This window comes from Arachis hypogaea, chromosome 6, assembly GCF_003086295.3.
Source record: "Arachis hypogaea cultivar Tifrunner chromosome 6, arahy.Tifrunner.gnm2.J5K5, whole genome shotgun sequence".
Lineage (NCBI taxonomy): Eukaryota > Viridiplantae > Streptophyta > Magnoliopsida > Fabales > Fabaceae > Arachis > Arachis hypogaea.
Window position 1 is genome coordinate 106,470,378 of NC_092041.1, and position 72,089 is coordinate 106,542,466.

Sequence of the window (72,089 nt, forward strand, 5' to 3'; positions counted from 1 at the left end):
GTATACCCTAGGTTACTAGTTCACTATTAATAGGATCTTTTGACATTGTATCTTTACCTAATGACATTTTACACATTTCTCATTGTATCTTCTACAGCATGAGTCTCTAAACCCCATGGTTGGGGGTGAGGAGCTCTGCTGTGTCTTGATGGATTAATGCAATTACTACTGTTTTTCATTCAATCACGCTTGCTTCTATTCTAAGATATCACTTGTTCCTAAACCTGATGAATGTGATGATCTGTGACACTCATCATCATTCTCACCTATGAACGTGTGCCTGACAACCACCTCCGTTCTACCTTAGATTGAGTAGATATCTCTTGGGTTCCTTAATCAGAATCTTCGTGGTATAAGCTAGAATTGATGGCAGCATTCAAGAGAATCCGGAAGGTCTAAACCTTGTCTGTGGTATTCTGAGTAGGATCTAAGGATTGAATGACTGTGACGAGCTTCAAACTCCTGAAGGCTGGGCGTTAGTGACAGACGCAAAAGAATTACTAGATTCTATTCCAATCTGATTGAGAACCGACAGATGATTAGCCGTGCTGTGACAGAGCGCGTTGAACATTTTCACTGAGAGGATGGGAGGTAGCCATTGACAACAGTGATACCCTACATACAGCTTGCCATGGAAGGAGTCTTGCGTGCTTGAAGAAGAAGACAGTAGGAAAGTAGAGATTCAGAAGATAGAGCATCTCCAAAACCTCAACATGTTCTCCATTACTGCAAAACAAGTACTTATTTCATGTTCTTTTACTTTTTACAATCAACCCTGATAATTATTTATATCCTGACTAAGAGTTACAAGATAACCATAGCTTGCTTCAAGCCGACAATCTCTGTGGGATCGACCCTTACTCACGTAAGGTAATACTTGGACGACCCAGTGCACTTGCTGGTTAGTTGTGCGGAATTGCAAAAGTGTGATTGCAATTTCATGCACCAAGTTTTTGGCGCCGTTGCCGGGGATTGTTCGAGTTTGGACAACTGACGGTTTATCTTGTTGCTTAGATTAGGACTGTTTTATTTTTGTTGGTTTAGAGTCTTTTATTTGAGTTTAGTTTCATATTCTAAGTTTGGTGTCTTCTTTGTGTTTTCCTTTAAGTTTTCAAAAATTTGTGTCTGATTTTCTAAAAATTTTAAGTTTGGTGTCATTTTGTTGTTTTTCTCTTTCCTCATTTCAAAAATTGATTCTTTTTCAAAATAATTTTCAATCATATCTTTTCAATTGCTAATTCCAAAATCTTTTTTTTATTAACTAATTGATTTAGTTTTCAATCTGTTTTTATCTTATTTTTTTAGTTTTTGAAATTTTATTTTATTTTATTTAAATTTTTTCGGTCACCTTTAAAAAAAATTACTTTACTTGTGAATCCATATTATATTCCCTTTCTCCATCATGGACCTAAGTGGAATTGAACAGTCCAGAAGGACTCTGGGGTCATATGCTAACCCCATTACAGCTGCATATGGGAGTAGCATCTGTATACCTCCCATTAAAGCAAGCAGCTTTGAGCTAAATCCTCAACTCATTATCATGGTGCAGCAAAATTGCCAGTATTTCGGTCTTCCACAGGAAGAACCTACTGAGTTTCTGGCACAATTCTTACAACTTGCTAACACAGTACGTGATAAAGAGGTGGATCCGGATGTCTACAGATTATTACTGTTTCTATTTGCTGTAAAAGATCAAGCTAAGAGGTGGTTGAATAACCAACCTACAGCAAGCATAAAGACATGGAAACAGTTATCAGACAAATTCCTGAATCAATTTTACCCTCCAAAAAGGATGACACAGCTAAGGCTGGACATCCAAGGCTTTAAACAAGAGGATAATGAATCCCTTTATAATGCCTGGGAGAGGTATAGAGGTATGCTAAGAAAATGCCCCTCTGAAATGTTTTCAGAGTGGGTACAGTTAGACATCTTCTACTATGGGCTTACAGAAAAAGCTCAGATGTCTCTAGACCACTCAGCTGGTGGATCTATACATATGAGGAAGACGATTGAAGAGGCTCAAGAGCTTATAGATACTGTTGCTAGAAATCAATATTTGTACTCTAGCAATGAGTCCTCTACAAAAGAAGAAGTTATGGCAGTAGCCACTGATCCTAATCCTCAAGAACAGATGGTTGAGCTTAATCAGCAACTACACCTGATGACAAAATAGTTAGCAGAATTTAAAGAGATGCTCCAAGAAACTAAAATTGCTAACAAGAACATAGAATCACAGTTGAATCAGACAAAATAGCAGTTATCTAAACAGATAACAGAAGAATGCCAAGCAGTTCAACTGAGAAGTGGGAAGACATTGAATAACACTGCTCAAAGTAGCAAAAAGTCAAGAAAGGAACAGTTGACAGAAGATAACCAAACCACTGCTCAAAATCCCTCTGAGGACAGTAAGAGCCCAGAGAGGAATACTCCTGGCGTTCAAACGCCAGAAAGGGGGGAAAAGCTGGCGTTAAACGCCCATTCCCTGCCTAGTTCTGGCGTTCAAACGCCAGAAAAGGGGGAAAAGTTGGCGTTAAACGCCCATTCTTCACCCAATCCTGGCATTCAAACACCAATGAGAAATCAGACACCTAAGAGTGCTGATAGTAACCCCTCTAATAAGGCTTCTCCAACCACTTCTGTAAGGAATAAACCTGCAGCAACTAAGGCTGAATAATATAAAGCCAAGATGCATTATCCTCAGAAACTCCGCCAAGCGGAACAGGATAAGCAATTTGCCCGCTTTGCAGACTATCTAAGGACTCTTGAAATAAAGATTCCGTTTGCAAAGTCACTTGAGCAAATACCCTCTTATGCTAAGTTCATGAAAGAGATCTTAAGTCAGAAGAATGCAGTGCAGTCATTCTGAAAAGCTTACCAGAAAAGCTTTAAGATCCAGGAAGCTTTATGATACCATGCACATTAGAAGGTCCTTGCACCAAGACAGCCCTGTGTGACCTTGGAGCAAGTATCAATCTAATACCTGCATCCACTATCAGAAAGCTTGGGTTGACTGAAGAAGTCAAACCAACCCGGATATGTCTCCAACTTGCTGATGGCTCCATTAAATATCCATCAGGCATAATTGAGGACATGATTGTCAAGGTTGGGCCATTCGCCTTTCCAACTGACTTTGTAGTGCTGGAAATGGAGGAGCACAAGAGTGCAACTCTCATCCTAGGAAGACCTTTCCTAGCAACTGGACGAACTCTTATTGATGTACAAAAAGGGGAAGTAACCCTGAGAGTCAATGAGGATGAGTTCAAGTTGAATGCTGTCAAAGCTATGCAGCATCCAGACACATCAAATGACTGCATGAGCGCTGACATTATTGACTCTTTGGTGGAAGAGATCAATATGACTGAAAGTCTAGAATCAGAACTAGAGGACATCTTCAAGGATGTTCAGCCTGATCAGGAGGAACCAGAGGAAACAAAAGAATTTTTGAAAATTCCTCAGGAAAAGGATAAGCCTCCCAAACCTGAGCTCAAACCACTACCACCATCCCTGAAGTATGCATTTCTAGGAGAGGGTGACACTTTTCCAGTGATCATAAGCTCTGCTTTAAATCCACAGGAAGAGGAAGCACTGATTGCAGTGCTAAGGACACACAAGACAGCTCTTGGGTGGTCCATAAGTGATCTTAAGGGCATTAGCCCAGCAAGATGCATGCACAAGATCCTATTGGAGGATAATGCCAAACCAGTGGTTCAACCACAAAGGCGGCTAAATCCAGCCATGAAGGAGGTGGTGCAGAAAGAGGTCACTAAATTACTAGAGGCTGGAATTATTTATCCTATTTCTGATAGCCCCTGGGTGAGCCCTGTCCAAGTTGTCCCCAAGAAGGGAGGCATGACAGTGGTTCATAATGAAAAAAATGAACTGGTTCCTACAAGAACAGTTACAGGGTGGCGTATGTGTATTGACTACAGAAGGCTCAATACAGCCACCAGAAAGGATCATTTTTCTTTACCATTCATAGACCAAATGCTAGAAATACTAGCTGGTCATGATTATTACTGCTTTTTGGATGGCTATTCAGGTTACAACCAAATTGCAGTAGATCCTCAGGACCAAGAGAAAACAGCATTCACTTGCCCTTCTGGCATGTTTGCCTACAGGAGAATGCCTTTTGGTCTATGTAATGCTCCTGCAACTTTTCAGAGATGCATGCTATCCATCTTCTCTGATATGGTGGAGAAATTCCTGGAAGTTTTCATGGATGACTTCTCAGTATATGAAGACTCATTCAGCTCCTGTCTTAACCACCTAGCACTTGTTCTGAAAAGGTGCCAAGAGACTAACCTGGTTTTAAACTGGGAGAAATGTCACTTTATGGTGACTGAAGAAATTGTCCTTGGGCACAAAATTTCAAGCAAGGGAATAGAGGTGGATAAGGCAAAGGTAGAGGTAATTGAAAAATTACCACCACCTGCCAATGTTAAGGCAATCAGAAGCTTTTTGGGGCATGCAGGATTCTACAGAAGGTTTATAAAGGATTTTTTGAAAATTGCAAAACCTCTGAGCAACCTGCTAGCTGCTGACACACCATTTGTGTTTGACACACAGTGTCTGCAGGCATTTGAGACCCTGAAAGCCAAGCTGGTCACAGCACCAGTCATCTCTGCACCAGACTGGACATTACCATTCGAATTAATGTGTGATGCCAGTGACCATGCCATTGGTGCAGTATTGGGACAGAGGCATAACATGCTTCTGCACGTCATTTATTATGCCAGCCGTGTTCTAAATGATGCACAGAAGAATTACACAACCACAGAAAAAGAGTTACTTGCAGTGGTCTATGCCATTGACAAGTTTAGATCCTATCAAGTGGGATCAAAGGTGATTGTGTACACTGACCATGCTGCTCTTAAGTACTTACTCACAAAGCAGGATTCAAAACCCAAACTCATAAGATGGGTGTTGCTTCTGCAAGAGTTTGATATAGAAATAAGAGACAGAAAAGGGACAGAGAACCAAGTAGCTGATCATCTGTCCCGAATAGAACCAGTAGCTGGGGCGTCCCTCCCTTCTACTGAGATCTCTGAGACTTTCCCAGATGAGCAACTTTTTGCCATTCAGGAAGCTCCATGGTTTGCAGATATTGCAAATTACAAAGCTGTGAGGTTCATACCCCAGGAGTATAGCAGTGTGCAAAGAAAGAAATTAATTTCAGATGCCAAGTACTACCTATGGGATGAGCCATATCTCTTTAAGAGATCTGCAGACGGAATGATCCGCAGATGTGTACCCAGAGAGGAAGCACAAAGGATCCTGTGGCATTGCCATGGATCACAGTATGGGAGACATTTCGGAAGTGAGCGAATAGCCACTAAGGTCCTCCAATGTGGCTTCTACTGGCCCACTCTCTATAGAGACGCCCAAGAGTTTGTGCGTAACTGTGACAGTTGCCAAAGAGCTGGTAACTTGCCTCATGGATACGCCATGCCTCAACAAGGGATCCTAGAGATTGAATTGTTTGATGTATGGGGTATTGACTTTATGGGTCCGTTCCCACCATCATACTCAAACACTTACATTCAAGACTCCAATAGGAACCTCTCCATACCAACTTGTGTATGGCAAGGCCTGTCATCTACCCGTGGAACTGGAACATAAAGCCTACTGGGCAACCAGATTCCTAAACCTGGACGCTAAGTTAGCTGGTGAAAAAAGATTGCTCCAGCTAAATGAGCTAGATGAATTTAGACTCAGTGCCTTTGAAAATGCAAAAATTTATAAGGAAAAGGCAAAGAAGTGGCATGACAAGAAGTTGTCATCCAGAGTCTTTGAGCCAGGACAAAAAGTTCTGCTCTTCAACTCTAGGCTCAGACTGTTCCCAGGAAAACTTAAATCCTGGTGGAGGGGTCCGTATGTGATTACAGGAGTGTCACCATATGGATATGTTGAGCTTCAGGATACTGATTCTGACAAAAAGTTCATTGTTAATGGACAGAAGATCAAGCATTATCTTGAAAGCAATTTTGAGCAAGAATGCTCAAAACTGAGGCTTGAATGATTCTCAATGAAGGTCCAGCTAAAGACATTAAAGAAGCGCTTGATGGGAGGCAACCCAGTCATTAGCAGGTTATCTGTTTTGTTTAATCAAAGTTTGATACATATTCTCAAAGGGCAATCATCAAAATTGAAGGAATTCACAGAGTTACAGAAGGATTCAGTGCAAAAAGCAGAGAAAAGGAGCTTGCTGGCGAAAAAATGCCAGTAAGGGGTACTTTGGGCGTTAAACGCCAGAATGGGCACCATTCTGGGCGTTTAACGCCAATAAAGGTGCCATTTTGGGCGTTAAACGCTAGAATGGGCACCATTCTGGGCATTTAACGCCAGGTGTGCAGCATCCTGGGCGTTTAGCAAAACGCCCAGTGATGAAGGGGTTTCTGGCGTTTAACGCCAGCCAGGGTACCTGGCTGGGCGTTTAACGCCAGAAAGGTGGGAGACAGAGATTTTGCTTTCCACTTAAAATTTTTTCAAACTTTCCTGTTTTAATCCATAATTTTCTACAATAATACATTTCAAACTTTCATCATTCACCTTCAAATTTTTAAATTTAAAATCATTCTTCAAATCTCTTTCAAATCCTTTCCAAATCTTCAAAAAACTCAAATATCTCTCAATTTCTTCCCATATCTTCTCAAATCTCCTTCAAAATTTTCGAACTCTCTCTCCCTTCCTTATAAATATATGTTCGGCCACACCCCCTTCCCCACCATTCGAATTCGCTCTCCTCCTCTCTCTCCTCTTTCCTTTCTTTTGCTTGAGGACAAGCAAACCTCTAAGTTTGGTGTGTTTTTCCGTGATCACTAAGTTAAGGCTCATCAAGATCATGGCCCCCAAAGGAAAACAAACCAACTCAAGAGGCAAGAAAGAGAATGCTCCAAAAGACCTTTGGAGTCAAGAGAAGTTCTTAACCAAAGAACATGCAGACTATTACCACAAAATAATAGGTCTAAGGTCAGTGATCCCGGAAGTTAAATTTGACCTGAAAGAAGATGAATATCCGGAGATCCAAGAGCAAATTCGAAACAGAGGATGGGAAGTTCCAACCAACCCTGAGACAAAGGTTGGGAGAAATATGGTGATGAACGTGATGATCCGTGACACTCATCATCATTCTTACCTATGAACGTGTGTCTGACAACCACCTCCGTTCTACCTTAGATTGAGTAGATATCTCTTGGGTTCCTTAATCAGAATATTCGTGGTATAAGCTAGAATTGATGGCGGCATTCAAGAGAATCCGGAAGGTCTAAACCTTGTCTGTGGTATTCTGAGTAGGATCCAAGAATTGAATGACTGTGACGAGCTTCAAACTCCTGAAGGCTGGGCGTTAGTGACAGATGCAAAAGAATCACTGGATTCTATTCCAACCTGATTGAGAACCGACAGATGATTAGCCGTGCTGTGACAGAGCGCGTTGAACATTTTCACTGAGAGGATGGGAGGTAGCCATTGACAATGGTGAAACCCTACATACAGCTTGCCATGGAAGGAGTCTTGCATGCTTGAAGAAGAAGACAGTAGGAAAGAAGAGATTCAGAAGATAGAGCATCTCCAAAACCTCAACCTGTTCTCCATTACTGCAAAACAAGTACTTATTTCATGTTCTTTTACTTTTTATAATCAACCCTGATAATTATTTATATCCTGACTAAGAGTTACAAGATAACCATTGCTTGCTTCAAGCCGACAATCTCCGTGGGATCGACCCTTACTCACGTAAGGTATTACTTAGACGACCCAGTGCACTTGCTGGTTAGTTGTGCGGAATTGCAAAAGTGTGATTGCAATTTCGTTCACCAGTATACCAAATCTATATATGATGTTTCTCCACACAAAAGATATCATTTTTTAGAATTGATTTTTGCTAAAGGTATAGCTTCTATCCATTTTGTAAAGTAATCTATAGCAACAATTACGAATTTAACCTAACCTGATGCTTGTGGAAAAGGGCCGAGGATATCTAGCCCCCACTTACTGTAGAGCCAGCTTACCTCTGATGTGTGTTATTGCTCGGTCGGGTTATGAATGATTGGAGCGTGATCCTGGCAATGGTCGCAATGTTTGACCTTGATCATGCAATCTCTTTGTAGTGTAGGCCAACAGTACCCAACTCTTAGTATTTTGGAAACTAAGCTCCTTCATCTTACGTGTGTGCCACATACACCTTCGTGGACTTCGTCCATGGCGAGGTTGGCATCTTCTTTGTTTAGGCATTTTAATAGAGGTCTTGTGAAACCTCGTTTGTATAACTCGGCTCCCACCATTGTAAAGAAGTTGGATATCCTTTTAAATTATCTTTTGTCTTGGATATTCTCTCGTATCATTCCTGTTTGTAGATATTATATAAATAGTTTTTTGTCAATCTTCTTCCTATAAAATACTCAACACACTTGTTAATTGGACACTGGGCTCATCCAGTGTTAGTTATGATAAGCTCGGCTGATGAGTTAGGCTTCTAACAATGGCTAGTTTGGATAGAATATCAGCACGGTAGTTTTGCTTCTGAGGTATGTGGGATATTTCAAATTTTAGAAAACAAGTGATAATATTATTGACAATAGAGTTATATTTTTTTAATAATGTATCTCTTACCTGGAAATTACCTGTTACTTGTTGCAAAACCAATAGAAAATCACATTTGACATTGAGGTGTGTTATTCCAAGGGTATTTGCTAATTTTAGACCAGCTATAAGTGCTTCATATTTTGCTTGGTTATTGCTGGTGTGGAAAGTGAATTATAGAGATTGTTCTATAGTCATTCCTTTACCATTTTTGAGTAATATCCCATCTCTAAAGCCTTGCATGTTTAAAGCCCCCATCGACGTATAATGTCCATATCTCATCATGTGAAAGGGATTCGTTGAGTATAGGTTCGGCCATTAAATTGGATAGTACTTGAGACTTGATGGCTCCTCATGCTTGGTATTGGATATCATACTTTGAGAGCTCTATAGACCATTTGATTAGTCTTCTGGCGAGTTTAGGTCATGTTAGGATTTGTCTAAGGGGGTATTCTGTTTGGAATATGATAGTGTAGCTTTGAAAATAGTGTCGTAGATGTCTTGCTGTTGTGACAAGAGGCAGACGTAGTTTTTCTAGCTTTGAGTACTTTAATTCGGCATTATGCAAAGATTTTCTGACGAAGTATATTTGTTGTTACTTCTTATCTATTTCTGTTACCAAAACAGAACAAATAGCATGATTAGTAACAAATAAATATAGGTAGAGAAGTTTACCATGCTCTAGTTTTTGGAGTATAGGTGGTGACGATAATATGTCTTTTAGCTCAGTGAATGCCTGTTCGCATTCGTCTGACCAGATGAATTCTTTTTGTTTTCTTAATGTTTTGAAGAAATGGTGTGAACAGTGTGCAATCCGAGGTAGGAATCGTGACAGTGCTGCCAATCGGTTAGTGAGTTGTTGGACTTCCTTAATTGATTTGGGGCTCCTCATTTCCAATATAACTTAGCATTTTTCTGGATTGGCCTCTATACCTCGGTAGGTTAGCATGAAAGATGAAACTGAGGAATTTGCCGCTGTGAACTCCAAAAGCACACTTTTCCGGGTTTAGTTTCATGTTGTATATTCGGAGTTGTTGAAATATTTTCTTTAGATCATTGATATGATTGTTAGTAGATTTGGTCTTTGCTACCATATCGTCTACATATACCTCTATATTTCGTATGATTGGTTAGCAAATATTTTGTCCATTAGCCTTTAATAAGTTGCACCTGCATTTTTTAGCCCAAATGGCATAATCTTATAATAAAAATTACCATAGTCAATAATGAAAGCGGTTTTATCTTGGTCAACCATATACATAAGTATTTGGTTATAGCCAGAATATACATCTATAAGACTTAAGTAACAAAAACCAGATGAGCTATCAACTAATTTGTCAATACAATGTAGAGGATATGCGTCTTTTGGGCATACCTTGTTGAGATCAGTGTAGTCCACGCACATCCTCCACTTACCATTGTGTTTTTTAACCATGACTACATTTGCTAACTAGCTTGTGAATCTGAGTTCCTTTATGAATCCAGCATTGAGTAGTTTCTGGGTTTCTTCTAAGGAGGCTTCCTTCTTGTCTGTACCAAGTTGATGCTTTTTCTAGGCTATAGGTCGGATTGATGGTAAGTCTGTGGCAGATGACATTTGGGTTAATGCTTGGCATGTCTGCTGGAGTCCAGGCAAACAGGTTGATGTTTTGCTGCAATAGTTTGATAAGGTGTTCCTTTGCTTGCCCTTGTAAAGCATCTCCAATATAGGTGTGTTTGTCTTCAACAGTTGTTAATTTTATTTTTGTTAAGGTGTATGTAGGCATAGGGTGGTCTTGCTGGTTTGTCCGAGTATCCAGGTCTATCAAGGCAGGCAGACTCTCCAAGTTATAGACTACTTGTACATACTGCTGGTCGACCTGTCTCAAAGGGTTTGCTTTTAGGTTGGTGTTATAATATTGTCTAGCCTCCTTCTGGTCGTCGTGGATGGTGATGACTTTGTTATCCTGTGAAAAAAACTTGACACACAAGTGTACAGTGGAAACAATAGCATGAAAAGCATTTAAAAAAGGTCTGCCTAGACTAATATTATATGGGCTTTTGTAGTCCACGACCAAGTATTGAATGTCTAGAGTTTTACAATCAGGATAATTGCCTAATGTTGTTTGTAATCATGTATAACCTCGGATTGGAACGCGCTTACCTGAAAAACCTACCAGTTCCCCTGTAGATGGTTGCAGAGCTTTGCCACTTAGCTTCATTTTTTGGTATGTAGAATAAAACAATACGTTAGCGCTACTGCCTGGGTCTATAAGGACTTTTTTTACTAATGGCTCGTCGACTTGAAGTGAGATAACCATGGGGTTGTCCAGGTTCTTGTCTATTGTTTTGCAATTTGAAGGATTGAATGTGACGTCTGGGACATCCATGTGGGTAGTATAGGTCGGTGCAGAGTTGGTGATTGACATCATGGTCTTATAGGACCTTTTTCTGGACGAGTTGCTACATCTCCCACCTGCGAAACCACCAGAAATACAGTTAATAATTCTGCAAGGTGGGTTAGAGTCTTCATCTTCCTTTTTTTCTTTGTCTCTATGATTGTCATTTGATTTGGAGTGTTAGACGAGGTCTTTTGCATTTCGTCAGTGTCCTCGGCTGTCAATGTATTTGTTTAACAGGCCTTGGTGAGCTAGCTTTTTGAGGAGGTCCTTTGCTATAACGCAATCGTCTGTGGTATATGTCCATATCTTTTATGAAAGGTGCAATATTTGGACTTGTCCACGTGTCGCTGATCTTGGTATGTCCCTCCTTTATTTGGGGGGGTTTGATCAACTTTGAATCTAAGATGCCTTTGATAATTTCTTATTTCTTGGTGTTGAAAGGGGTGTATGTATCAAATTTTGGTGTTAGTTTGAAGGGCTTTGGATATATTTTATTATTCGAGTACTTGTTCCGCTTTTTCTTCTCTCTGTTAGGGTCAGGCCTCTTTGCTTTCTAGATTTGTTGGAGCTCTTCTATTTCGATCTGACTTGTTGCCTTTTTCCAAAACTTGGCCAATGTATTCGGTTTCATTATAATTATGATTTCCTGGAATTTTCCAAGGCAGGGTCCACTTTTCAAGGCATGCAAGTGGACTTCAGGGTTGAAGTTGGGTACCTCTATAGTTGCCTTGGCGAACCTCGTCATGTAGTTTTTAAGACTTTCATATTTCCTTGTTTTATAGTGCTGAGGTAGTCTGAGTCATGCACATAGATCTTTGATGTGGCAAAATTGTTGACGAAGAGATCGTCCAGCTCATCAAAATTTGATATAGAATCTGCAGGCAAATTAAAAACCAGATCAAGGCAGAACCATCTAAAAAGGTAGGGAATGTGCGGCAGAGTATTGGATCAGATGCATCGTTCATGAATATCATTATGTAAAATTTGGTAACATGTATGTTGGGATCGCCAATTCATTCATAAGGTTTTAGTGTTATCAGTAAGGTAAAGTTTTTGGGCATGTGGAAGCTCATGATGTCTTTTGAAAAAGGGTTGGTCCTCTTCACCATTGGCTTCGTGGAGGTTGTTATTATAGGCTTGGCTTCCGACGAGTGTTTGTCTTGGTCATCTTTGTTCCCAGTGTTCTTGTGCTCTCCTTTCCTTACTTTGGCTATTTTGCTTCTGACACAATAGATCGGCCATTTTTTTATTCTCTGCTCATAGGGATTCATTGATGGCCAATAGTTCAGCTTGAGAGGGGAAGGAAGGAGATTGCTTGGTTCGTCTGCCATAAGTTACGTCCTACAAAAGAGGGTAAATAATCGGACAGAAAAAATGAAAGTGGTGTTAAGTAAATCGGATCCCATGGTGGGTGCCAAATGTTCCTGTGTAGATAGCCAGTCCCAAGGTATAACTCACCAAATGTTCAGAGTGAATAGCGTACATTTTTTCTGTTTAGATTTTCTTATTTAAAGTTATTGTACTATAGGTGGTTATTCGTATCCGCCTAACCGTTGAGTATATCAGCGTAATTTTGTGGTAACTGCTTTTGAGTGGTATTTGACTCTGTGCAGATGAGTTTCGTTAGAAAAAAAAGTTTGCTCTTTTGGACTAGGCATGCGTTTATTTTATTTTGCTTATATTTCAGTTTATAAATATAACTGGGTCGGGTTATAACTAGCAGATCAAAATGAAATGTTAATTTTTTTACCAAAAAACGTGTGAAATAGTAAAAAAAAAAGTGTTAGATAAGTGAAGGACACTTGATAATACATGTCAAACCTTCCACTCACATTTGGCTATAGATATACAAAAGAATGAGAGAAACTCTCCGATTTCACCAACACCACCACTTCTCATTGACCATCATAAGAAAGAAAACGAAGAGGAATTGTTGCTATTGCCGTTGCTACTACACCACCGAGCCACCAGTCCACCACCATCTCTATCAACAAAGTTCATATTTGTCTCACAGACAAGTCAGATTCTCTATATTAATTAATTATAAATAAATGCATGTAATGTTTAGCAGTGTCATTAAACTTGGATCAGACCAGCCGATTTTATCAAAAACCAATAAACCAGACCTCCAGCCGATCCGCTAAAAAAATTGGTAAATCGAACCTTTAGCCTATTATAATCGGTCAAATTCAGTAATACCAATCAGACCTGGACCAATGTTTCTTTTTTTTGGTCAAGTGACCTGGACCAATTGAATCGCGGGTCACATGAGTCAGCGCGTTCAGGGCCTGTTTTATTATGTTATATGTTGCAAAATGGTAGGCAATGGGGTTCAAACCCACATTATCATCATGGGAGCAGCGCATCACCAACCATCAAGCTAAACTGCATTTTGTATAAATATTTCTTTAAATTACATTACATAACCAAAATTAAATTAATACATAGAAATTTAAAAGAAAAAGAATATCCCTTTTATTAATTCTCTTTTCAATAAATACTTAAAAAATATAATAAGAATACAAACTAATTGATGAATTAAAATTTAAAAACAACAATTAATTTGATACAAAAATAAAACTAAAAAAGACACGTATTATGAGAAGAATAAGAAAAAGAAAAGATTTTATATAATTAAATAATGATGACTGAGTCAACAGTTCAATTGTGACTCAGGTTGAACTAATAATCTGATTATCCAATAATTTGATCGGTTTAATTACCAATTCAATTCTAATAACTACAATATTTAAGGCGTTATATGATAGTTTGCATGATTGCATGTGGTTTATATAGAGTGATCTAAGGATTAGACGATTGTTGAAATTATAGTTTAATGATGATGAGTTGATGACCATGCTGATTGCTAGAATCTAGAGTTGTGAGCCGTGACGAAACAAGTAGACAGAATGAGAATTGATGGAATTGATTCTTAAAAAGATAAATAGTAGTAATTTTGGCAATGGTTACAGTGCTGTTGGTGGTGGAGCTAATGGTTGAATAAAAAATAATATAATCTTTTTGAATATTTGTATATTTTGTTCATTAATTTTGCCAGAGAGACAATATTTACATCTATCTCTAATATCTATGTATCTATATCTATGTCTACATTTCATTGTATCCATTAACCAGAGCCTAGAAGCAAAGACATGACTCGAGCATGTAAATTTGAATGTTTTGAAGTTCATGATTCTTGCTTCTTCCAGTTTATGAAGCTCAAAGAGATCTCTTGTTTCATTAAAGATTCTCATCTTCACCTAGAAATTCATCGCTTCTAATATTTTTTGAGTGTGAAAAGAAATATTTGAGTGTTCCTTAAAAAAGATCAAACTTTAGCCATTAATGGTCTGTGATAGTTTATGTTTAAGAGGGTATGGGAAAACTAAGATTAGCCTTAAGAGGCTGCTTGTAATAAGCAATAGCTAGTGATCGGGTGAACCGGTCATTAACTGGTCACCGAAGTGGAAGACACTGGAACTGGTCATTAAGAAAGGCACCCACACAAGTCTACCTACTCCCAGGAACTGTTTCAAACTTCCAATCCACTATAAGCATCCATTATTGAAGCTACTACACTCACAAATACCTCTATCTCTTTCTATATAAGGAGAAAGAAGTAAAGAAGCAAGAAGAGGATCCAGAACCAAAAGTGTACAAATGTTTTGAGAAAAAAAAAAAAAATTTCTTAGTACATCTTAATCTCGGAGTTCCCAAGTTTCTCATTCTCAAGTTCTAAAGTTTGCAGTTCACCAATAGTTAGCACTTCTCAGTCACAGAGGTTCTTAATACCTATATTCTAGTTCATCTTGGGAAACTCACATAACATGTTCTATACTTGTCTACACTATCTTAGTTATATACATAGGATCGAACACTCAATATACTTGATATTACATTCAGCAAAACAACACGAGGAAGTTATCTGAGCCCGGAGTCTTAGCGCACTCTTCGATAATAGTATCTGCAAAATTTTGTAGAAAGTCAATATAAATGTAGGCGACAGACACATCATAACTATCCAAATGAGTTTCTGTAAACAAATCTAACAGTAATGCGTGGATGAATGTTGAGGGATAAAAAGCATTACACATATATATTTATGTTGTAAATGGAGGCATATTTTCTTAGTAGCCGCTCAATGGTGTACCACTCAGAACGCTCAGAACCATCTTGATAACCAATGCGTGGCATGTGGATTGATGCTTTTTGCAAAATGATCAAAAGAATTATGCATTAGTTTTGATTGCCAATTCAAAATAATAATCGTACACATTAATTTCTTCTACAGAAAGCAACAGCTGAATGCTTATAACTATCCAACATACTACACCTCATTACTTAATGTACACCTAGTCTATAAATACTATCTCTGTTTTTCAAGAAGCTTTTCTTACAGAAAGAAAAAGGATGAAATGTGAATAGCAGATGCATGCACAGGTAAAACGTGAATTACATTCACATCCCCTTTGGTTTATCAAAACTATATAGATCACCCTTCTATATACACGTGAGAGGCACATGCATAAAGATCCATTAGTAAGCAAAGGATCTAAGGCCGTGTTTGGAAGGGAGATAACCGAAAGACAAAGACTCAGAGATAAAGACTAAATTAAGTCTGTGTATTGTGTTTGTTGTAAAATATACTAGACTGAATTATATCTCAGTATCATGTTTGATTTAGGATAAATATGGAGATTGAGTGATAGATTTAGAATTTCAAAAGTTAAATGAGAGTGTTTTTGAAAAGAAATATTATAAAAGTTCCAGTCCTTGAAAATTTTAGTCCCTTGTGTTTCCACTATCTAGAGGTACTAAAATGACTGAAATTTTGTGTCACGAAACTGAAATTTTAGTTTCAGTCTCTGATCACCAAACACAATACGTAGTCCCAGTCCTCCAGTCTCGGTCTCGGTCCCAATCCCAGGAAACAAACGCAGCCTAAGTGTCATGTTTACATGCACAGTGATTTAATTCAACTATTCAAGGGAGGTGAGTGTATCCTGGTGAACTAGAATGATGATATCTATAATTTTGATAAATATCAAGCAATGTAAGTATAATATACCCAAAAATAAAAACTCTAACTAGGCAAAGTCAGCTGCATGTTCAAACAACACCTGTTATATCATGAAGTATGTTTATAAGAATGAGTACTGATATGGATGACTGGAATGACAAGAAATGGACACACATGAAAAACACCAAATATAAAAAATTACAAACTTGAACATGCACACGATGCACATACATACACATATTATGAAGTCACAATGTGCAATAAAATATTTATAGATGAGAATTTGTGAAACATGGAGCCCATCAAATCATGTGCAATTTATCCTTAATATCCTTAATCTAATGCATCATGCTATCGAATATTAATTTGTTGGAATGCCGCAATCCCTTGCATTATGAGGGATGATATGATCAGTAAATTTTTTATTGCATCAATCATGCTCTGAATAAATGTAGAGTCATTACCAGAATTTTGAGCAGCTGAGAATGCTGTCTTCGCTAAGCATTTCTCCAAGTGGAGAAGTGAGATATCACTTCGGGGGACTTTACGCCTTGGATTGTATGACTGAACCACAGCTAAAGCGACCCATTTGACAGTATTTGTGTCCATGTTTTGTTCATCATGGCCATCTACATGACATGAAGAATGTGTGAACAAAAAGAGGCATGAACAGTATGTAAATATTCAACAGAATCAAATAAGCAAATGACCATTTTATGTTTTAATATTTCGAAAAAAAATTAAATCATCAACAAAAACTGAAGCCAAGGCAAGAAAAAGGTGAAGGTTTGGATTTAAGCAACAAATCGTTCTAGATCTTCAAGTAATTTATGTCTAAGGGTACAGAAATGACGGGTTGACCCATTCTACCCTGCCCAACACTCCGGGCAGCTTCCCGCAGCATTCACCTCACAGCTCACAGAGAATTATGAGGCTAGCCAAGCAAACCTCCAATGCTGTATCAGCTTAGCAGGTCTCTTCATTGTATTATACTGCAACATAGAATAGGAACTATATAGCCCGACTGATCAACATGGATAACACCAAACCCTGTGGATATGATATATGAAGGCATCCATCCAGATTCTAGCTTCCTTCCTTAAAAATGGCCATTTTTGCAAGTAGCTATTGCAGTTATTACTGCACAGTAAATGTGTGAGCTAGCCCATCTTTTTTATTCATTTTATATATCTTGAAAAGTGATCAGTTTGGCCTCTGCAATTTTGTGCACCTTCATGCAAAATTGCACAACCATTTAAGAAATAGTAAACAGTGGAGGTATTTAGCATTATTAATTTATGAGGCCAATTGTTATCGACCATCACATTTGCTGGAACTATGTTCGTGATAAATAATATATCAAGACAAATGAAAGGGACTTTATCAATCTAACATGCTATAGCAGATAATAACATAACATCTTCAAGTTGGAATAATTTTATTGATGACATCAGAAGACAGTGTCATAGTAACTGAGATATTGCAAGGAGATAAGGCTACCAGCTATTGTTCAAGGATAGCATAATGATTATAGAATTGGCACTGACGAACTACCTTATAGGTGTGAGGTTCAGCTTCTATATAGACCAATAAATTATTGCTAAGTAGTATCAGTGCACACCTTCTAATTTTATAAGATGGAGATCACCAAGATGCAGGTCCTCATTTTCAGAAGCCCATTCATATGCATAACCAATACTTGTAGAAAGTCTGGTCAGTGAATCAAACATTCCACCATGACCCCAGCGTCCAGAGGTATCAACGCAGCTGTAAAACCAGATTTAAATATTCAAAGTTAACAATAAATCAATGACATAGACAACAAGGACCACCTGATTCTGTATCATGGTCACAGTTTCATCAAAGAGACAGCTGGCAATAATATGTTGCAGAGAAAGAAGTTTGTTGTGGTTTCTGTTAGAATTGAATAGGCCTAATTGCGCCCAAAAAATTAGCCCATGTAGAAAGGGTTCTCCAAACACTTATTAGGAGACAACAATAACAAAGAAGTAGGTTTTCAAAGTAAAATAGCATAAACCATATAACTAGGGGTGTTCATGGATCGGATCGGATCCACATATCCGCGGTGTTTATCCGAATCCGATAAAAAAAATTGCGGATATTGATCCGATCCGCAAGGCTATCGGATCGGATCCGCACATTAACATGATCGGATTGCGGATTTCATGTAGGTATCCGCATATCCGCGAATCCGCAAAAATAAATAAGTAAATATTATTTTTATGTTTTATTTTAACTAATAATTATTATATATGTTGTATTATTTTATTTTTATTATTTAAGAAAGTATGTTTAATAATATTTTAAGAGTAAACATGTTTAAAAGAATGAAAAAAAGGGATTTTATTGATAATTTTTTAATGAAAATAAGCTTTTTAAAATATTTTTATGTTTTGTAAATATATTCGAGATCCGATCCGATCCGCAAATATGCGGATCAGATCCAAGCTTGATATTGGATCCAATCCGATGATTTTAGTGCGAATCGGATCTAGATTTTGGCCATATCCGATCCGATCCGCGTTCACCCCTACGTATAACAGACATATGAGGAGACAAAGCACTGGCAGGCCTTTGCTTTTCCAGCATTCTTGCCATGAGCAGAAACCCAAACAAAGGATTTCACCTTTAGGGACAGAATCAGATTTCCAGAAGGATTTGTCCAAAGAAGATTAGATAAGGGAATTTGGCCAAGACCTGAACATAAGATTCACAGAACATCACATCCAAAATATTCTAGACCAAATTCTTTTATCATTATCAAAGCCAAGTTGAACGGATTCAAGTAGAAGCAAAACAATCTAACTTCCGTAACATGTAAGTTTCTGTTAAAACTTTCTAGCATCATTAGGTTTAGGAGATCGGTTGTATATGTGTAAATATTATTAGAGCTCCCAAATATCATGCAAGCAACACAGGAACAGAATGCTATTGCTTGAAACTAAAGCTGGAACAGAAAATCGATTACAGTCTTTAAAATTTAAAACACAACGCTTCAGCGCAAAGCTGCAGTGGGGCAAATAATTTTACCTGAATACCATAGCAGGTTCAGACAGAGAAACATTTGACGGAGCTGTACAATCTCCATGCACAAAATGAACAGATCCTGCAGCTGATATAATATCACCATCTTGTGGACAGATAGGGTCGTCAACAGTCAGTGAATGGTATCCAACAGATTTCCACTTGGACAACTTCTTTTCCTCTGCCTTCTTCTTCGCAGACTCAATTTTTGAACTCTTATCCTCATCTGAACTCCTTCTGCTCCTTGAATCCAACATTGTATCACAACTTGTTTTAGACACTTCCTCAAAATTTTTAACCCAAGAGAGATATGAAGCCTCATCAAGACCAAGATCACAAGATAGCGCACCAGAAACTTCTGTATCTTCATGTCCTTTCAAAAGGTTTCTTGCATTGACCTCAAGTTTCCTGTCATCCTTGTCAGAATTTTGTTCATCACGCATAGCAATCACCTTTTCAGCCATAGCATTTAGTTCTTGTACGCTAATGCCCTCATGTTTTCTATCATTCATCTCAGTGGGGTCAAACATATGTAACCCAAATATGATGGATTTCAAATCACTAATTCCAACTCCAGTTGCTTCATTTTCTTTATGATCCACGACATTTTCACCTATAACATTGAGGCTTAGCCGTAATTTTTTCTCTGCTCTACGCATAATTACCTACAGTTCAACAATCAAGCTTCTGCATTATATGTAAATAGTATCCATAGATAAACTTTACATATAATAGAAACATACTTCCTCCACTGTATGCTCTGTGACAAGGTTTATACATAAAACATGGTTCAACTGGCCAATTCTATGTGCTCTCTGCAAAGCTTGCTTGTCCACCTGAGGATTCCAATCTTGCTCGTAGAATATAACCTAGAAAATGACATTTAACATTACATTATCAAAATATGTATTCAAATTTATACAGGAAAAACTATCGTCGTGTTTGGTAAGCATCTAGAGAGAGAGAGAGAGAAGAAAACAAAACAAAATAAAATAAAAACAAAAGCTAAAAAAATAGACATTAGGACCGAAACAAAACAGAAAAATTGGTTCTCTATCTTTGACTTTGTTTCCACTGTTTAGGCGGACAAAAAATGGCCAAATTTCGTCACAAGAAAGGGATACTTTGCATACCTCACCAAACAAGTTTGTATATGTCAATGTCTTCGTAATTTCATGAGACAGTTATCAGAGGGGCCAAACGGCTTAGATCTAAAGATGAAATCAGACATCAATATAAGTTTACATGGGCTTGTTAGAGCGCATCAGTGAGCAACAAGTCCAGGTGGCCACTCCACGGGGCTAAGATTGTCAACATTAGTTCACTTGACATTTAGGTTGTTAGATCTGAATTAGTTTAAGTAAAATCTCTAACCAATGATTCTATAGCTAAGGTCATTATACGACTGTATTGTAATTTGTAACTTGTAACCCCTTAGATAAAAAATTTACTCCTTGATTTGACGTTAGGTAACTCCGCCTATGTTATAGCTGGTTCCAAGCTTGGATAAAGGGGGAGGGTGGTGTTAGATCCTCGACAGTGAACATAAAGCTAGGCTGTTTTCCAGAAGCAACATGTTGTATGGCTCAAGTTCATGTCAAATAAGATTTTCAATTAAAGGAGGCCCTAAAGCTCGAATTTCTTTAAGATTACTACAAACAAAATAAATTAAACTAAAGGAAATATGCTAGAAAGTTGGTTTGAAATATTAATGTCTAACAAGATGCCAAATGAATGGATAAAAGCATCTTGGTCTCTATCTATAAGAATAAGAGGGATATATAAAATTATAGAAACTACAGTAGGATTAAGCTCATGAGTTATACTGTGATGTTATTGAAGAGGGTAATAGAGCGGAGATTGAGACTGGATACACAAGTTTCAAAGAATTAATTTGGTCTTATACCAGGTAGAACCACCATTGAGACTACGTATTTGTTAAAAAGAATGATTATCGGAATAACAAGAAGGATCTACATAGTGTTTATTGTCTTAGAAAAGGCATACAATAGAATACCAATAAAGGTCTTATGGAAAGTTTTAGAGAAGAAAAAAATAAGAATTATATATATACGTTCAATTAAGGACACGTACAATGGAGTTATAACTAGTGTGAAGACTCCAAGTGATATGACAGAGAAATTTCATAGTGGTGTAGGACTATACTAAGGGTCACCTCTAATATCGAGTATATCCAAAAGCCTATACCATAGTGCATATTTTTTACTACATAGAAGTGAAATTTGGAAAAACACCCAACCACAAGTAAAGTGATTTAACTCATAAGTTAGATTTGCAGAGAGAAGCTTTGGAGGTGTATAGTTTGCGCATAAACCACAATAAGGCGAAATCTATGGAATGTAAGTTTGCCATAAGGAGCGAAATACTAACATAGAGGTGAAATTTGGAAAAACACCCAACCACAAGTAAGGTGATTTACATATCTTGGGTGTATTATTTAAGAAAATGGAGAAACAACAACAACAACAAAGCCTTGTCCCACTAAGTGGGGTCGGCTACATAGATCAAACAACGCTATTGAGCTTTATCACGTATCATATCTACAGAAAGACTATTTACATATAGATCTCGTTTGACCACCTCATGAATGGTTATCCTAGGTCTTCATCTACCTTTCACCCCTTATACATCTTCCATCTCATCCACCTTTCTGACTGGGTGATCTGTCGGTCATCTCACATGTCAAAACTACTTTAGACGCGATTCTATCATCTTTTCCACAATAGATGCTACTTCAATTCTCTCCTTTATATCTTCATTCTTTCCAATCGTATATGACCACTTATCCATCTTAACATCTTCATCTCTGCCACACTTAATTTATGTGTATACTCCAATTTGGCCGCCCAATACTCTGTACTAAAAAGGATAGCCGATCTGATAGCAGTGCGATAGAATTTACCTCTAAGTTTTAAAAGCATTTTTGTCACATATAAAACCAGAAGCACTTCGCCATTTTGGCCAACCTGCTTGGATCCTATGATTTACATTTCATTCCGTTCAATCTCTCCATTGTCCTGTATGATGCACCCAAGATACTTAAGACTTTTAACTTTTCGTAGGATGTTTTCTTTAATCTTCACCTTTGTATTAGGATTTTTCCTTCAGCGATCAAACTTACATTCTATATATTCTGTTTTGTTATGGCTTGTGTGCAAACCATACACTTCTAGAGGCTATCTCCATAAATCCAACTTCTTATTTAAGTCTTTATTTGACTCTCCCATAAGGACGATATCTTCCAAGACTAATGTGAAAATGTATATACTTAAGGATGAACCCTGGTGTAATTCTATAACAATAGGAAATTCTTCTATTATACCACTTTGAGTCTTCACACTAGTTGTAGCCCCATCATACATATCTTTAATTGCACGAATATATACAATCCTTACTTTCTTTCTTTCCAAAACCTTCCATAAGATCTCTCTTGGTATCCTATCGTACGCTTTTTTCAAATCAATAAATATCATATGTAGATCATTTGTATTACTACGATATCTTTTAATCATCCTTCTAAACAGATATGTAGCTTCGGTAGTGGATTTGCCTAGCATAAAACCAAATTAATTCTTTTACTTGTGTCTCTTGTCTCAGCCTTCGTTTTATCACCATTTCCTAAAACTTTATGGTATGGCTCATGAATTTGATTCCTCTATAGTTTTCGCAAATCTGTATACCTCCCTTCTTGCAAATAGATATCAAGGTGTTTTTTCTCCACTCATTTGGCATCTTTTTTTACTTTAAAATCTTATTAAAAAGCTTGGTTTTCAATCGAAATATTATCGGGTCCTACTGCCTTGCCATTTTTTATCCGCTTTAGAGCCTATTTTACCTCGAAGTCTTGAATCCTTTGATAGTAGTCAAAGTTTTGATCTTCTCCCCTTGTGCATTAACTGACCAAAGCTCAAAAAGGTCTTCTGTTCTTCATTAAATAACTCGTAAAAATAGTTCTTCCACCTTTCATTGATCTTCTCATCTTGAGTCAAAACCTCTCCATCTTTATCCTTTATGCACTTAAGCTGATTCAAGTCTCTCGTTTTTCTTTCACGGCTCTTTGCGATTTTATATATACATTTTTCTCTTTCCTTCGTGCTTAAAGACTGATAAAGACCCGCATATACTTTTATTTTTATTTCACTTACAGTCACTTTTGTCTCTTTCTTAACCGCCTTATATTTTTTCCAATTATCTGCATTGCGGCACAAAGACCCCTCTTTAAAGCACTCCTTTTTCGCCTTTATCTTTTCTTGTACACTCGCATTCTATCACCAGGATTCTTTACCTCTTAGTTCTATCCCTCTAGATTCACTAAAACTTTCTTTTCTTGTTCTTCTAATAACTTCTACCATCTGCCTCCACATCTCTTCCGCGCTTCCATTCACTTTCCACTTTGCCTCTTCTCTTACCTGTCTTAGGAAGCTTCTTTGTTCCTCACCTTTCATCCGCCACCACTTCGTCCTTGGGTTCTTCGTTTGATGTCTTTTCCTCAACTTTTGCTTAACGCAAAAATCCATGACGAGCATCCTATGTATTGTTAAACTCTCTCCTAGAATAATTTTACAATTAATACAAAATTTTCGGTCGACTCTCCTCAACAAGAAGTTGATTTCAGAGCTTGTTATGCCATTCCTATAAGTTATAAGATATTCGTCTCTTTTTTTTAAAACATGTATTTGCGATAAGAAAGTCAAAAGTTGAGGAAGAGTTCAAAATAGTTTTACCATCGGTATTAACCACCCTAAAACCATGGCCTTCGTAAATATTTTCATACCCAGTCACTTCTCTTACAACATGGTCATTTAAATCTCCTCCAAAAAAAATTCTTATCTCCCAAAAGTATGTCTTGGACCAAACTCTCTAGATCTTTCCAAAACCTTATCTTGTATTGCTTGTCCGAACTCACAATACATAGACACTAATCATGTAAAGTACCTCCTTCCACCACATGTTCGATAAAGATGATCTGATCACCCACCCTCTTGACATCTATTACGTTATTTTTCCACTGCTTATCCACGATAATACCTACTCTATTCCTATTCTACACATTTCCTATATACGAAAGTTTGAACCTCAAGTTATCCAACTGCCTAACATTCGCGCCGATCCATTTTGTTTCTTATAAGCACATGTTAATATTTCTCCTTGTCATGATATCCACCACCTCCACGAATTTTCCTGTTAGAGTGTCTATGTTCTATGTCTCAAATCTCAACATTTTGTCACTTCGACCTTTACCTTTACCTTTTTCTTTGTGAACTAACTTATTTACCTTCGTCCGTTCACGAAAACGCAAAAACATTTGCTCATTTAACACTACATCTGGGTACCAATGCAGCGGCTCTTGCTCATTTGACACTGTACGTGAGCCATACAACGCGTTGCTTCCGAACAACGACCTAGCTTTAGCGTAATAACGTCTTTAATTCATGTCTGGAAAATTCGACTAAACTTTTATGTTGGTTGTCAAAGGCCTAACACAACCCTCCTCCTTTATTCGGACTTGGGACCAGCTATGTACCACAGGTGTAGCATAGGCAATGTTATTTAAAAAAATGGAGAAATCAAAGAAAAATGTAAACCATAGGATTCCCTCTTCCTCTCTCATTTTCTACCACCTTCCATTTTCTTTTTTTATTGTTTCTCATATCACCTAGATTCTCAAAATTTAAGGACACGAGAGAACTAAAACTTTGAAAGATGTCAAATAAAAAGGTAGAAAATAAGTTCCCAAGTACCAAATCATGCAAAAAAGTACATGAATTAGAAAACAGGTTAGAGTTTAGGTTGACAATGCTTACAGTATCAGCAGCCACAAGATTCAACCCAACTCCCCCAGCTCTTGTTGAAATCATGAAAACAAAAGCTCCAGGATTGTCAGGATCAGAATTTAAGGCCATATTAGCTGATGAGCTGCTGAAACTTCTTATTGCAGCAAAACGCTCCTCAGCCCTAACTGAACCATCAAGACGCTCGTAGGAATACTTCCTTAACTCCAGAAAATCCTATTTCAGAATAAGTTGAAAATTATTTCATCAATACATTTGCATAGATAAATAATGCATTCAACACATTGGTAGAAAATCTAACCTGTAAAATATCGAGTGTATGAGTCATCTGTGCAAAAAGAAGAACACGGTGTCCAGAAGAGTATAGCTTCTGAAGAAGCTGGTCCAGAATCAGCAGCTTGCCACACGCCTGATAAAGCAAACAATGATACAAGGTGGTAAGCAAGAATAGAGCAAAGTGTATAGTATGCAAATAGCGTCCAGCAAGAAAAGGTGTTTTCTCTCTCTTGAACATATTGTGCTTGGAAAATATTTTTAGAATAGTTTATAAAAACATGTCAACACAATCTCGGTTCTTTCAACTTTTAAGTAACTTCAAAATTTAAAAAATAAAATCTTTGTTTTGGAGGGTTAAGAAAAGGTTGAAGATACTACGCTCCTGGAAAAATGATATTTTATATATTAAAAATGTCTTGTATCAAATATTTTCACCAAACAAGATACAAAGACAACTTCTTTTATGTCTCTGTATTTCGTCCCAAGACAATATCCCGAGTACAAAATCAACTAAAAATAAGCTTCATACTTTGGCTGTCATGTGTCTTAAGCTCCCAAAGAAGGATTCCCAAGTCATCAGGTATAAATAAACATAAGGTCAGTAGTTACCTGAATGAGATGTTCACCTTCTTCAAAAGGTTCAGGCTCGATACCTGGAAAGAGATAAGGATGGCTGCATGCTTTTCTAAGTTGTACCACCTAAAATAAGCAAAGAGATCTACCATTAAGTAAATGTGACATTAACAAATGTTAAAAGCATGATTTGGTGAAGATAAGAACAGAACTAATAAATCATAAATCTATAAAAACCCAAATACAATACATATTCAGAATGGAACGACTTCAAAATATTCAAATCATTAAATAACGAAGTCCAAGCTCAAGCCCAATCCAATACCTTCTTGAAAATTCAATCTCAGTTACCATAATAGGGAAGAATCATAGCACTCAAAACATGTTACAATACATAAATATCTGATTATCAGCACATATCATACAGTTTTTTAGATCATATCTTAAAAATGTAAAAAGATATCTTAATATCTTAATTACTTCTTGACGATTCAGTATGTAATTACTTTTCTACAGAAAAATCATAGCACTTAAAACATGTTAACATATCAAATCAATATATTTTCTTATTATTCCCTGCCTGTATTTTTATCTTCCTTCCTTAACCGAGACTTATAACCTTGACATGGTATACAAGGAATGGTACCATCTTCCATGGCCTATTTGGTCAGTACCAAAAAGAAAATTGTGATTGAGCTCCCAAAAGGACAATTGACACTTACTGCTACAGCTTGTATCCATTGATTAGGGGTTATCTGTTATGACTTTTCTGCTGATGTCCATGTTTCCTTATGCCTTGATAATTTTCTCATTAATTGTCCAAGCGCTTTTGTCTTCAACCAACTAGGTGACCCCATGTAACATGTATAATTGGGCATAGCCAACTAGTAGAGTTGAGTTAACAATTAGTAGTATAAATAGCAGTGTTTAAAATTATATTAGAATTATGTTAAATGAAGAAAAGTTCCAGTCTCTCAGAATTTCTCTCTCTCTAATTTTCTCTTTGAACAATTATTATTATCATACATTTCCAAGATTTCCCATCTAATATAAACACTCTGAAACCACATCTTTGTTCCAACCAATTTCTTGTATACACAATTAAACCTTTCGTAGATCGAGATTCAGCTTATGTTGGTAATCATGATTTTTTTTAATGGAGTTAACAATGTCCCCATGATTCTTTTAATGGAGTTAACAACATCCCAATCCCCATTATCTTCATTTCCTACCTAAAACCCATAATCTCAGCATAAATCAATCTAGCATCTGCCTCGAGAAATAAGAGTAAAATCATTTTCCTTGCCTTCGTACTGGATGTCATCTCTGCATATCGGTTGGTTTAATATGAATCCGGGGGAGGTAGAAATCCTCCGTTGGCCGCTCCATGCCCACTCTATCTCCGTCGATTAATTGCCAATTTTCGAGGGATCTCATGTTTGTTACCCCAGCTCAGAGAAAATTCATCTTTCTCCTATATGAAAGTCTGAAAGAGATTTACTTTCTTTTAAAGAGTTAGCAGGGTAAGGTTACTTAGCAATAAGTCCATCCGATGGTGGGTAGTGCATTTGGAGATCAAAAAGTTCAGTTTGTACAATGATCCTACCACTTAGAGTTCTCTAGCAGAACTAGTGGCAAGTGTGGCTAGATATCGAAATGCTTGCCTCGGAAAGAGTTCCCAGGTGTCTTTCTATCAATAAGGACAACATTTCCACGATAGCCGAAGAAGCATTTCCTAAGGCAGTCCAGAAAAATGATCCCAAAACAATTTCTTCAACTACTGTTCTTCAATAGCACTGGAAGACAATATGGGCTATACTAGTAAGAAACCAATCTAAAGGTATGTTATGATTTTTATCCCCTTGCTTTATGGGTCAAACTGGAAATTCTTACTTCACGATCATCATCTTAAGGAGAGATGCAGGTATGTTCTTCTCTTCTAGTATAGGCCACAGGGATCACTTCACTTATCTTCGTCCCGAATGCCCTATTGAGGTCCCGTCCCGAGAGATCTCGAGGCTCTTAGTGATTTCCAGCTAGTCTTTTACGATCCTTCCCGGATAAAAAGGGCCTAGTAAGCACGGATTCCCTAGAAAAAAGAATATGATATAAGCTTTTTTTTTTCTTTAGGGGAGGGCACAGAACAAAGCTAGGCTACACAAAGGCGTTCCATCAATCAAATCCCTACTTTTGGTCATTGATCCAAATCGAATCCAAGATTTCTAACCATATATACATTGATTAAAAAGTGAGATTTACTCTTTCCAATGGTCCTACTTCAGTAGACTAAAGCATAATGAATCCAGGAACAGATCCCCTCTGCATGAGACCCTTTCACAAGAGAGACATGCTCAATCTGGATCTTTAACTCCAATAATTTAATTCCAGGATTCCACCCTGGACCTTTTCCTTCCGTCCAATTCAACATCCTTCATTCCTATATATGGTCTAGCTTGATTTCCTTAGTTTACCATATAAAGCAAGTATCTAGTCTATACTCGGATGGACGAAAGCACCAACTCCTCCCTTGCCTTTGAGGAAGGCTTTTCGCTACAGACTAATCTGGATACTCAAGTACTGCTCTCTGGGAGCTTTTCTATTCCTTTTACAAGGATCTCCAGATCAACGGGAGGCATGTGCTCCCAAAAACCCATCTGATGGATCCATATCTCCCCATGCTTTTCCAAATAGGGGAACCAACTTCTGTTTATATACATAAGACGCCATAAGCGGGGAAAAGAAAAATGTTATGTAAGGAGTAGACATGCTTTAGGCACAGGCAACCTAGCTTACTCATTTTGATAGTTTCCGCTATGACTATGTTAGGTATGTAATTATGGTCTTTGTTGGATACTATTTGACCTAACCATAGACTTCCTATTCTCTTTGTCAACCCATTCATAGGACCACCGCCTACTGCATTCCAGCCCCGGCATTTTGCCTGACACAATTGATTCGTCATGGGAACCTAAGGTTTGAGGATTGCTTGTATCAATCAATTTAATTGCCTAATCATGCTATGGAGAATTCCAATTGAGAGCTAACTACTTCATGCCCCTTAAGAATTTATAAACACCACAAAACGAAGGGCCAAAACAAAGATAATATCAAGAAGGCAAGAGACTAACTAACAATATTCTGAAGTGACTGATGATTTGAAGCTCCAGAACATAGTGCAAGTAGCTTTGGAAGTTCCTTCCTCAATATTGACATGTAGACCTTTTTTTGCAGGCTAGTAAGGGGTACCAACCTGCCATGAATTCCATTAATCAATACAATAATGCATTTGAATCTGTTGACATTATATTTAGATTAGAATCAATTATGAATAATTGTGTTTTATCTTTAGTAGGTATTGTAATGATTAATTAGTGTATACAAATATATGAGCTGAAGAGTTCAGTAATAACCTCAAGCTTTTCATATTAAATCATTGTCTAAACAGAATTCATAGAATATTTAAGCATAAATGACATTATAAATGTTCATATGCAGATCTTAATAAAAGTAATTAAATAAATAAAAGCACTGTGACCTACATGGTTGTCTCAGTGAGGAGTGGTAACACTAGATTTCCACTCTCAACAAGCTTTGATTTGGTACGTCGAAGCATAAAGGCTCCCAATAATCCTTTCAGAATTTTAAGTTGCTCTTTTGCCCTTGGATTATGAACTTCTGCAAAAATAGAAACAGATAAATGAAATAATTTAATTTGTTACCTTTTAACAAATCAATTCTGCACGATAATAAGCTTTCCACTTATGGCCACTATCTTTTTATAATTTCTTAGATAAACAAAAACTAAATACGGAAATTTGATAATTTCGCAGTCTTTGAATAATTTACATTACTACACAACAAAGGGAAATACAAAGACAACCACTTCTAACAAGAATCAAAACTCTACAATTCAAAGATGTATGAATGAAGAGAAATACAAAGACAGCAGGATAAGATATCCTCCATAAGAAAACAACTAAAAAAATTATAAGAAAACCAACCGCCAAAATTAACCTCAAGAAGAGCAAATGATGATAAACTAACAAAAACCATGATACTGACCTGATGTAAGCTCACCGATATCCTTGAAAGTGAAAAGGAACTGATCCAGCGTACCAAAGACAACAGGCATACAGAAATGCATCAGGGACCATAACTCAGAGAGGTTATTCTGAATAGGTGTGCCAGTCATTAACAACCGTCTTGGCATGATATAGTGATCTTTGAGAACATTAAATAAAACCTGCAAAGATCTGAGATTTAAGTTTCAACAACCAGAACAAACCCTCTCAAAAGGTATATGATTGAAATAACTTCAGTTTTCACCATTAAACATTCTTAAATTCTTATTTTATTTTTATCTATTATATATAATCTGGATAGTTGATAACAGATAAAGAGAATTATACAACATAATATAGATATAGATATAGATAATATTTTCAAGTAATAATGAAAATATTTATGAACTCATTCAGCACCAACAGAGATGACTTTCCAGATTTGCCTTATATGTTGTCTCATTTTAAATTATTTATATCATACAGGTAAAGAGTGCCTGGTCACGTCCAAATAAGATCTTTACCAAAGAAATATGAATATATATACCACAACTTAGAATTGATTCAATTGAGTAGTAATTTAGGCAAGTCTAACAAAGATAAGCATACTGTTAAGTAACTGAATACTATACAGGCATGTATCATAATCCTTGACATACACTTGATGGGTTTTTAAGTCTTTGAGCCTCATCAATAATTGCATAATGCCATGGTATTTGAGAAAGGAAGTCCTGATCCATCATTGCAATTTCATAAGTTGTTAACAGCACATCAAATGGCAACAATACCTGCCAAAAAATTTCTTCTAAATCAAATATCAATAGGCATGCTTATGATAACAGAGACTGCAGTTTAAAAGTAAAGTCACTGAGATTCAATGAGCTCATGGAAGTTAAATGCACTTACATCTGTTGATCGCTGCCCTTTTACATGTTCGTATATTTTCATACGGAGCTCGCGCCTGTATTCTTTATCACCAACATATTTAAAGACATCCAGTTTTGGGGCAAATTTCACTATCTCTGACACCCAACCATCTGTCACACTTAGAGGACATATAACCACTGTAAATGATAATACAAAACCAAGTAAAAAAGTTAAGCACTATGTGAATAGATATTAAATAAAAGAATCATATTTCAAATCAAGAAAGATATACTTCACTCACAAAATGGCCCAGGTGATAATTGGTATACTTTTAGATAGCTTAGTAAACCGATAGCTTGTAAAGTCTTGCCTAGTCCCATCTGCTCATAAATTTAAACAGAAATACAACAAAATAAATAAACCTAGAATGTCATTTGCATTCTAATGAGAAGCATATGGACCTCATTCACAGTTTTGCATCTGTTGAATAAGCCAAGTTCAAGACTAAACAATATTTAAAGAGAAATCCACTGTTTATAAGTTAATCAATTTAAGTTTAATGTTGATTTTGTATATGAACAAAGGATAGAAAATGAATAGTGACTAACCAAGCAGCTCAAAAGCAACCAAAACAAAAGAAGAGCTCTTTTTTATTGAAAGGTAACTTTATCTGAAGAGAAGAAAAGATTACTTAACACGATGAGAAATCCTCGTTAAAAAGAACCTTAAACTTCCAATCACATTCTACCAAAGGGACAAAAATATACAGCCAACCTAAGGGAGAAACTATGCAACAAAGCATCTCAATAGCTTCATATATCAGATAAAGAAACTCTTATGGACCATAAGCAGAAAACCAAAGGCTGAGATCTTTTACATGCCTTGACTAAATTTACCTTCAATTAATCAATAAAAAACATGACAATATAATAGAAAACTGAGAGAGAGAGAGAGAGAGATTATGTGAATATGTATATTATAATTTTGATTTTTGAGGTTCTCAATAAGTAAGGTATGTGAAGTGATGGCTTGCATTTTTTAATTATGTCTCCTTTCAACCACTCCACTTCGTTGAAGGAATGATGAAGGTATGGAGCATGTGAAATCATGCATTAATTATGTCAATATTATAATATATATTGATGCACAATCTCAGCCTCCTATTAGTATAAATAGAGCCTTGGAGCAAGGCTTATTGTACCACAACAAACACACAAAATATTGAGGGAAGAAGTTCAATGAAGCAAAGCTTCATATATAACTTGAGTGAGGTCTCTTGTAATATAGTGAGTATAATATTATAGAGAGTGTGACAAAATTCTTAGTGTAGTGAGGGTTGTACACTAGAATTTGATTATACTCTTTAGTACTCACTAGGTACTACAAATTATCGTATAAGAGTGTCTTACTGTGATACACTATATTGTAACTACTTTCAAATATAATAGATATTTTTCGGAGTGTTGGCCCGTGATTTTTTGCCCCGTTCACTTTGGGAATTTTTTTCACGTTAAAATATTAGTGTTACTCTTTCTCTTCCTTGACCTATTTTGTTCGCATATTAATCCCATCAGTCTCCACATAAATTATTTGACTCGCTTCCGCCTCAACTCTGTCTTATCCCTAACAAGCTACTCTAGGGGTAGTTTAGGCTTTTCACTCCTTAGTTACAGTTGATCAAGCTAGCAGAAGGTAGTTTCTCTAAGTCTAGCTTAGCCTGAGAGGTTGAGACTTCCTAACTTACTTTTGTCACAATGCACAGAATAATTTGCCGGTTAATCATAGTAAAGGATAAACTCAAATGGCTAAAATACCACTAACAGTAGAATTTTGCCTTTCAGAATACATAGGCTCTGATACAAAATAGAAGACAAAGTACCTCATCCCCTGCAAATAACAGAAACATTCTGATCACAAACATAATTAACAGTATTCATTTATAAATAAATATTATTGAAACTCACCCACATTATAGTGTAAAAAATACCCAAAACATAATAGAAATGAATCTGTCAACACCCAGCGACCCAATATTCACTCTTCTTGGCTACAAAGAAATGTAAAATAGCCCGTGTATTCATTCAAATTTAAACATCAATATATTCAGGCTGATTTCACATAAAAATCTGGTCATGCTAACTATATTGTTTATTCCATCCATCTGGGTATCACTTAAAACTATAAAAGGAATTGAACAAAAGTTGAACCAGTAAGCTAATATGGACTTTGGCCTTTGAAAATGCCCACGCCATAATGAGTCCACATTTCACACACTACCATTAAATTGATACTTGATACCTCAGGGCTTCAGGCTATGTTTGGAACAATCTAAGGGGATATGAATGGAATATATAAACCCAAACCCACAAGCTAATGGCCTAGGATAACTCCCTCACACAAATAACTCTCTCTCGTAACTTCACATAACATATATGAGGAGAGGAATTGAGGAAGAGAGTCAAGAGACTTTCTTTCCAACTCAAAAAACACATTTATTTTTATTCACAATGTAACATAACACTGTCTAAACATTGCTTTATTTTTGTCAAAATCTCAAAGCTCATAGTTGACTACTTATATAAATATCATCAAATTGAAGTCACAAATAACGGTTTTTATCCTTCGTGAAAGTGAGCTCCATGTGCCTTGGCAAATTGATAAGATAAAGAAAGCTTATGCGTTCTTGTGTCACGTGATAAAGCTTGGTTTAACATATCTAAAAGAGTAGAAGGGCATGGAACAATATAGCCGCATCAATAAACCAATTTGTCTTTCGAATTATAAGAACTTTCCAGAGGAACCAAATTAAACACAAAAAAACACTGTTAGTGAAGGATGCAATACAATAATCTCACCGAGAACGACGTTGACCCCGAGTTTATACCTCCGTATAAGCCATGAAACCCCTTCAACCTGGTGGGGTTTGAGGGTCGCCGTAAGCCCGAGCTCTACTTCACGGGGCGGCGCGTCGCAAACGCGTGCGTCGCCTTCGTCTACGATTCGTGCCACAACTTGAAGCTTCTGCTCGTAGCTCAGATTTGTGGAGTCCATGATAATGCTGAGCCTGAACTCGGAAACTCCGTTGGGAGAGACTGAGCAAGTGAGTCAGCGAGTGGGTGGGGGAAGAATAAGGTTTTTTTGAAAGACGAAGGGAGAGGGAAAGCAAATATGCCCTGCCCTTTGGTTAGAATTTACAATTCCAAAAGTCGATAAAATTTAATATTCACGATATTAAAAATCACTTAAAAATAATTATTCTGTACTTTGATGAATTAAATATATCAAAGAATTAAAAAATTATTATTATTATTATCTATCTTGTAAAATAAATAAATAAAGAAGATGTACTAAATATAAAATAAAATCGTATAAATAGAAGACTCTAGTATTAATATCAATATAATTAATTTAATATAATAGAGATGATTCATATATTTATTTAATATATTTAGTAACATATAGAGAGAAAGGAGAATATTAACAGTATATAAAAAAAGAAAGATTATTGTTATTGTTATGTGTATTATTTTCGGACCACATTTTTATTATTTATACATATAAAAGTATTTTCTCTTCATTGATTCATAAATGTGCAGTCCAACCTTGGAACTTTTGTACCGTCCACTATTAAGTTTTGGACCGCCTAAAATAGTTTGATTCGAGGAATTAACATTCATATTTATCACAACACTTTCTTTTGGATGTCCATTTAGAATTATGCATCGTTAAAATTTTACTAAAGAAAAATATAATAGAAAAAAATATTTAGTAAAATAAAAATAGTACAATATTCTTTAAGATGGGAACTGCCTCATTAAAAACCTTGTCAAGAAAAATTTAATAGAAAAAAAAATCTGGTCAAGAAAAAAAGAGTACAATCTTCCCCTCTTATTACCATTATTTAATATCTCGAAATCGGCGCATCCCAATTTAATGTACCAATCTTTTAAAGGAGGATTTTGGAAGTAACTTTGTAAATAAATCTGTCAGAAAAAAGAGTACAACCTCCCCCTTTTGTCACCATTATTTAATATCTCAAAATCGGCGCATCCCAATCTAATGTACCAATCTTTCAAAGGAGAATTTTGGAAGTGACTTTGTAAATAAATCTGTCAGATTATCACTTGAGCGGATCTGTTAGACATCAATTGTTTCTTGATTTTGAAGATCATGAATAAAGAAGAAATTGAGAGAAATATATGTTGTTCTATCACCTTTGATGTATCTACCTTTAAGTTGTGTAATGCATGCATGCTGTATTATCTTCAAACAGAACAGTTGTAAATATCTTATTATCAATCACTCCACATGATGACAGAATATATTGGATCAAACTCTTGAGCCAAAAACACTCGCGACTTACTTCATATATCGCTAGTATTTCAGCATGATTAGAGGATGTTTATGCAATCGTCTGTTTTGTGGACCTCCATGATATAGTTGTACCACCATATATGAACAAGTATTCTGTTTGGGATCTTCCTTTGTATGGATCAGACAAGTATCCTGCATATACATAGCCAACTAGTTGTGACTTGGATCCATATGGATAAAACAATTCCATATCAACTGTTCCATAAAGATATCGAAAGATCTGTTTGATTCCATTCCAATGTTTTTGATTGGAGAGAAACTATATCTTGCTAGTAAATTCACAACAATTATATATTGGGTCGTGTATTATTAGCAAGATACATTAGTACCCCAATGGCACTGAAATATGATATTTTAGGACAAAGGATATCTTCATTTTGTTCTTCAGGATGGAATTGATCATTTTTCACATCCAAATACCTTACGAATATTGGGGTACTTAATGGATGTGACTTATCCATATAAAATCTCTTTAAGATCTTTTCTGTGTATGTTGTTTGATGAATAAAAATCTCATTTTTTATATGTTCGATCTGCAAGCCGAGACAAAATTTAGTCTTTCCAAAATATTTCATCTCAAACTCTTCTTTTAGAGCTTTTATAGTTGTTGGAATCTCTTCAGAGATTCCAATGATATTTAAATCATCAACGTACATAAATATGTGGGCAGATATCGTCATTCTTAAATCCGTTTTTGACCCGTTACTCAGTAAGATGATTATACCACATTTGTCTATATTGCTTTAAACCATATAAAGATCTTTGCAATTTGGCTGAGTATAACCCCTATGAATATTCATTGGATGATTTAGATACTTTTAATCCTTCAGGGACTTTTATATAGATATCACGATCTAATGATCCGTATAAGTAGGCTGTAACCACATCCATTAAATGTATATGTAGTTTATGTTATGTGGATAAACTGATCAAATAACACATTGTTATTACACCCACTACATGAAAATATGTTTTTTCATAATCTATACCAGACCTCTGTGAAAAACCTTGTGCCATAAGTCGAGTTTTGTAGCGTACTACTTCATTTTTCTCATTTCGTTTTCTCTCAAATACCCATTTTTATCCAACAGATTTTACATCTTATGGTTTACGGACTACAGGTCCAATAACTTCACGTTTTGCAAATGAGTATAATTTAACCTTCATAACTTCTTCCCAGTTTGGCCAATCATTCATTTGTCGACATTTTTTTACTATTCTTGGCTTAAGATCCTTACTTTCATGCATGATATTTAATGTCACATTATATGCTAATGTAGTTTATATCCATGATCCCTACTTTATATCCATTATCACGATCTAATGATCCGTATAAGTAGGCTGTTACCACATCCATTAAATGTATATGTAGTTTATGTTATGTGGATAAACTGATCAAATAACACATTGTTATTACACCCACTACATGAAAATATGTTTCTTCATAATCTATATCAGGCCTTTGTGAAAAACCTTGTGCCATAAGTCGAGCTTTGTAGCGTACTACTTTATTTTTCCCATTTCGTTTTCTCTCAAATACCCATCTTTATCCAACAGGTTTTACATCTTCTGGTTTACGGACTACAGGTCCAAAGACTTCGCGTTTTGCAAGTGAGTCTAATTTAACCTTCATAGCTTCTTCCCAGTTTGGCCAATCATTCATTTGTCGACATTCTTCGACTATTTTTGGCTTAAGATCCTTACTTTCATGCATGATATTTAATGTCACATTATATGCAAATATTTTATTAATAATTTTGTCTTATTTCGATCACATTTTTTTCTGTAAAGATATAATTTATCGAGATCTCATCATTTCATCAATTTCAGGTACCTAAACGTTTTCTGGCGTTAAAACTATATCATAATTTTGAACAACTACAAGTGTCTTTACTATGTCTTTATCTTTTTCAACAGGAATATTATTTACATCACTTATTTTTCGAGTATTTTTGTCTTTGGAATCGACAGACCTACCACGCTTATGACGTGGATTTGTTTTGGTGGTCATTTGTCCGACTGAGACATCAATTTGAATAAGAGCATTTTCAGCTAATGTATAGAATTCATTTATCCTTTTTGTATCAAAAAATGTATCAGGAAATTTATTTGCTATTCTTTGCAAATGTATAATCTTTTAAACTTCTAGTTTACATTGCTTTGATCAAGGATCTAAATGCATCAAAGATGATGCATTTCAATTAAGTTCCTTTTCATGAAGCTCATTCTCTCCCCTTAATGTTGAAAATTTTAATTAATCAAAATGACAATCTGTGAATTAGACTTTAAATACATCTCTAATTTGTATCTCAAGATACCTCACTATAGAGGGAGAATAATATCCAACATATATCTCCAATTTTCTTTGGGGTCCCATTTTGGTACGAGAAAGTGGTGCAATAGGAATATATATCACACACCCGAATATTTTTAAATGGAAAACATTTAACTGCTAGCCAAAAGCTAATTGCATATGAGATAATTCATGGTAACTTGTTGGCCTCAAATGAATAAGTGTTGCAGTATGTAAAATAGTATGCCCCAAGTCGAGGTTGAAAGATTTGTTCTCATAAGTAAGGGTCTAGCAATTAATTGAAGGCGTTTAATAAGTGATTCTTCTAACCCATTTTGTGTGTGAACATGAGCTACTGGATGTTAAACGCTTATTCAGCTAGCCATACAATAAGCATCAAAGACTTGGAAAGTAAATTCACTAGTATTATCAAGACGAATTGATTTGATTGGATTTTTTGAAAATTGTGTTTTTAATCGAATAATTTGAGTAAGTAATCTTGCAAAAGCCAGATTACAAGAAGACAATAAGTACACATAGTGCATGAATAAATCCACATATATCGCTTTAAATCCTTTGTATGAATTCAGGAGACTCAAATCCAATATTTACTAATGTGGCCTTAAAATTAGCTTTCCTTGAGAACATGCAGCACAACAAAATTTACTAAATTTAAAAATCTTCTAGTTCTTTAGTGAATGTCTCTGGGAGTTTTCAATAATTCTTTGCATCATAGTTGTTCCCGGATGACCCAATTGATCATGTCAAATTATAAATTCATTTGGACTGGTAAACTTCGGATTCACAATGACATGTGATTCAATTGCACTAATTTTAGTATAATATAACTCAGATGAAAGTAAATGTAACTTTTATAATATAACATTTTTATTTGAATCATGAGTTATGATACATAAGTACTCATATTTTTCCTCATTTATTGTTTCAATATGATATCCATTTCGACGAATATATTTAAAACTTAATAAGTTCCTTAGAGACTTAGTAGATAATAGTGTACTATTTATTATGAATTTTGTTCCTCCGAAAAATAAAATCATAGCTCTTACGGAGCCTTCTATTATATTGCTTGAGCCAATAATAATATTAACATATTCTTCTTTTGGTGCAAGATGTATAAAATATATATTACTTTTGAGAATGATATGCGAACTTGCACTATCCGCAAGACAAATATCTTCATTATATATCCTTGTCATTTTCTTCAAAGACAAATAATAATAATAACATGAGTAAAAGTATATGCACCATAATATTATTTTTTTGATTGAATTTTTTTAAAGTACTGTACGTAGTATCATATACTAAAATTTTTATTATTATTATTTTAAAACTTGACACATTTATTAGTTTTGAAATTTATAAACATAAATAATTTATTAAACATTATTTATATACATCACACTTGAAATTTAAATAAATAGAGAATAAAATTTAAAAATTTTTTTACATTATTTATTTACATAAGTACTCAATCCAAATATCAAAATTTTTCATCATTTATCAAATGACCAATATTTCCTTCAAGATCCTCAAAGAAATCAGATACTTCATAATGAGTGGTGTAATTTTCAGCAACATCCTTTGAAACAAAATTTGCCTCCTTTCTTTTATCGTCCTTTTTCAAGGATACTTGATAAAGATCAACTAGGTAACTTAAGGAACGACATGTATGTGACCAATGATCTTTTTCACCACAATGGAAATATTTATCCTCTATTGATTTATTTTACCTATGATTTCTTTCTTTATCTCACTTTTGGTGAGATCCTTTCTTGTGAACATAATTTTTTTTCTTTCCATAATTTTTCTTGTTACAAAAACCTTGCCATTTACCTCTTATGGGGTTATGATTTGCCGCATTTGCTTCAGAAAATTGGGCAGCGTCAGCTGAGTGCGCTTCATGATTTCTTAAAAGTAATTCATTGTTACGCTCAACAACAAGAAAGCAAGAAATTAGCTCAGTATATTTTTTAAATTATTTTTCTCGAAACTGCTACTGCAGGTAGGGGTGGAAACAGGTCAGGCCAGGCCAGGCTTTATTCTTAACAGGCCAGGCCTGTAATAGAATATATTGGCCTTAGCCTGGCCTGTAGCCTGGTATAGGCTTTTTAATGAGTACTGAGCCCGGCCTGTTGTTAAATCTGGCCTGGCCTGAAGCCTATCAATAGGCCTGTTTTTTTTAATAATAATTAAATTTAAGATATAATTTAATTTTTAAAATTATAAAATATAAAATAATAAATTTATGAATAATATTGATACAAAATACACATATATAATTAAAGAGACAAATGGCTAAGTGGATAAAGGTATTATTATAAGATAGAAGACCCAAGTTCAAATCCTTTTACTAGTATAATAAAACTCTCTATATATATTTGCAGGCTCAGGCCGGCCTGACAGGCCCAATAGGCTATTTCAAAAGCCTAGACTTGACCTTTTAAAGAATATAGATTTTTTTAATAGCCTGAGCCTGGGCCTATTTCCTATCAGGCCAGGCTAGACCAGGCCAAACACAGGCCAGGCTGCAGGCCCCTGGCAGGCCGCCTGGCCTATTTCCACCCCTAACTGCAGGAGCACATTCGAGGCATGGGAGGTCGAGAAAATTTTCTCTAACATGTCATTATCAGTTATCTTTTTCCCGCATAATTTCATTCGTAAGGTAATTCGGAACATTAACTGAATTGTATTCATTCATAGATTTAAAATCCTATAGACGTAAGTGTGTCTACTCATATCAGACTTGAGGAAGTATCACTGTCTTTTGATGATTATACATTTCTTCATGATTTTTCTATAGATATGCAGGATCTTTTAATATGAGATATTCATTTTTCAATCCTTCGTCAAGATGACGATGAAGGAAGATCATGACTTTGACTTTATCCTTTTGGGATGCATTATTATCCGCCTTAATGGTATCTTATAGTTCCATTGAATCAAGATGGATTTCGACATCTAGTATTCATGATAAGTAGTTGTTTTTAAATATATCAAGAGAACTAAATTCAAGATGAAAGAGTTTTAACATAATGAAAATATATTACCTGAGTCTTCCTAAAATTTAATCAGAGTCTCATGCTGATAACGTATTGTAAAATAAATAAATAAGGAAGATATGTAAATAGAAGACTCTAATATTAATATTTACCAATATAATTAACTCAATATAATAGATGATACGGTACCTGTATCCTCGGTCACCCGGAATGCTCGGCACGCAAATATCTGAGGCTGACATCACATTAAACAAGCTCGGAACAAAAGCAGATAAGCTCGGCCTCACCCAATCAAATAAAAAGACACGTGCATCATAAAGCTCGGTCCCGTATCAACCGTCCGAAAATCTCGGCACATGATTAGGACCGAAGCAGCATCACCCAACTGAAAATAAGAAACGTGCTCAACTGGTTTATAGCACCAAAACAGAATATCTTAACCAATCTATAAACTAGGACTCACCCACTAACGGGTAAAAACCAACTCCTATAAAACCTAGCTAATACGCTCGGCTAGGTCTCAGGTTCTATCACTCTCAGTCTCTTACTTTTTGTTCTAAACTCATTTACTCAAAATCACTACTGACTTGAGCGTCGGAGTATCTTGTCCAGGTATTCCCGCCGCGGTGTTTGATCTTGGCCGACGTAAAGCTCTTCCTCTTCAGTGACGACTTGCTAGGAAGCGCTTAAGCTCGGCCACCCCAGTGTTCGGACGAACTACTTGGCGCCCACCGTGGGGCCGGAGTACATCTAACCCCAGTTTTTCCTTTGTTTAGTCTTCTACCCTATTTTGCAGGATTCCCGATCCTCGAACATGGCTGACAAGGAAAGTCCACAACTCTCACAGGATGACCTCCTAGCTCGAATCGCCGAGCTTCAGGCAGAAGTACGAAGAATAGCTGAGCTGTCGACGCAGAACAATGGAGAAAGCTCCAAAAACTCGGCTCAAGGTTCTATAGACCCTTTAAACATCGCCCCGCCAAAGGAAAAGCTCACCATCGACAACCCCTTCTCTGAGGAGATCACAAATTATCAGATGCCAAAAAACTTTACTCTCCCCACCGCACTGGAGCCATACAAAGGGTTCGGCGACCCCCGAGCCCACGTAAAGAAGTTCCAATCAATGATGTTTTTCAACGGCCCTAAGAATGAGCCCGTCCTCTGTCGAGCATTCCCCACCTACCTCGACGGCACTGCATTACTCTGGTTTTCTAAACTCCCTGAAGGTTCAATTTCCTCCTTCGAAGATCTTGCCAGATCATTCATCGATTACTTTGCCGCGTCAAGGATCTACGTACATGGATCGAACTATCTCGGCACTATCAAACAGGTCCAGCACGAGAGCCTGAAAGACTACATGACCAGATTCGCGGATGCCACTATGGAGATCCAGGACTTGGACCCGGCCGTCCACCTACACGCTCTGAAAGCCGGCCTCAGGCCCGGCAAATTTCGGGAGACCATCGCTATAACAAAGCCAAAGACGCTTGAGGAATTCCGAGAAAGGGCGGCAGGACAAATGGAGATCGAAGAACTCCGAGAAGCCCAAAAACCAGACAAACAACCACATCAGAGAGATGAAGAAAGAACTTTCAGATCACCAGGCAACAGGGACAATAAGAAACCTTCCAAGCCCGTTTCAAAGTATAACACATACACCAGATTCAATACCAGAAGAGAAAACATCATCAGAGAAATCCTCAACACCAAAATCATAAAGCCACCAGCCCGAGCAGGGAACTACCAGGATCAAAGGTTCGTGGACAAGACAAAACATTGTGCTTTCCACCGGAAGTTCGGCCACACCACGGATGACTGCATCATTGCAAAGGACCTCCTGGAAAGGCTAGCACACCAAGGGCTCCTAGACAAATATATCGAGACCCAGAAGGACAGAAGAGGAAACTCAGACAGGGTAGAGAATAAGCAAGCAATGGCCGACGACAAAAAAGAGAGGCCGCCTCCTGATCCGCCAAGAGGAGTCATCAACCACATATCAGGGGGATTCGCAGGCGGAGGAGAAACAAGCTTGGCCAGGAAGCGAAGCTATAGAGCAATGCTAGCAATCGAAGGAACCATACAACCAAAGAAGGACAAAGACCCAGACGTCACAATATCCTTCAACCAAGCAGACTTCAGATCGGCAAGCCCTAACCTCGACGACCCCATGGTAATTTCAATCCAAGTCGGAGAACTGTTGGTAAGAAAGACACTATTAGATCCAGGTAGTAGTGCTAATGTTTTATTTTACTCTACCTTTACAAAAATGAAATTATCTGACAAATTGATACAACCTTCCTCCGGAGAGCTAATTGGGTTCTCCGGAGAGAGAGTCCCCATCATGGGACACATATGGCTAAAGACCACAATGGGAGAAATCCCTATGTCAAAGTCAATTGATATTCAATTCCTAATAGTAAACTGTTACAGCCCTTACAATATTATACTTGGGAGACCCGCCCTGAATATATTCAGAGCGGTGGTGTCCACATTACATCTGTGTGTCAAGTTTCCAGTGCTGGAAAACAAGATCGCTACGGTGTACGCCGATCATCAAGAAGCTCGACAATGCTACAACGCTGGTCTAAAACCAGTCCAAACAAAACAGGAAGCTCGGCCTCAGGTTCAAGCAATCCACACGTCTGCCAGCCCAGCGACACTAGCCGACCTAGACCCTAGGGAAGATCTCGGCGAAAGACCTCGGTCGATGGACAACCTTCAACAAGTAACACTAACGGCAGACGAGAAATAATGCACATATGTTGGAGAAGCGTTAGAAGGGGCAGACCGAGCAAGACTCATCCACCTACTGCGTTAGAACGCCGACCTTTTCGCATGGACACCAGATGACATGCCCGGAATAAACCCAGAGGTCATCTGCCACAAGCTAGCAATTGACAAAACAGTCCGACCAGTTGCACAGAAGAAAAGGAACCTCGGAGAGGAGAAAAAACAAGCAGCACTCGAAGAAACCCAGAAGCTCCTCAACGCAGGTTTTATCAGAGAAATTCGCTTCACCACATGGTTGTCCAATGTGGTAATGGTAAGGAAGAGCTCAGGTTAATGGCGCATGTGCGTCGACTTTACAAACTTAAATAAAGCTTGCCCTAAAGATGCATACCCATTGCCTTGCATTGATAAATTAGTTGATAACGCCTCTGGTATCAAAGCTTTGAGTTTTATGGATGCATACTCTGGCTATAACGAGATTCTAATGCACCCAGAAGACCAAAGTGATGATTGAATTTTTGACGGTTTAGAATTTCACTAATGAAATCTCGTTGTAAAGTATAGTTTCTAAACCAACAATAATCCTTTCATACAAAAGATTGTTTGTCACTAGTACAAACCCCTAAAATTTATAAACCGAAGTATTGAACCTCGGGTCGTTCTCCCTAGGAATTACAATAAAGTGTCTTGTTATTGGTTGTGAGTTATTTTGGGGTTTTGATAAGAAGCATGAAAAGTAAATGGCAATGAAAATAAACTAACAACTATAAAAGGCTCTTGGCAAGTTATGAGAATTAGAAGTCCTATCCTAGTTGTCCTTCTCATTTGTGATGAGAATTGTTCATTGCTACCACTTAGTCAACCTCTAACCGTGGAGGAAAGTCAAGTGGATGAATTAATTTGATCCCTCAAGTCCTAATCAACACCTAAAGGAAAGACTAGCTTTAGAGGCGTTCAAATCAATTAGCAACTTCTAATTATCAATCAACAAGGGAATTAGATAACTCAAGAGTCACTAATTACTCTACTTAGGCCAAGAGGAACAAAACCTATACTAAACTCCAACCAAGCATTTCATCAAACACTTGGAAGGCATAAAAGGAAAACATAGTAAATCAACAACAAGAATAGAGTCTAACAACAATTATTGAAAGGAGTTAACAACAACACTCAAGGAAATCACAATTATCATGAATTACCTCAAATTGCATTATTGAAAGAAAACAAAGGAACAACAATCTATCCAAAACAAGATGGAGAATTACAATTATTAAAGCATATAACTAGAAAGAGGGAGAGGAGAAGATTAAGAATTGGTAAATGAAAAGTGAATCAAAGCATGAATTAAACCTAGATCTAAGAGGGAGATTAACCTAAACCTAATCCTAATTCTAGAGAGAAGTGAGAGCTTCTCTCTCTAAAACTAACTCTAAAACTAAAACTATGACTAATTCGTTCTAACATCTCCTCATGTCTTCTCCTTAAACCTTCATCCTTTTATTCCTTTCTCCTAGCAAATGGCGCCAAAAATGGGTTCAGAAACCCTCTCAAATCGCCAGGCACGTGTTGCATTAATGAAGTCATGTGCCACCATCGGCGCGTGCCCGCACGGTACGCGTGCGCGTCCCTGGCCGATTCTGCAATGTGCGCGCGAGCGCCTTGTGCGCGTGCGCGTGCTTGGCTGAGATTAATTCTTTTGTCTTTTGTGCTTCTCTCCAATTGCATGCTTCCTTCCTTGCTCCTTTGATCCATGCCTAGCCTATTTCAATCCTAGAATTACTAGCAAACACATCAAGGCATCTTATGGAATCAAGGAGAAATTAGAATTTATCCAAATAAGGCTTAAAAAGCATGTTTTTACACTTAGGCACAAATATGGGAGAGATTACAAAACCATGCCAATTCATAGGTTAAATGCGAGAAAAGGTTATCAAAATACTCTAAATTCAATACACGATAAACCGTCAAATTGGGGTTTATCAACCTCCCCACACTTAAACCTTAGCATGTCCTCATGCTAAAATAAGAATGAACTAAGGGTCATGACATTTATTGAATGCAACTAAACTATATGAGTCCTATCTAAATGCAACTACCTAGAGTAAATGCAAATGCTTAGTTCAAACATATCAATTCTCAAAAGACATGCGTAGGCACAATAGTTAGGGCAATAGGAATTAAGTCCAAACCACAATTGTATTGAATTATCAAAAAGAGTTCAAACTTGCAAGAATATGGATAATATGGGTGAATACATGTAATTGAACTTTTGAACCCTCACCGGATGTGTATCCGCTCTATTCACTCAAGTGTTTAAGGGTTAATTCACTCAATTCTCTTCTATTCAAGCTTTCCAAAATTTGATTTTCTTCTAACAATCAACACTATTCAATGCATGCATACATTCATCATGAGGTCTTTCATTTTGGTTGTAATGGGGTTAGGGTCAAGGTAGGATCATTTATGATTTTGTGGACTAGGATTTGAATCTTTGATTAGCATAGACTTCCCCACCTAACTATATAATAACCTATACAAGTTCAAACTATTCTAACTACCCATTCTTTACTTTTTTTTTCTTACATACTCATGCATTCTTCTTTGATTCATAACACCTATGCATTGATTCCCTTTTTATTGACTTCACTTTGGGGCATTTTGTCCCCTCTTTATTATTTTTTCTTTCTTTTTCTTTTGTTTTTCTCATTTTCACTTTTATTTCCTCCTTTTTTCTCTTTTTTTTTCTTTTCAATTTTTTTCTTTTTCAAACTATATACAAGAACATCAATGCATAAGGTCTATACATTTAATCAATACATGAATACGTACCCAATTCCTTAACCTGAAAGTGTACTACCCCTTTTATCCCATCCAATGTTCCCAAGCCTCACCAACTTTGAATAATAAACACTCTCACTAGCCTAGGCTAATCAAAGATCCAAACAAGGACTTTCATTGGTTTTCCACCTTGGGCTTGTAATGTGTTAAAATAAGAATAAGTTGGTTAATCATAGGCTCAAAATTGGCTAACAATGGGGAGTAAAAGGTAAGCTATTTGGGTAAGTAGGCTAATGAAATAATGGCCTCAATCATACAAATGCAGGAATACAAGAAATAAATGGACATATAGAATCAAGCAAATCAAGGATCACAATCATAGAAAGAGAGCAATTTCACATAAGAATGGAAAATAAGTGGTTATAAAATGTAACCACATCAATAGGCTCAAATCTCACAAGCTTGTGTTCTAGGCTCAATACATGATTCACAAAGTATGAATTCAAGCAAGTTTCACCAAAAATTTTCTTTCGATCAATTGGGTTAATTCCCTATAATTAAATTTCTTGGAAAATTTCAATATTTGACTAAGCATTGTTGTGATTGAAAAATTCAAAAATTTTCTTAGTTCACCCTTTTCTTTTCTACTTAGAACCAATTTCTTATGCAACAAGGGTGACTAAGTGTTTGCAATTCAAAGTACAATTTCTATTCACAACCACACACTAAAAAGAAAGATATGTATAAGGAAAAATCCAACTAAAAATATGGAATCTATCATCTAAAACATCTAAAAAAAATCCATAAGCATCAAAATATCTAAAATCCACAATAAGCATCCAAAATAAGCAGTAAAAGTATCCAAAGTAAACTCAAAATGCATCAAAATATATACAAAGATATGCAAAACTAAGAAAGTGTCCAAAATGTTCACCGGTTCCCTCCCCACACTTAAGATCAAGCATCGTCCTCGATGCTAAGCTGGAGGATCAGTGGAAGGGACGACGGTAGGTGCCGAATCTGGCTGAGGCTGTGGAACTGGCTCCGCATGAGTCTGTGTGGGCTCTATGGTGGCTGGGGCATCCTGCTGAGTCGGTGCCTCCGCATCCTCCTCCTGATGATCCTGCTCATCGGAGGCCGGAGAATCGGGAAGCGGAGGTAACTCAGCACCCAGAGAAATGAGTGCCTGGTCCATCCGATCCAAGCGGCGTCTGACATGGAGTCTCTCTCGCTCCAAAAACCGGAATAGACGCTGGACGAGTAAGTAGGTAGGCTCAGGTGCTGCTGGTGGAACTGTCGATGATGAGGGAGCTGCTGTAGCAGAGGAAGATGGTGCTGATGTAGGAGCTGACTGTCCAGCTGTCCCTACTACTGCCCTAGCCCTGGAACGGCGTCTAGCTGGCGGCCTCTCGTGTACCCAACCACCCCAAGGAATAGTAACCTCCCTGTCATCTACATCAGGGGGTGGTGGTGTCACATCATCGTCCAGCCAAGGGACCTCAGCTAGGGCAGCCATACTCGTGACCAAAGTAGGAAATGGAAGTAGGCCACGAATATGCGCCCGCCACATGCACTGCCAGATAAGCCTAGGAAAATAGACATCCTTCCTTTCCATGACACACCCAATCAGCACAAGCATCTCCATGGGGATCTCAGAGAAATGAGTGGTAGGCAAGACGTAGTGGGCAAAGATCATCTGCCAAGTCCTGGCCTCTCTAGTCAAGTGAACAAATAGCATCCCCTTAGGCTTGGTATTATTGGCATCCATAACCCATGTGGCATCTGGTAAGCCAATGACACTCCTCAGTGCCTCGTAGTCAAAAGTCATGCTGTGTATGGCCAACTCGGCCTGCTGATGGGCACACAAGTCATCAGGGATGTGCCGACACTGTAATGCCTCCTCTATAGCAGTCTCAGTAATCATAACCTCTCTACCCCTCACCTGAACCGAATCCAAAGTTGGACGGAAGAAGTTGCAGTAAAATTCCTTTACCCAAGATATGTTGATATCCCCCAAATTACGGTCAACAAAGTCTATGCCCAACTCAAGGATCCGGCTAGTAATGGACTGTCGGACATTATTGGGGAGGAGCAATTTCTTTTCAATGTTTAGCTTCGTTGTTCGATATTTGGAAAATCGAAGCTCATAGTAGAGATTAGGAAACTTGGTAGGGTCGGTAGAAGGTAACTGCTGATTTTCTTTTTCCTCATCATTTAAAGGATTCTTAGCATAATGCTTGTAGATGGAGGGAATAGAAGGTGTAGAGAGTTTCCTTTTCTTAGAGGCAGTGGCTATAGCTTTCCCTTTTTTCGACATCCTGAAAAAGAAATATAATAGAATATAAGCAATAAAGCATGTAGCACAAAGCAAGGAAAGCATATTCAGGATGTCAATGCTCATTAAATTCATAAAGAATAGGCATGTCAGCATCAATACTCAAAGAATGGTTAAAAGAGTTAGAATGCAAGTTGGGAAAGAAAGGGGCAGTGAGTTAGAGAAATTGGAGTTAAAAATTAGTAGCATGATGAAAAATGCACATTTCAAGCATACGAATCATGGTCACAACATATCATGCAAATCCAGGAAGTCGGAAAATAACGAAAGGTAGCCCAAATTCATAATAGAGAGCAAAATGAATTAAAAAGAAATTTTTCGAAAATTGGGCAGCAGTTCGGCTTAAAATTGGACGTTCCCGGATTGCAAAATGGCACATATAATCATGATTGCAATATTATTTAGCCAAAGCAACACAAGATAGCATCCAGGCAACACAGAATACACGCAGAGCAACTCAAACATGGCACTTGTCAATCAGTTAAACAAGCAGAGAATAACCATAAACGGAGCACTTATCAGGCCTAGAATCCTCTATCCAGTCCTAGCTACCTAACAGCAAATAATTCTATCTAATCCTAACATACAATATTTGAATTCAAACTAACTAATAGACAATTACAGTAACTAGCAGAAATGACAATTAAAAAGGAAAAACAGAACAACAAACAGAAATGGAGCCGGAACCTGGGAGCCGGGAGGAATGGGAGGGGAACTAGGATACGGGTAGCAGCAGCAGCAGCAGGAGTTTACGCCGCCGTGGATGGTGGCGGTGAGGACAACCGGCGGCGGCGGGTTGGCCGTTCGGTGGTGTTGCGGAGGGGTAAGAGACTAAGGAAAAGAAGCTGGCGGTGGTGATAGAAGGAGAGTGATAGGCGAATGTGAGGTGGGGGAAGAGAGAGAGAATCGCCGGCAGTGATGATGGGGTGGCGGCGGAGAAGGTGGCCGCGGCGTTTGACCGAAGGGAGGGAGGAGAGATTGAGTGGAGAAGAGAGGGAGGACGAGGACGAGTGGGGTGATGGTGAGAGAAGGGGTGGCCGTGTGGTGGTGGTTACCGGTGAAGAAGAGGTGGCGGTGGTTATGGGGGAGAAGAAGATGGAGATGGGAGAAGGGAAAGAGTGCGCGACTGCGCAGTGCGCGTCGCGTGTTAGGGTTATCATCTTTTGAATCGACGCGAGCGCACACCTTGCGCGTCCGCGTGCATTGAAGAGTCTAGGGTCCTACGCGTGCGCGTACAACGCGCTTAAGCGTGGATGAGCAAAATAGGCAAGGACGCGTGCGCGTACCATGCGCGCACGCATGCTTGGAGTTGGGCTAGGGGCTTAGTGTTGGCCCAAGTCAGGCCTAACTCTCTGGAAAATGGCCCGGAGGTTGCGCTACCATACCTGTGCGCACGCGGCATGTACGCGTTCGCGTATATGTGGCAGTTTACCATAAGGCGCGCAAGCGCGATGCGTGCGCTCGCGTTCTTTTCTTCTCTTGGCATATGGACGCGCACGCGGCATGTACGCGTTCGCGTGAGTTGAGTTGGGCCAGGAGCTTAAGGATGGCCCAGAGCTGGCTCAACTCTCTGGGGCTTGGCTCAAAAACTCGCAACAGCGAATCAACGCGGACGCGGCAGGTGCGCGTCCGCGCGAACATCCACGTTCTCATAATCGGCGCGCACGCACGTAGTGCGCGTCCGCGTGGGACATGTTGGGCTCAGGGCATAATATTTGCCCAAGAGAAGCCCAACTTTCTGGTACGTGGGCGATGATGCAGCCGCACAGGGACGCGTGCGCGTACATGGTGCGCGCGCATCCACCCCCCCTTTTTTTTCAGAAAAATTTTGCTGGGTGCTTCCCATACTGTTCACAACTCTTTATTCAATCAACCATCATACAATTCACAAAAATGCAATTTGATATTATTCATCTACTACTAAACACAACATACATGTGACTAAGCTAACAATTAAGTTGTACAAACAAATTTATGTGAAACATCTACCTACAATGGTAACTCAAATCACTTATTAAGCAAATTTAAAAGAGGGTGGAAAGAGTTTACCATGGTGGGGTGTCTCCCACCTAGCACTTTTAGTTTAAGTCCTTAAGTTGGACATTTTGAGGTGCTTATTGTCATGGTGGCTTATGTTTGTACTCATCCTTGAATCTCCAAGGATCCTTGCACCTCAATTGGTTGACAGAATTTCCAACCATTTTCATCAAGCTTGGGCAAAGTTCTACCCAAGATATGAGGTCCCATAGTTGATCTTCACAAAGCGAACCGGGATCCCATATCTTATCTTCACACCCGTCTTCAATTTGATCTCCAGACTTTTTCTTTCCGGGTGGTTGACATATAGAATTCTCTTTAACAGACCAAGTCTTCCTTCGATACCCTTGTAAAATGACGTTCTTCCAATCATCGTTCCTATACCTTGAAGCTTTGACCTTTATGAGCTTAATTCCTAACTTGCAACCACTACACAACTCATTTTTGCTTTTAGTTCCACAAAGAGCTCTAAGTTGACCATCATTTTCAATTAAACCATATTCAAGTGAGAAGGTAAAGCTTAGGGGTAGAAATTTTACCCACTTGAATGTTGTATTGGATGGTGACTTGGGGAAGGAGACTTCCCCGCACTTAGACAATGCAAGGTCTACTTCCTTGTGCTCGTCTTTGTGTATTTCCACCTCTTTGCGAGCTTCTTCAATTTCAACCTTTTCCCTTTTTTCTCTTGGCTTGGTGTTGTCTTCAAGAATTTCATCTTGCCCAATAGGAGGTGATTCAATTTTGGATAGGAATTCATTGATGAATGAATCCATCTCTTGATCAACCTCTTCATATTCTTCAATTTCGATATACACCATGCCATTTTCGTTTTCCTTGGGAGGTTGTGCCCACTCTTTTATAATTTCAACTTCGTGTCCAATGGGAGCGGATTACATTATAGAGAGAAATTCATCCATGATTGAATCCATTTCTTGATAAGGCTCTTCTAAGTCTCCAACGATGATATGCCTTGGCGGTTGCGCACCCTCTTCAACATCAATATCAAGCTTCTTGGAAGAGTTCTCCATGATGCTACATTCCTATGGACTTTCAATATCTCCTAAATCTTCAACCACTTCTTCCTGTTCTTCAATGATCATAGGCTCCTCCAATTGTTCTAGCACAAAATTTGACTCCTCATTTTCCACCGAATTTTCCAATTTCTCCTTCATGCTTTGCTCTTCTTTTGACCTTTCATATGTGGTCACAGAAGTACCTTGAATATTCAAGCATTGGCGGGCTAAAGTATGCACCACCTTGGTCAAATTGGTCACAAACTTGAGTGTATCCCGCTTCATGGCTTCTTGTCCTTGAAGTAACAAAGTGAGAGAATCGTCTATTGGGGCTTGGGGTGAGTAGGAAGGTTCATTATTTTGGAGAGAGAATTCATTGTAGGAAGGTGGTTCTTCTTGATAAGGTTGTGGAGATTGTGTGTATTGAGGCGGTTCTTGGGAGTAATCTTGATAGGGTTGTGGTGGTTCTAAAGGTTCTTGCTCATAATCGTCATAAGAATATGGCATGAATGATTGGTCATATGGTGGATATGGATTATAGGAAGGTGCTTGATGTGGAAAGGCTTGTGAGTATGGTTGAGGTTCATGTTGAGGATGATATTCATAGGCATATGGTGGTGGTTCTTGAAAGTCACACGGTGATTCACCATAGCCATTGGATTGATATGCATCATAAAATGGCTCTTCTTCATAGTGCATTGGTGGAGGTTGTTGCCATGAAGATTGATCATATGCATATGGCTTCTCCCACCTTTGATTGTTCCATCCTTGATACACATCCTCATTGAAGCTCTCATTACCTACAACATAATTAAAACCAAACTCATAGCCAAAGTGAGAATTCATGGTGGAAAGAGAAAATAAAATTCTACGACTAGCAAATAAAGCAAAAAGCAAGATATTTACACTATTCACATATGTACAATAACCAATAACACAATACCATTGCAAATCCCCGGCAACGGCGCCATTTTGATGATTGGATTTTTGACGGTTTAGAATTTCACTAATGAAATCTCGTTGTAAAGTATAGTTTCTAAACCAACAATAATCCTTTCATACAAAAGATTGTTTGTCACTAGTACAAACCCCTAAAATTTATAAACCGAAGTATTGAACCTCGGGTCGTTCTCCCTAGGAATTACAATAAAGTGTCTTGTTATTGGTTGTGAGTTATTTTGGGGTTTTGATAAGAAGCATGAAAAGTAAATGGCAATGAAAATAAACTAACAACTATAAAAGGCTCTTGGCAAGTTATGAGAATTAGAAGTCCTATCCTAGTTGTCCTTCTCATTTGTGATGAGAATTGTTCATTGCTACCACTTAGTCAACCTCTAACCATGGAGGAAAGTCAAGTGGATGAATTAATTTGATCCCTCAAGTCCTAATCAACTCCTAAAGGAAAGACTAGCTTTAGAGGCGTTCAAATCAATTAGCAACTTCTAATTATCAATCAACAAGGGAATTAGATAACTCAAGAGTCACTAATTACTCTACTTAGGCCAAGAGGAACAAAACTTATACTAAACTCCAACCAAGCATTTCATCAAACACTTGGAAGGCATAAAAGGAAAACATAGTAAATCAACAACAAGAATAGAGTCTAACAACAATTATTGAAAGGAGTTAACAACAACACTCAAGGAAATCACAATTATCATGAATTACCTCAAATTGCATTATTGAAAGAAAACAAAGGAACAACAATCTATCCAAAACAAGATGGAGAATTACAATTATTAAAGCACATAACTAGAAAGAGGGAGAGGAGAAGATTAAGAATTGGTAAATGAAAAGTGAATCAAAGCATGAATTAAACCTAGATCTAAGAGGGAGATTAACCTAAACCTAATCCTAATTCTAGAGAGAAGTGAGAGCTTCTCTCTCTAAAACTAACTCTAAAACTAAAACTATGACTAATTCGTTCTAACATCTCCTCATGTCTTCCCCTTAAACCTTCATCCTTTTATTCCTTTCTCCTAGCAAATGGCGCTAAAAATGGGTTCAGAAACCCTCTCAAATCGCCAGGCACGTGTTGCATTAATGAAGTCATGTGCCACCATCGGCGCGTGCGCGCACGGTACGCGTGCGCGTCCCTGGCCGATTCTGCAATGTGCGCGCGAGCGCCTTGTGCGCGTGCGCGTGCTTGGCTGAGATTAATTCTCTTGTCTTTTGTGCTTCTCTCCAATTGCATGCTTCCTTCCTTGCTCCTTTGATCCATGCTAGCCTATTTCAATCCTAGAATTACTAGCAAACACATCAAGGCATCTTATGGAATCAAGGAGAAATTAGAATTTATCCAAATAAGGCTTAAAAAGCATGTTTTTACACTTAGGCACAAATACGGGAGAGATTACAAAACCATGCCAATTCATAGGTTAAATGCGAGAAAAGGTTATCATAATCAATACACGATAAACCGTCAAATTGGGGTTTATCACAAAGCAAAACAGCTTTTATAACAGAACATGGGAATTTTTGTTACAAGGTAATGCCCTTTGGCCTAAAGAATGCAGGTGCGACATATCAAAGGCTAATGGACAAAGTATTCCAGCACCAGATAGGCTGCAATATGGAGGTCTACGTAGACGATATGGTGACAAAAACACCTATGCAGGGGTCACACTGCGACGACTTAGTAGAAATCTTCAAACAACTCCGAGCATATAACATGAGACTCAACCCAGACACGTGTGCGTTCGGAGTGCAAGGATGGAAGTTCCTCGGATTCATGTTAACATCTCGAGGCATTGAGGCCAACCCGAAAAAGTGCAAGGCCGTACTGAACATGACAAGCCCAAAGACACTGAAAGAAGTCCAGCAACTAGCAGGGCGAATTGCTGCCCTGTCACGTTTTCTACCGGCAGTGGCAAAACGATCTTATCATTTTTTCCAAACATTCTCCAAAGGCAAGAAATTTGCATGGACAGACGAATGTGAGAACTCCTTTACTCAACTCAAGCAGCTCTTAACATCACCACCAATTCTCCAAAGGCCGGAGATAGGTAAACCATTGTACTTATATTTATCAGTATCTAACCATGCTATAAGCTCGGCTTTAGTAACAGAAACAGGAAGAAAGCAAAGCCCAGTATACTTCATCAGTAGGGTGCTACAACCAACAGAAACACGGTACCCGAGGATAGAACAACTGGCGCTAGCACTAATCACAACAGCAAGAAGACTGTGGCACTGTTTCCAGAGCCACACAATCATAGTACGAACGGACCAACCACTAAGGCAAATACTAACAAGACCCAAGCTCGCCGGCAGATTAATAAAATGGTCGGTCGAGCTCTTCGAGTTCGACATTCAGTACGAATCAAGGAAAACACTGAAGTCACAGGTGCTAGCCGACTTTATATCAGAGATGACCAATGACACACATAATACAGAAGTCAGTTGGAGCATACATGTGGATGGAGCGTCCAACAAAGAAGACAGTGGAGTTGGGATACTACTCAAGGAAGGAAACAAAGTGGTGGCCGAGCAATCACTGCAGTTCCGCTTCAACGCAAGCAACAATCAGGCGGAATACGAAGCCCTACTTACTGGACTAAAGCTCGCCCTACAACTACAAATACCTCGAATAACAGCTTACTGCGACTCTTCACTAGTGGTACATCAAATAAAGGGCGAATTCCAGGTAAAAGATCCTTTGTTAGAGAAATATTGGCTCATAACAAAGGATCTAATTTCAAAATTTAAAGAATTTGATATTATCCATGTAAACCGAGAACAAAACACCAGGGCCGATGTGTTATCTAAGTTAGCTACAACTCGGCAAGCCGAAAACACATCGGCACTGTCCCAGCTAACACTTGACAAACCAAGTTTTGAACAGGATACAATTTTGAGTATTACACAGGTCCCAGATTGGCGAACACCTTTTTTCGAATACATCAATGCAGGCACCATTCCAAATGATGAGCCAAACTTGCCGCTCTTCAGAAGAAAAGCAAGTTTCTATACAGTGCTCGGAAACACCCTGTACAGACGAGGACATTCACAACCACTACTCAAGTGCATCAGCAATAAGGAGGCCGAGGAAGTTATGGCTGAAACGCATGAAGGAGTCTGTGGCAACCATATCGGCGGCCGAGCATTAGCAGCAAAGATTCTGCGAACAGGATATTATTGGCCGACGATAAAACGGGACTGCATCAATAAAGTCAAAGCATGCGATAATTGTCAAAAGCACGCCACCCTCTCAGAGACCCCAGCCGAGGAGCTCCATACCATAGAGGTAAGCTGGCCTTTCGATAGGTGGGGATTGGACATCCTCGGACCCTTTCCGAAAGTGCCAGGCCAGGTAAAGTTCCTCTTAGTATCAATTGACTATTTCTCTAAGTGGATAGAAGCACAACCACTAGCACACATAACAGCAGAAAAAGTGCAATCTTTTCTATGGAAAAATATCATATGCAGATTCGGTATCCCAAGAGAAATAATCTCGGATAACGGAAGACAATTTACAGACCATAAGCTCGCCACCTTTCTGACAAATTTTAACATCAAACATCGCTTCAGCTCAGTAGAGCACCCACAAACTAACGGACAAGTTGAATCAGCTAACAGAATTATCTTGCAGGGGTTAAAGAAAAAGCTCGGCAAAGCTAAAGGAGAGTGAGCCGATCTCATTCCAGAAATCCTATGGAGTTACAACACCAGCATTCAATCTGCCACAGGGGAAACTCCCTTCAAATTGGTATATCGCGCAAAAGCGCTCATACCAGTAGAGGTCAGCATCCCAACATTAAGAACCGAGCTCTATAATCAACCAAATAATCAACAAGCTCGAACAGCCGAATTGGACCTTGTAGAAGAAGAAAGGGACATTTCTGCCCTAAATCAACGAGCCAGAAAACAATACCTAGAGCGAAGACACAACAAAAGAGTAGTATACAGATCTTTCAACAATGGAGACCTCATACTCAGACGAACAGAAGATGCTCGGAAACCTTCATCACATGGCAAATTAGCGGCAAATTGGGAAGGACCTTTCCGAGTCCTTCAAAACCTCGGAAAGGGGGCTTACAAATTAGAAACCCTTAGAGGAGAACAACTTCCAAGAACATGGAACGTCTCCTCTCTAAGGGAATATCAGTCATGACATAGTCTGTATAATAGCGAATGATGGTACTCTTTTTCCCTCCGAAGGTTTTTTCCCAAAACGCAAGGGTTTTACTTGGAAAGGGTTTTAATGAGACCGGACGCAACAAATCATTATACCCATACAACTTAATGTGCAATCAAAATAGTTCTCATTTTGGCAGTTAACATACATTTCAGTTAGTAAACACTTCAAATTATCCGAGCATAATCCTCGGAACCCTAACATCACGAGCCGAGCTTATTCCTCGGAAAACCTCCACCAAAGCAAGTCAAAGCTTTTCCCAATGAACAAACTAATCCGAGCTTCATACTCGGAATTCAAAATGCGCATGCCGAGCATAATACTCGGACAAGTACAAACTAACATATTTTTTACATTGGTCCCTACCATGCATTCCAACAAATGAACATTTAAAATTAATCCGAGCTTTATACTCGGAGAACAACGCGCGCATACCGATAATAATACTCGGAGAAGCACATGTAAATACAACAAACGTCAAACTATTTAAACAAGTCCTAAGGGATCACTCTACTATAACCCTTATATTGGAGCTACTGCTCTCTTTACCAAACAATCAAGAAACAGTTGCAACTATCATCAACGCAAACACACACATAATCGCAATCGCGGCACAACATATGATTCTCATTACGATGTAGAAATATCATATTTAATAAAATTAAAACAGTCATTGCCAAACCGAGCTGCTCGGAGGCCAAAATACCACTGCCAAACGATAAAACTAGAAGATTGTTCAAAACAAAAACAGTCACAAGTTCAGAAACCAATACACCATGCACAGAGCTTACAAAAGAAAGTATGAACTGATGGTCTAATCTGCCTTATCGCCAATACTAGACTCCTCGCTATCATCTGAAGCAACAACACCATCATCCACAAGCTGCCCGTTCACAACCACTTTAGTTGCATCAAGCATGTCCGCATCTGACCCAGGAAACAACACCCGCACTTGAGAAACAGCGCACTCGAAGCCTTGTGCATATGACTCATAAACCTCAGTCTGCAACTCCTTCACCCTTGACCCCAAGCGATCATTGTCAGCCTTAACAGTCTTCATCTCCTCTGCATAAGAAAGGTGAAGACGTTTTTCCTCAGCAAGCTTGGTCTCTTTCGACTTCAACGAGGAGGACAATTCCATAATAGTCTTCTCCTTTTTCTCCAAAGCCAAGGACAGCTCGGCAACATCCAGAGCAGACTTGTGTTCTCTATCAAAAACTAGCTCTTGAGCACGACCAATAGCTACCATACGTGCACCAATCACCTAAAACAAAAACAAAGAACATCAACACAATATAACAAACGCACACTAAGACAAAATACAACCCTCACCTGCATAAAACGGCTCACTCCTACACGGCCGACATCCTCGACCATCTTCATATCATCCGAGAAGCAACAAAGCTCATCAGCCATGACAGAAAAATGATACAGTTTTTTCGACAATGAACGACGATGAACATCTTCCGAATAGCCATGCAGTCTTTTTTGAGACTCATAGGCAGACTCCATTCGCTGAAGCTCCACGGAAGACTCCCCTTCCTTTAGGAAAGCCTCGGCAATCTTTTCTTTCGCGAAACCCCTCTTTCGTTTAGACTTAAGAGCAGCCTCGGGCTGAATCACAGGGCCTTTGTCAGCATGAGTAGCCGAGCTCTCCTTCTCAGCTTTCTTCCGCTGATTGAAGAATAACTTCAAACCAGCAGTAGTAATCGTAGGCACCTTCTCACCTGCACCGAAAAGCCAACAAAGTAAGAACAAACAAGGACAAAACAACAACTAAGCAAAAAAACTAATTTACCTAGATATCTCAGAACCGCCTCTCTATCGGAATCCCATTTTAACAATTCGGACACAGATAGCAACCCCTTTGGGCCCAACTTCTCAAACAGAAACTCCATCACAAGTTGATCATCAACTGACCTATCATCCACGTCTAAAGCTTGCACAGGCTCGGAACACCAAGATAAAGGGAACTTCTCAACAAGAAACTCATTTAGATAAAAAGGAAACTCCTCGGGTACACTCCTCACTTTAACATACATGGTTTTAAAGTCCTTAAAAGAAGACTTGTAGAGGCCAAAAATAGTGCGACAGGGGTAACTACTTAGATTAACCCAGAGACCTCGATTAACCCCTTTAGCTTGAAACAAAGAGAAAAATAACCGAAGAGAGGGCGGCTGCTCAAGGAATTCCATTAACACCTCAAAAGCCCTAACGAACCCCCAGGAGTTTGGATGAAGTTGACTCGGAGCACAATTCAACCAATAGAGCACACCACATTCAAAATCAGTAAAAGGGACCCTAACTCCCAATTCAGTAAAAAGGCAGCTATACATATAGAAGTAAGCCCAGTCATCACGAGAATGAAAAACCCGATCATCAACACCACAGGGAAGTATCTCTATCCTTATATCACTACCACTCCTAACCCAAACATTCGAACCCAGCATATCAACAGACTCTTTATCACTAAACTGAGACACATACTCCTTAACCCTAGAATCAACCCAACCATATAAATCCCCCTCACCCTCATTAGGCATTTTACCTTCCATAAGAACATGGAGCAGAAAATCAAAATTAAGAGAAGAAGAGAGAGGCAGCAAGAAAATGAATCAACACTCACCTTTCTTACTCATTTCTCCGAAAACGCAGAAGCACCCAACACAAAAAGGAAAAATACTAGGGAAAGGAAGCACGTTTATTACATAGTGGAAAGGCAGTTACATAGGAAACATTTCCCTCTGATCTACACCCTTAGAAAGCCCATGATCAACGCTCAGCAGATCAAACGGTCAGGGGCTCCTCGAAACTTACAATGCAATCAAATCAATCATTCATTACCGCACGAAGAACAACGCAGGCAATTAATGCTACAAACCATTTCAAAACACCAAAACTAAGGCAAGCTCGGGGGCTGTAAGGAGCACACATAATAAATAAAGCGACCGAGGATTTTGCCATCCGAAGTATACAAAGCTCGCCTTAGTCTTGTCCAAACCAAGGCAAGCTTGGGGGCTATGATACGGTACCTGTATCCTCGGTCGCCCGGAATGCTCGGCACGCAAATATCTGAGGCTGACATCACATTAAACAAGCTCGGAACAAAAGCAGATAAGCTCGGCCTCACCCAATCAAATAAAAAGACACGTGCATCATAAAGCTCGGTCCCGTATCAGCCGTCCGAAAATCTCGGCACATGATCAGGACCGAAGCAGCATCACCCAACTGAAAATAAGAAACGTGCTCAACTGGTTTATAGCACCAAAACAGAATATCTTAACCAATCTATAAACTAGGACTCACCCACTAACGGGTAAAAACCAACTCCTATAAAACCTAGCTAATACGCTCGGCTAGGTCTCAGGTTCTATCACTCTCAGTCTCTTACTTTTTGTTCTAAACTCATTTACTCAAAATCACTACTGACTTGAGCGTCGGAATATCTTGTGCAGGTATTCCTGCCGCGGTGTTTGATCTTGGCCGACGTAAAGCTCTTCCTCTTCAGCGACGACTTGCTCGGAAGCGCTTAAGCTCGGCCACCCCAGTGTTCGGACGAACCAATAGAGATGATTCATATATTTATTTAATATATATAATACCGTAAAGAGAGAAAGAGGAATATTAGCAGTATATATAAAAAAAGGATTATTGTTATTGCTCTGTGTGTTATTCTCCGACCACAATTTTTCTATTTATACATGTAGAAGCATTCTCTTTTCATTGTTCCATAAATGTGCAGTCCAATCTTAAAACGTTTGCACTGTCTACTATTAAATTTTTAGACCACCCAAAATAATTTAATTAGAGGAATGGACATTCATATTTATCACAACAATCTAAATTTTTTTTATGTTTTTATTAAGAATTTTTAGGTTTTTTACGGATTAAGTTATTTTAAAATGATAAAATAAGACTTTAATTCACAATTACCTTTTAATTAAGATGATAAGACTTGTAAATAATAAGTAAAAAAAATTTTGGGTCAGTAATTTTTAGTATTTTTTATTATTATTGACTAATACAAACACTAAATTGTCTTTAATAAGTAAATTTTATTAATTTATATATATAAACTTTAAAAAATATGAATACAAATTATATTGATTTGTGTAAAAATTATATTTTTTTTGTATATAAATTATAAGTTTTAATACTAAAAATATGAGATCAATTTTAAAATGTCCGTGAAATTGGCTACAGGCACTGAAAAAATATCCTATGATCTCAATTGCTCCATAAACATTCCCAAAATTAAAAAAGAATGCACCAAGTTAGTTCGTACTTCCTTTTCATGAAGTTAATTCTCACTTGCACATAGCTTTGGTTTGGCAGTTAAATACTTGATGAAAAAACAGCTAAATACTTGATAAAAAAAGACATTATTTAACCTTAATAGTTATACATATTTTTGTGCGGAATAAGATGGTATATGATTCGCTAATATTAAACGAAGTTAATTTATCAAGTAATTAATCCCAAAACTAAAGTGATATAATTTTGTGTAGTCCAGCATAGAAGATTATGTGCCGAGTCACTTGCCGGTTGCCACAAAAAAAGGGGTGGAGACTAACGTTGTATAATTTTTTTAATATTATGAATATCTATAATATACTAAAACTGAGTTTTCCCAACTACTAAAGGTGACGTGTCGATCTCTCATACCTCCGTTTTCTCTCCAAAACCAATAAAAAAATTTTTCTATTCTAAATTATTTTATTGTAATTATATTATAATTAATACTAAATGAATAATATATAATTATACTAATTTAACAACATATCTTTATTATAATTATATCAAATCAATATTTAATACACTATTAAACTACTTATCAATTATCAATTAAAAATATTTTTAATAATTTTAATGATAATAATAATAATATCAATAATAGTAATAATAATAATAATAATAAATCTTTGTTACCCGATTCACGTATATCAAATAATTTTTCTAAATTATTTTATAAAAAAATATCTTTAATATAATTATATTGTAATTAATATTTAATGAATAATATATAATTATACTAATTTAGAAACATATCTTCATTATAATTGTATCAAATCAAAATTTAATGCATTATTAAAAAATTACCTTAATAATAGGTAATTTACATATTTATTTTTGTTTTACTAAAATCTATATATAGTCTTTTCCTATGGTACATGAATCTAAATTTGAGAGTCAATTCATAATTTTATATTTAGTGTTTTTTTTTTACTACTTCATAGAATAAGAATGTATTCTTCATTTTTTATTGAAGTTGATCCTTTTAAGGTACAATTTATAATTTTTTATAATATTTTTCATATACTCATTCTATTATATTATTCTTTTGATAATTTTTTATTTGTTATTACTCTAAGTTATTCTTATCGTCTAATGTTCCATTTCGATTGTCTTTTGCCACAATCATTTACAATGCATCACATCCATGAAATACCTCATCGAGTTGTCTTCACTGATTCGGTTCCAACTACATGGATGTAAGCGTTCAAAGAAGAGGCAATAGTCTCTACTTTACCGAAAGATGGTTGGATCTACTCACATATTATGACCAACCCAATGGAATGTGGTTAAAGTTAGATTTCTTAGGAGGAGTTCGATTTTTTATTGAGGAATTGCATCCACGGAACTTTATAGGGCAAGTTCAAGTTCCATCCCCTCCATGCTTTTTACGTCTGTCCGAAAATCTTCGAAGTGGAGCACATAATGAAATTGAATTCCCTCAGTTTCAGTTCAGTTTTGCTAAATTCGTGACAAATTCAGATATGCAATTTCAACGATTGGTAATATATTTAAATTTTCTTAGTTTAAGCTGTTCATTATTATAATATTTTTTTAACATATTTTGATTTTTTTCAGAAATTACCAGCTTTCTTTGCATGCATTGAGGGGAATAAGAGTTAGTTTGGTTTTTCGGTGTGGCATTTCTATATCTTGCCGCATTGCATGGATAGCAGATGATGAAGCTAATCTAACAAGAGGATGGTTTGATTTTGCACGAATTCTAAATATTGAAACTTACGATGTTATTTCAGTTAGTTGTCGTTACAAGAATGATTTTATACTATACGTGACTAAGGACTATAATAGGTTCAATATTGTTTAGGTAATTTGGTTTTACTATTGGTATTTGATTAAATTATAATTATAGAATTTTAAATTATTGCTTCAATTTATATATTACGATTATTTTTTGTGGATGTGCTATTTTTAAATAATTTAATAAAATGAAGTAGTGTCAGATATTATTAATTTTATTTTTATCTTTTATTTCTTTATTTGTATTTTCATTATATTTGACAAAAAATGAAACCTACGCGTATATTAAATCGTTGACGTAAAGACAATTTATTTGCCAATAAAAACAGATTTTAATTATAATTAGAATAAAATTTATTTGCCAATAATCGGTGGATAAAATTGAAATTACACCTGTGTCATATAATTATAATTGATTAATTGGTATAAAATGAAATTATACCCGTGCCATGAGTAATAATCTAAATAATTATATCTTAACAAAATATAATTTGAAATAATTTATAAACAATTATCTTAACAAAAATAATTATTTAATAATTGATTTAAAAATCAATACAAAAAATAATTTTTAATAATAGTATTATTAACTGGGTAAATAATATAATTTCAAATTATTACTTGAAATATAAATAATATATGAAAATCAATTGAGTAAATCAATGATTTTGCACCTTAATAATTTGACAATTATTACTCAATTAACCAGTTAATTGAATTAGTAATAACAATTTCCAATTTCAAATTTTGTATATTAAGTAATTATTAAAAACTGGGTAATAACGATTTACACGGAGAAATTATTGATAAGTTCAATTAACCATAAAGAAGATAATATACTAACAGTTTTAGTATATTATTTATGGTAAGTGAAATTATTTCCTCAAATTAACTTTTATATAATTATAGTAAGTCTCTATAATTAAAGCAATATAAAACTGCTTCATATATAGTAATAATATTATACATATTTATATATCTCTTCTTTTATCTCTTTTTTCAAAATATTGACATATAATTAATGTAGAAAATATATAATATTAAACTGTTTTGTTATGCATATATATGAATTTATATAATAACCCGTATAATTTATACGTATGTCATAATACATATGTCAAGAAAAGATTCCATAATTTTTGAAAACCACTGTTTTGTTATATGAAATTGAAATTGAAATTAAATAATTTCTATTTATATAATTTTTTTCTATTAGTATCAAGTATCTCCGTTAAAAATTCATATCGTTTATAATTAGTGTATATATATATGTCGTAATAGTCAATTGTTTCAATTATTTTTGATCTACAAAATTTGTATCGTATTCGTATTTCTTTTTCTCTTTATTATTTTCCATACCTAATGGCTACAAGCTATGATTCTATCAACAGTATTACCTGTAGTAGATTATGTAATGAAAAGGTTTGGAAAATAAAGGTAAGGATTATAAGGTTATGAAAGATAACTGCACGATGAATGTGGTATATAGAGAAGTTTTTGAGAGCCTATAATAAAAAGGTAAGGATTATAAGGTTATTGGAAGATAACTGTACGATAAATGTGGTATATAAAGAAGTTTTTGAGAGCCTATAAGAAAAAGGTAATAACAAAATGTCTTACTAAATCTATTTATTTATTAAAATTTATTACTATCACTCAAAAAAATTTAGAAATTCTAGGAACTAATAGATGAATTCTTATTGTACATTAATAGTTTGAGAATATTAGCTGGAAGTATTGTTCTTATCCAATACTGAATCTAATTCCAAATAATGAAACATTGCCAGTCAGGTTTCAAAGAAGACAATTCCCAATTATCATGTCATTTGCAATGACAATAAATAAGTCCCAGGGACAAACTCTATCGAAAGTTGGAATTTACCCTCCAAGGCCAGTTTTACCCATGGTCAATTGTATGTTGCGTTATCAAGGGTAACGAGTAAAGATGGTCTGCGAGTGCTGTTGCAAGATCATGGACACTTGGAAGATAATTGCACGATGAATGTGGTATATAGAGAAGTTTTTGAGAGCCTATAATAAAAAGGTAATAACAAAATGTCTTACTAAATCTATTTATTTATTAAAATTTATTACTATCACTTAAAAAAATTTAGAAATTCTAGAAACTAATAGATGAATTCTTATTGTACATTAATAGTTTGAGAATATTAAAATTATCATAAAAATTTGTATAATTTTATTCTCTTGACAAACAATTTTATAATTACGTTAATCATATAATTTTATATACAAATATTTACAGTGTTGTTTCATATATATATTTTGCAGGTATCAAAGGATAGCATTGAATTGTTATTCAATAAGTTTAAATTATTTATTATTTATTACAAAACTTTTTGCATTAGGATTCTCTATTAATTTGTTCTTCATTTTGAGCTGATTTTGATATTTTCTTACTTTACAGTAAACCAACATATAAAACTTTGTTGGTAGATTTAAGTATTACTAGATTATTTATGGTCATATTGAGTATATATGCTGATTTATTGAAAAAAGTAGATTAAATAACTATTTTATAGTTAATACAATTAACACTATATTAAGAAAAGAAAAACAACGCATACAAGTTATTCTTTTATTAATTAAATTATTATAATTAAAATGAAATTTAACATAACAACTTAAAATTATAATTTCAATCTTATCATACACGTGTGATTAAACTTGTTTGAGGTATAATTGGGATTTTGGAGACCTTTTTTGGTGCAAGTAGCTTTAAAGACTAATTTGAAATCCTATAAATATTTTAAAATAATTATTTAATGAGATTTTATTAACCAATACTTTACAATTTTTTTTAACGTGATCGGTTTAATTGAAATAATTATTTTAAAATTTTTAAAATATTTTAAGAATTATTTTAAAAATTTTTAAATTTTAAGAATATTTTTATTTTTTGAATTAAATTTGATAAAAATTAGGTTATTTATTAAAAATAAATATGAGAGATTATATTATGTATTTTAAAATAGAAAAAAACTAAAGTATTGTGTTTTCAAATTTTAAAAGAATAATTTGTATAATTATTTTATATTTTTATAAAAATATTATTTATACACTAAATTTAATAATTAAAATAAATTATTAATATATTTATATATAAATATATATAATTTAATTTATTTTTAAAATATATTTATATTTTAACTTATATTTTATACTGGTTAATTTTAGTATTCATATGAGATAATGATATTTTAATAGTGGGGAACAGGAACAAAGATTAATTCAAATTTCAATTTCAACCCACTATTTCCCCACCAGTGAGCGAGAGCATCCGATAAGGCCTTCCCGGCGACATCTACGCCTTTCTCTGACACCGCCGATCTTCAGCAACAAGCTGTGACGTCAATACAAATCCCAAAATCACCTCTCATTTTCGCACTCTGTCTCTCCCAGCTCGAATTACGAATGGCCGATCAGAATCCTGCGGTGCCAGAACCGAAGAGCGGCTCCGATGCGTCTTCTCGGATCGGGGAAGTGAGTGAGTGGCTGGCGAAGACATTCGAAGCCGCCGGCAAACCCGTCCCAGAGTTTGAGTACACGCCTCGCAGCGTCTCGCATTTGCATGGCCTCTTAACCGTCTCCAAAGCCAAAGACGAAGCTGCGCGTCTCGTCGCTCGGGATTTCCGCCAGAAGGCTTCTGAGTACCGATCCCAAGGTACGGTTCTAATTAACCGTGATTCAAGTTTATTCAAGTTAGTGAGACTCCTGCATCATGGAAGTTATAGATTTATTGTTGACTGGGGCCTCAATTCTCGCTTTACCAATTTCCTTTTTTAATTTTTAATTTTATCTTTTTTCTATTAGGGATTGATTACTGGAATTCCTAAGTCCAGATTTGATGAATTCTATTTTTCTATTCTTAGTTATTATTATTTTCTTGGTTTGTGATCTGAGATGACGATGATGATGATTGTTTGAAGGACAATACTTTGATCAAGTTACTTATGCTCATTTTACATCAAATGATGGCATGTGCAGATTTTTGTTGAAATTAAATTATGTACCGATCTCAAGAAGAATTCAATACGTAACCGTTTGAGTTGAGAATCGGATAGAATGGATGCTAGGAAATTTTTTTTGAAGTTTACTACTTGATTAATCTGATGGTTTTGGATCTGGTTGTGGTTCATGGGTGATGAATGAGGTGTTTGCTAAATGTGACTTCGCTGAATACTAAATTTCCAGGAATTTAGAGCTGGTTTGATTAATTTTCTGTTTTTGTTTTTGATTGATATGCTTTATTCATCTTCAAGATTTTATTAAAGGAATGTTGGTTCTATAGTTTCTTTTAAAAATAAATGAAATCGAAGTAGCATGCTTGTTCGTCTTGGTGATTGTAGCACTGTTCTTATCAATTGAAATATTGGAATGAGACCAGAAAACAAAACAAACCTAACATTTACTAATGTGGTATTGTGGTTGTAACTCTGAGGGTTAAAAATATTTTGGACAATTGATTGAAATTGATGCATTTAGGGTCTCTTGTTCATCATGGATAAGTGGTTTGGTAAATTTTGGCTGGGTTCTTAAAATTGCAGTGTTGTCCTGAACTTGATCTCTGTGTTGGTTTCATTGTGTAGCTGCTAGAATTAGAGAGATTTTGGAGAATGTGGGTTTGGCACAGGAGAGTTTGCCTTCAAATGTGGTTGCATCTGCACAAGTTCTTGCCAATGTGGCTAACTTGTTGAATATAAGGGACACTGAACTCAGTAGGTTGGTTTTGCTTTACCAAATCTTTTTTGGGATGGGAATTTTAATATTGTTTATTTCTATGTTTTGCTTTGAAGTTTGAACCTTGAAGGCTGTATTTAGCTTTCTTGTAGCAATGGGTGATATTTCCTTGCGGAAAACTGGTGTTGAGGAGAAAAGGGCTAAAGTGCAGAAAGAGTCCAAGGTTCTCCTTGACTACACTAGAAAGGCTATAGCCAGACTTACATATCTAAAAAGGTAAGTTTTGAAATGAATTATGTTTCTGTGTGCTTCTTGCAAGCACAATTTTTTGGAAATGTAGATGTGAAACTGAGAAGTATGTTTAATTTTTGTCGAAAATGTTCTTTCATTTTCTACTCAGTTTTACGAAATAAATTTTGGCAGAACTCTTGCCCAACTAGAAGATGAATTACCTCCATGTGAGGTTCAGATGGAAAACTGGAAGACAAACTTGCAAGTAATGGCTGCAAAAGAAAGACAATACATACAACAATGCGCCAATTACAAGGTAATGCTTCTTGATTATGTCCTCAAAATTTAGTTTGTATTTATATTTTGGATGGAAAGCGATAGGACGAAGAACTAGCATGCAAGGGTTATAGTCAGTGATTAGGATAGGTAAGTAGATAAAATAGTATAGCCAAAGAGTTGTTGTTTTCTACTTCGCAGACAGGGAGTATAGAAGCAAACCACTGTCATTGGAGAAACTGTGAATTATCCACCTTTATAGTTTGCACCCATTAATCCATAAAGTAGGACAGATATTTTGCTTGCATTCTAAACAACTTTCCTAAGACATAGAACATCATATGTTCTCAAGTTTTTTTCTTATTTATCTTGAAACCTCTAGATGAATTGATGCTTTAAATGTTTGAAGGTGTTGAAAAGTTTCATTTAAGAATCGTTTCAATGTCTATCTTTGATTAACTAGCTTGATCAATAAGGACATATGGATCTTGTAGAATCAGCCTACCCAAAGTTTAAACTTGAATATTTTGTTCTGTTAAACAATAACAACCTTGCTCTGTTCCACTAGGTGAGACCAGTTTGATGGATTAGACTAGAGAATAGTATCCTACCATAAATCATGTTTATAGTATAAAGTTCTTTTATGCTTTCATCAGAAGTTTTTATTGGTATCAAGTTCGGGTCACCTATTTCCAGCACACTACATTGAAGTCTAAATTGTTCGGGTGATAGAAGTTCCTGATAAAGGTTTAAAATTTTGGGATCTCTTGACGTTTTAAGGCTGGCGATTATAGATTTCATACATCATACCGTGCTTGCCATTTTCTTTATAGCAAATGGGGGTTTTCTGGAGCACTTTTTGTATAAAAACTCTAAAACTAGTAAATTGTAATCGTTGATTGCCTGTTAACACTGTTGCCAATTGACATAGTTGTTATTTTGCTACATTCCTTAATTCTTCTGATCTTTTGCAGGCAGTACTCAATCATGCAGGCTATACCCCAGAGATTAGCCACAGGGTGTTAGTTGAAATGGCTGAGCATAAAAAGGAGTTGGAGAAGAAAACTAAGCCCATCCTTGAGACACTAAGGAGCTACCAAGATTTGCCTCCGGTATTTGATATTTTACATTCTCTCCAGTTTTTGCTCGCGTGCTGAACTATATATATATATATTTGGTAATCCGTTTACTCTAAGAGGAAAACTTATACTTACTCCACCGATAATTCTCTATCAACATTGAAATTTACGAATCCAACTGAGTTGATTATATTATCTTAATGATCAAATTTTCAAAAAGGTAGTACATCAATGGTTGTTTTTTTCTATTAGTCAACATTTACTTGTATTTTTAAAATAAAAATAAAATTTGTCAAAATAAAGAGGATGACGAAGTACCAAATTATTTTCAAACGTTATGAAATTTCATTCACATGATCTGTATGGTGGACTTTTAATTCAGTGTTTGGATGAATGAAATTTAATGTCAGTAAAGAGTTATTGAGTGGAATAAGTGTATAAAAAGTAACTATGTTTTGTCTATTCTAACATTTTATGGCTAATGGGAATTTTCCAGGATAAAGCTTTGGCTGCCTTGGCTATTGAGGATAAGAAAAGACAATATGCTGATGCGGAGAAGTATCTTGAAGATGTATTGCAATCGGCTCTTGCCAATTCAGGGTGATATACTACCATCCATTTTTTAAATTTCGTTTTTTATCTTACTTTCGAAAATGTTTGCTTATTGAGTTGTTGTAGGCTTGTCTCTTGAAAATACGCTAAAAGGTTATGCATTTCTAGGTTATGGCTTTGCTACTTGCTAGTAGTACACACAACCTAATTGTGAGATATTAGTGCTTGAGTATCTATTAAGTTCGACATTGATTGTCACAATGGTTGAATACTAATCTGCTTCCATCAAGTCCAGTGTGAAAATTCCAAATAAGTTAGATTTCAGCGGCAATTACGAATTCTCAGTAAGGTAAAGTTCACCGATAACTAGAGTTCTACAATTATCATTTGGGGTTACTTGTACAGATATGCTCACTAACTATTAATGCAAGTCTAATTTAATAAGCTAGGAGTAGGAGTAACAGTCAATTTAGTCTCCCTATTTTCACACAATTACAATAACAAGTTTAATAGCTAATGTCAAGTACGAAGTTTTTTTTTTTTTAATTAACATTCTTATATACTTTGGAATAAATAATTCATAAATGTTAAGGGTTAACATTTTTATTATTTGTCTTTTATTTTTTCTTAATTTATTAACTTATTGATCACAAAAAGAATATCAATATATTCCTCAAAATAAATTTGATAACATTTAAAAATTCAAAAGATATTCTTTATAATTGTAAAAATATCATACCAAGACAACTCAATAAAAGATAATTTTATATCTTTTAATAATATAAATTGTCTTATATCAAAAGTAACATAGCTAAACAATCATTTTATCCTAATTAATTTTTGTTTATGTCTCTGAAAATTTGGACCTCAACATACTTTTACAGTCTTTTACGATAATCTTTGTAATATACAGAAATATAATTTTGATTAACATATAATGTCATATATATCATAAGAAGTTTGATAAGTAAATACTTTGATGTATTTAGCTAAAACTGTTTAAGCAATTATTGTAAAGATAGTATTGCATATAACCTATCTACATCATTATTATCTAATAAAGTCACTAACCTGAAATAGGAAAAAAAATTAGTCAATAACCTTTTTTGTTTACTGTTTGTTACTTTTTGTTCGTTGATTGTATAGCTCCTCATACTTTTGTGTCATTTATTCAATGTAATTATTCATGAGAAGATGTCTTGATGTGTAAATTATTAATTAAAAATTATTAGATAATTTGACATGTTAGACTAAATTATTTAATATAATATATATGCATCTTAATTATTATTTTCACATGAATACATTCTCATATAAGTATCCACTTTTTTTAAACCAAAAAACCTGACTTCATGCTTATATTTACACTATTTTTAGTATAATCTAATTTTCAATAATAACCTGTTGTTTACATTAACCTCTTTCGTGTACGCATATAAACTACAACCATCAATTGTGCGAACCATGAGTGAAAATTCATTTTAATGTAGAAGGTTTCTCATAACTTAAATTTGGTTCCCACTAGCTGCCCAAAAACCATGAAATCCTAAGGGAAAGTTTAAATGCCTTGGAATTTCAAGTCTGGCGACGAGGGCTTTGGAGGTTCCTATCATTTTTGGGTTCAAGATAACAAGGTAACATCTCTGCATTGAAACTGCATACTGCAAAACGAATAGATATATAACATCAGCTAAGTAAATGTGCATAAACAAAACCTCGTTTACAACTTTTATATTGATGTGTGTGTGTGTATTTATACATATTTGTGGTTGTTATCGTGATTGAAGTCATTGCAACTTTTGCAATGAGCAATGTAGTCCTTGTGTCATGATTTTCTTTTTCCTGTTTCAACTTAAAATGAGTGTATATATAAGTACAAACTCACATGCAGTAAATAATTTGACATATTTGAGTAAAATATTATTTAACAATTTTCAACTATCAACTTTATATAAAAATAATTATATGTGAATTTTCACCTTATATATATTATGACTTTTAGAACCGTGATACAACTTGATGCAATTACATTTACTGATATCACAATATAATTTGTAGGGTAATGAAATTGTCACTCCTATTTACATGATTTTTTAATCATATATTTGTATGAATTATTTATAAAAAAAAAAGTGGCATCATCAAAATATGACTCACAAAATTCATTTCCAATTTCCAATATTATATATTTGCAATTGTAATTGCAAATTAGATTATAATTGTTCTTTAAGCTAAGTTAAATCCTGAATTTATTCAATTACTTGATTGAAATAACATAATTTATTATCATTCGCCATTTGTTTAGAGACTAAATAAATAAGAACTGGTAAAATTTGTGCTGACCTCAACAACAAGAAGGTAGCCATCATCTTCTTCTTCTAAATCACTTTTTGGGACAAAAATAGGCTCCCCAATAAATCTTCTGCTTCCAACATTCCAAGTTTGCACAGAATCTGTCTCTGAATCTAACTTCACAACAGTATCAAAAGGGAAGCTTGGTAATGTTTTACGTGACCCTAAAGTAGTTGCAGCATAGAGATACTTGTTTCTCTTGCCAGAAAATGCAGGATTTATAGTAGGAAAATCTGCAGATTTCTTCCATTTCTTCATAGCCTTCACATTGCATTCTTGGCAATTGTGGTCAGAATCTAATTTTATTGATACCTGCATACATTATTATCATTTCATATAAATGTTGATCAGCATCAAGATGACTATTTAGGAGAATATTCTACTTTCTTTTCCTTTTTGATATATCTTTGATAATTTAATTTATATATATTTTTAAATTTATATTAAAATTGACAGCGAGAGGGAAAGAAAGAGGTTGAGAAGTAAGAATGTGATACAAACAGCCAAGAAAAAA

The 72,089-nt window shown here is 36.3% G+C and overlaps 4 protein-coding genes across 12 annotated transcripts in view; 2 read left to right on the top strand and 2 right to left on the bottom strand.

Moving 5' to 3' along the window:
* Positions 1–14,604: 14,604 nt before the first annotated feature.
* Positions 14,605–33,795, bottom strand: LOC112697383 (probable helicase CHR10). 6 transcript variants are annotated; one of them, XM_025750530.3, is made up of 16 exons: positions 33,472–33,795; positions 30,918–30,996; positions 30,656–30,813; positions 30,409–30,537; positions 29,751–29,931; positions 29,228–29,363; positions 28,821–28,938; positions 25,725–25,814; positions 25,141–25,248; positions 24,852–25,055; positions 19,770–19,895; positions 19,033–19,691; positions 17,603–17,748; positions 16,446–16,610; positions 15,052–15,166; positions 14,605–14,925 (listed from the first exon to the last, which is right to left on the bottom strand). In XM_025750530.3, exons 2-16 carry the CDS (start codon positions 30,994–30,996, stop codon positions 14,901–14,903), a joined length of 2,439 nt encoding a protein of 812 aa, XP_025606315.1. In that variant the 5' UTR covers positions 33,472–33,795; the 3' UTR covers positions 14,605–14,900. The 6 variants fall into 6 exon arrangements, with proteins under 6 accessions (XP_025606315.1, XP_025606312.1, XP_072053638.1 ...); XM_025750527.3 differs by having other exon boundaries at positions 30,656–30,794; positions 33,472–33,793; XM_072197537.1 differs by having other exon boundaries at positions 30,918–30,999; positions 33,461–33,793.
* Positions 33,796–41,120: 7,325 nt separating this feature from the next.
* On the top strand, positions 41,121–43,058 carry LOC112805878 (uncharacterized). Its single transcript, XM_025848202.1, has one exon. The coding sequence runs from the start codon at positions 41,121–41,123 to the stop codon at positions 43,056–43,058; it is 1,938 nt and encodes a 645-aa protein (XP_025703987.1).
* Positions 43,059–65,591: 22,533 nt separating this feature from the next.
* Positions 65,592–69,512, top strand: LOC112697385 (AUGMIN subunit 1). 4 transcript variants are annotated; one of them, XM_025750533.2, is made up of 6 exons: positions 65,592–66,069; positions 66,995–67,127; positions 67,227–67,361; positions 67,509–67,632; positions 68,567–68,704; positions 69,168–69,512. In XM_025750533.2, the coding sequence occupies exons 1-6, from the start codon at positions 65,820–65,822 to the stop codon at positions 69,273–69,275; spliced, it is 888 nt and encodes a 295-aa protein (XP_025606318.1). In that variant the 5' UTR covers positions 65,592–65,819; the 3' UTR covers positions 69,276–69,512. The 4 variants fall into 4 exon arrangements, with proteins under 4 accessions (XP_025606318.1, XP_072053640.1, XP_072053639.1 ...); XM_072197539.1 differs by having other exon boundaries at positions 66,995–67,123; positions 67,202–67,361; XM_072197538.1 differs by having other exon boundaries at positions 65,613–66,069; positions 66,995–67,123; positions 67,238–67,361.
* Positions 69,513–70,482: 970 nt separating this feature from the next.
* The window catches only part of LOC112697384 (carotenoid cleavage dioxygenase 7, chloroplastic), an 8,691-nt gene continuing 7,084 nt past the window's right edge, over positions 70,483–72,089 (bottom strand). The window contains exons 6-7 of the mRNA XM_025750532.3: positions 71,567–71,887; positions 70,483–70,884 (exon numbers count right to left, since the gene is read on the bottom strand). Coding sequence (XP_025606317.1) covers positions 70,729–70,884; positions 71,567–71,887 — 477 coding nt within the window. The 3' untranslated portion in view covers positions 70,483–70,728. The remainder of the gene's footprint in view (positions 70,885–71,566; positions 71,888–72,089) is intronic.

What these genes read in the sequence shown, in the direction of transcription:
- LOC112697383 (XM_072197537.1), bottom strand. Translation starts at nt 33,667, where the DNA reads ATGGACTCCACAAATCTGAGCTACGAGCAGAAGCTTCAAGTTGTGGCA. An exon ending in TCGTTCTCGGTGAGATTATT is followed by an intron (nt 31,000 to 33,460) that starts GTATTGCATCCT and finishes TAAATTTATGAG; the next exon opens with CAGATGGGACTAGGCAAGAC. An exon ending in ATCTTGTGGCTGCTGATACT is followed by an intron (nt 19,896 to 24,851) that starts GTAAGCATTGTC and finishes GTCATTTTCTAG; the next exon opens with GTTATATTCTACGAGCAAGA.
- LOC112805878 (XM_025848202.1), top strand. Translation starts at nt 41,121, where the DNA reads ATGGCTGACAAGGAAAGTCCACAACTCTCACAGGATGACCTCCTAGCT.
- LOC112697385 (XM_025750533.2), top strand. Translation starts at nt 65,820, where the DNA reads ATGGCCGATCAGAATCCTGCGGTGCCAGAACCGAAGAGCGGCTCCGAT. An exon ending in AGACTTACATATCTAAAAAG is followed by an intron (nt 67,362 to 67,508) that starts GTAAGTTTTGAA and finishes AAATTTTGGCAG; the next exon opens with AACTCTTGCCCAACTAGAAG. An exon ending in GCTACCAAGATTTGCCTCCG is followed by an intron (nt 68,705 to 69,167) that starts GTATTTGATATT and finishes GGAATTTTCCAG; the next exon opens with GATAAAGCTTTGGCTGCCTT.